Source organism: Primulina eburnea, chromosome 10, assembly GCF_022965805.1.
Source record: "Primulina eburnea isolate SZY01 chromosome 10, ASM2296580v1, whole genome shotgun sequence".
Classification (NCBI taxonomy): Eukaryota; Viridiplantae; Streptophyta; class Magnoliopsida; order Lamiales; family Gesneriaceae; genus Primulina; species Primulina eburnea.
The window spans coordinates 15,676,969-15,749,057 of NC_133110.1; the positions used below are offsets into that span (position 1 = coordinate 15,676,969).

The 72,089-nt window shown below is 36.7% G+C and overlaps 2 protein-coding genes across 7 annotated transcripts; one reads left to right on the forward strand and one right to left on the reverse strand.

Annotated features, from left to right (window-relative positions):
* Positions 1-16,444: 16,444 nt before the first annotated feature.
* On the forward strand, positions 16,445-21,516 carry LOC140803148 (pentatricopeptide repeat-containing protein At5g48730, chloroplastic). The gene is made up of 3 exons (XM_073158853.1): positions 16,445-16,771; positions 19,530-19,936; positions 20,701-21,516. Exons 1-3 carry the CDS (start codon positions 16,484-16,486, stop codon positions 21,377-21,379), a joined length of 1,374 nt encoding a protein of 457 aa, XP_073014954.1. The 5' UTR covers positions 16,445-16,483; the 3' UTR covers positions 21,380-21,516.
* A 6,246-nt stretch (positions 21,517-27,762) lies between these two features.
* Positions 27,763-50,764, reverse strand: LOC140803149 (uncharacterized). 6 transcript variants are annotated; one of them, XM_073158857.1, is made up of 16 exons: positions 50,310-50,764; positions 45,008-49,922; positions 44,745-44,933; positions 44,306-44,420; positions 42,246-43,296; positions 41,120-41,567; positions 40,728-40,781; positions 37,850-40,643; positions 37,632-37,745; positions 30,872-31,002; positions 29,912-30,004; positions 29,525-29,794; positions 29,032-29,436; positions 28,812-28,926; positions 28,046-28,121; positions 27,763-27,952 (listed from the first exon to the last, which is right to left on the reverse strand). In XM_073158857.1, the coding sequence occupies exons 1-16, from the start codon at positions 50,627-50,629 to the stop codon at positions 27,853-27,855; spliced, it is 11,190 nt and encodes a 3,729-aa protein (XP_073014958.1). In that variant the 5' UTR covers positions 50,630-50,764; the 3' UTR covers positions 27,763-27,852. The 6 variants fall into 6 exon arrangements, with proteins under 6 accessions (XP_073014958.1, XP_073014957.1, XP_073014956.1 ...); XM_073158856.1 differs by having other exon boundaries at positions 28,809-28,926; positions 50,310-50,763; XM_073158855.1 differs by having other exon boundaries at positions 28,812-28,929; positions 50,310-50,763.
* Positions 50,765-72,089: the final 21,325 nt, after the last annotated feature.

The window sequence follows — 72,089 nt, forward strand, 5'->3', positions numbered from 1 at the left end:
CTCAGGATTGCTCGGGTCGATTAGCTGCAGGAAAGGAAGCCCATGTCCTCGTAGGAATTAAATTTGAGCTTAATCATCATCAGGATACCGCCGCTTAACTGACATATCAGATCAAGTAGATGATCAATGCGGTTCAACATCAGCTGAGTCCAGTTTGAGTCAGCCCGACAAGTTTGACAACACAGAGATCATGTCCAAGGCAGCTAGCTGTTTGTCGGGCAAGAAGACTCAAGATCGTTGCAGCACTTCAAAAGTTCAAGGCAACCAGTTGTTGGTATATTCAGTTTTGTAATACATAAACTAATTGATATTTGATGTTGTTTAGAATTTGCTAGTGTAGTAGCATTTCCCTTACACTTGTTAGTGTGCTTAAATGTATAATACAAGAAATGATTATTTGATTAAAGAAAAATCATGTTTATCCAATCATGTTTCTGCATGATTGAACTGATATCTCCAGATTTCTTGCCTAAACTACTTGAATGATTAAAACTACTAAATTTTGGTGTAGATAAACATTTTTAGATAGGTGTTTTAAATTCAGTTAGTGAGGGGGAGCTTTATTTTCCTCGAACTGAAAAATGTTTTAAACTCGGTTTTAACCCGGTTTCAAATTTAGTTATAGAGAGGAAGCTTTTTTATCCCTCGAAACGAAATTTTTTTTACTTGTTTTTAAATGTTTTTTATTCTCACAAAAGGGGAGAATCAGTTTAATTTTAAAATTTTAAAATCTGTTTTAAATCGCTTTAACTATTCAGGTTTTGTGATCATCAAAGGGGAGATTCTTGGAATATTTCATGTTCGCAATCTTAATTTTGATGATTAACAAAACTTGTTGTAAGATTTAATTTCGAGGACGGAATTTATATAAGTGAGGGAGGAACTGTAGAGCCCAAAATCAGTACACGTAAAACCCATGAATTTATTTAACTATTAAATCAATTATTTAAATTTAAAATTTACTTTTAGCGATTAATGATTTATTTAAATGCATTATTTTAAATTATTTACGTTTATGTTATGCAAGTCAAAATGATCTTCGAGTTTCATGTTTTAGGCGATTATTCGATGCAGGATTGAGGAATAGAGATCGGCGACGATTTTGGCGATTTCAAAATGTGGTACTTTATTTTAAGTTAAGTAAGGGGCATTTTAAAAGACTTATTTAGTTTTATCATTTTTAAAACAACTTATTTATTTGGTGATTTTCAGGAATTTAAAACCTTTAAATTTTATCAAGTTTGTATTTTAAACTTTAATTTGGGGTTTGTTACTAAAATTTAAGGTGGGTTAATATTTCAATTAGTATTTTAGTTAGCACCCCTAATTGTGTGATTAAACATTTTTATCCCCAATTAATCTCACAAACTCACGCACGCACCCATATTTACACACACTTATAAACGTTAGTTACACACACAACTCTCGCATCATCCCCGCTTCGGTATCGTCGGTTCAGTAAATATTCATATCAAAAGGCATGTATATTCTATTTTTCTTGCGTCGATCTCGTCATATTATGCGTTGTGTTGTTTATTATGCATAAAAATCCATGTGTGATGTGCAAAGTTTGAGCAGAAAATGGTTGGAGCGATTTTGAAACGTTTTTAGATCTAAAATATAAATTTACTATTTTTTTAAATACTGCGATTTTTTGGTCGCTTTTCTGGAAACACATTTAACATATGAATCGTAGAAATTTTTTATACTTTCGATTTGATATAAAATTCAAATTATTTGGATAAGAAATGAGTGAGTTATGATCATCTTTGTGGGACTGCTCAAATTGCGTTTTTATGAAAAACATGTTATTGACGTAATCTTGAAATTTTGAGTTGCAGGCTTCGTTGGACATCGTCGGGCCGGTACAACTCCGTTTAGACTTGATATGGTATGTGTTTAGTCACCATTTGTTGGTTCGTTTAGAGTCGGGGATGGCATGGGAGGTAATAGAAGTCGTAGGAAGAAAATGGCGTCGAATTTCAAAATGTATCATCTTGTTGTTGCTTGTCAAGGTTAGGGACGTTTTGATGGTTTGTACGGGTTGAAGTCAATACCGTAGCATCCTAGGATGGGTCTCGAGGTGTCGATTCTTAGCCATTTGGTTTGGTTGGGAGAAAGAAGCATCATGTAAACTTTTTCCCGTAGGTTCGATTTTTCAGTGTCTAGCCGGACTTGTACACGGACCCTAACACGGGGTCCATGCCTTTGTTTCTTCCGAAGTGTAATTTTCCAGAACCTACACGGGCCCTTAGACGGACCCTGACACGGGGTCGTGTCCTTACTTCTTTTCATGTATACTTGTACATAACCTACACGGACCCATAGCCGGACATGGGCACTGGGTCCGTGTACTCCAGTTTTGGGAAAAAAAATAATTGATTGTTTTGGGGTTTTATGTCATGGTTTAGTACGATGATTAAACGAGGTCAAGTCCAGAGTAACCTAGAATGTCATAAGCAATTTATTTGATTCGGTGGTGAGCACGAATACCTACATCTAAATTATGCAAGTTAAGTGTTGGAATTCATGTTGGTATGTGCAGCATTGGCTCCAAGCGAGATCTAACAAATCCCTCGACGTCAAGTAAGTATGTTCGACGTGCAAGAGAAAATACTTTTAAGTTTTTGAGATATGCTAAATGTCTTGTGACTAAATTATGTATGGGATTGGAAAGCGGTAAAGCATGACCATGGACCAATCCATCCCGTTAAAGCATGAACGGGTTTAGATCAGGATTGGAAAGCGGTAAATCATGACCATGGACTAATCCACCCGTTAAAGCATGAACGGGGATCTCACGTATGTGGCAGTGGATCTTCCCTGTCAGCCAATATTGTGGTTTAGTCTGGTCAGGCATATTTATGTATATGTCACTTGCTTTGAAACATGTCTTTATGCAAAATGATGTTATGTATGCTCAAGTATGTATGAAGCAAGCATGTTTACGAAAAGTTTTATGTTGATTGCATGTCTAAAGTTACATGTGATTTTATTACGTAATACTCGTTACTTCCAGTTTATACATGTTGAGTCTTCATACTCACTAGACTTGATCAATGCAGCTGAGGATGACTTTGAAGAGACGAGAGGTGAGGACCAGTGAGCTTTCTTGGACTGAGCGGGAGGCTAAACCCGAGGACCGCAATATTTTAAGTTTTTATGAAGTGTTCAAAATACTCTGATTTCATGTTTTGATTACAATGTTTAAACAAGTATTTTTCCTTAGAAACTTTAATTGTGTTCACTCTTTTGCAAATACTTTTGGTTGGACAGTTCATTTATGATCACAGTTTGAAAGTTCATTGGTATTTAAGAAAATTTTTAATTTTCCGCAAATTTTAAATAGTTTAAAAGTACGGTACGTTACACTTGTTATTTTGTTTCTAATGATTTACATAAGTGCGCAGGAAGCTGAAACTGATCAGGCTTCGAACTGGTCAGTTAAACGAGCCAAACTGGAGCTTTTTAAAACACCAACTGAAAGTGCCAACTAATTGCCCAAACTGAATCAGTCCAACTGATGTATCAAATAACAATTCAACTGACTGATCAGTCGATAGGTGATTTAGCAGAAGACTTTCAAAATCCCGGCCAGCTGATAAAGAGCTCAACTGATGGAAAGCCTAGCTGACCAGTTCAACTGAATCAGTAAAACCAGTTCAGCTGACGAGCCAACTGATTTCACCGAACCAATTCAAGACCAGTTCTACTGACCAGTTCAGAGCATCAGTTAAGAATCAATCAGTTTGCAGAACACGACAATCTTATTCAATAGAGTCCATCTGTGCATACTGGGTAAAGCATATGTACTATCAATAGTACAGTAAATGGACGTTGCAGCAAAGTTTAAAGATAAATGTTCCAGAATGGCTGTCGGAAAAGTTGAGACACGAATCTCAAGGAACACATTCAAGCTACAACGGATATAATTATCGAGACTCACTGTACGATCAGTTTCCCACCTATAAATAGAAGATTAGTGAAGACCAATAATATACAAGTGTGAAAAGATACAGAGAAAAATGGCACGCATAACTGAACTGATATATCCCAGAACTCGATCAATTATCGAGTCTCGCTGCCTTCAATCTAGGCTAGGAGTTCATATTAAGCAGTAACATAAGTCCTAAGCTAGGTGGGTTTGTACAAGGTGTTGTATAAATCAAAGTATTCTAGTGGATCCTACCCGAGGTAATAGAAGGGGTGACGTAGGAGCATTTGAAGTCTCCGAACATTCATAAACATCTCTTGTGCATTAACTATTTAACTATTGTTTTCCAAATTGATTTGATCAGCTCGAGGTGTTATCAGTTCAGTTTTTACCATAACTGAAATGATATATCCTAAAACTGATCATCTGCTTTTCAGTTATTCAGTTTACATAAGTTAAAAGACTTTAAAAAAAAAACAGCTTTCTTCACGAAGGTTTACTTCGAGTTTCTTCCGCTTGGTTAAAACCAAAGTCGATTTAGTTCATCGATGTTAACATTTTTAGAACACGAGCTATTGCAGCTCATTGGAGAATATTGTGTTTGAAGCATCTCAAAGGTGCCCAGCACACTATCCTTCATCAACTGACCAGTTCAAGACATCAATTAGAAGCCGACCAGTTTGCCATTTGCGACGAGCTTATCTCAATGGGATCCAACTGTGCGCATAAAGGAAAGCAATTTTCCATTCAAAAGACAATAATGAATGTTGCAGCAGAGCTTAAAGTCATTCTCAAATGGCTTTCAAAAAGGACAATACAAATATCGAGGAACAGATTCAAACTGCAATGGACACATTTGATGAGTCTTGAAGAACGATCACAAAGCCTCTATAAATACCAGATCAAGATCATTAACAAATAAGTGTGTGAAAATCAAGTGAAAATAATAAGGACACACTCATCATATACAAGAAGCAATTCTCCCAGATTTGAGGGAACACTTCAACGTGTTATCGGCTTAGATTAGAAGCATATTTCGCTCAGTGTGTAAGAACACTTTCGTGTTGTATTCATAGATCAGTTCTTACACACACGCACACAATCATTCACATATACAGAGAGTTAAGCTTATTGAATAGTTGAGTGAGTCTTGCACAAAGACGTTAAACTTGTATATGTAGTCTTTAATACATAGACGTTAAACAAGTGTTTGCTGGAAGGTGCTGTCTTCAGTCTAGACTAGGAGTTCAGTTAGGCAGTAACGTAAGTCATAAGCTTAGTGGATTTGTACACAGTATTGTATAAATCAAAGTCTTTTAGTGGATCCTACCCGAGGTGGTAGAAGAGGTGACGTAGAAACAATTGAAGTCTCTGAACATCCATAAACATATCTTGTGTACTTAACTGTTTAACTATTGTTTTCAAATTGATTTGATCAATTCGAGTTGTCATCAGCTCAGTTCTCACTATAACTGAACTGATATATGCAAGAACTAATTCCTTTTATTTCACTTATTCAGCTTACACAAGTTAAAATGCTTTCAAATTAATCTGCTTTCTTAACGAAGGATTATTTCGAGTATTTTCCATTTGGTTTAAAACCAAACTCAATCTAATTTATCAGTGTTTACATTCTTAGAACACGATCTATTGAAGCTCATTGAGAATATTGTGTTTGAAGCACCTTCACAGGTGTTAGAATTTATCCATCATAAAACATTAGTCCTTTGAACCAGGACAATGTGGGGGCTATACGTACTAGCATGCACTTTGATATGTTTACCAACTCCATCGAGGGTCATCAGGTGGCAAGGTTTTGTGTAGTTTCGAAATACATAGGAGCAAATACATTGTAGTCGGGGATTCACCTTTCGCCTATGGGTGAAGACATCCTATGTGATCTAATGAGTTAATAGTAAAGGGCTCTCTGGCCAGAGCAAGAAATGTACTTTAGGGAAATGTGTTTTCATAGTTGCACATACCATGCCACTATTATTACTCAAAGATAAATCTCATCGTTATCGAATTCATATGCAACTCTCGATATGCCAATGGTTGCAGATTCAATCGGGATATATGTGTTGAAGGGACTGTACGCTAACCATAACTAAAGGTTCTTGAAGTCACTATTAGTGATACCTAGAGAATCATGGGGCCGAAAATCAATCCATGTAGACCGTGCATGAAAATGATTAAATTGCTAAAATATTTTAATTAAATGATTTTGGATGCATTAATGATATCTTTGGAGTAAATAAATGATTAATTGTGTAATTTTTTTTTGATTTGATGTGTTAAATATTTTCAGACGAATATCGGTGGTTGGCCGGAACAGAGGACCGGAGACGACTAATGTGTTAAGATTTAAAAGCTAAATTTTTATTTTTTAGAGAAAATATCTATTTTAAATACTTTAATAATTATTGCATTTTCAAGGTAAAATTTAAATTAATTAGAGGTAGCAAGGAATTTTATGTATTTTATAAAGTGATTTTTGGAAATATGTATTTTTAAATCTTTTACTTTGAGGCCTAATGATTTTATAAATCTTAATGGGCCTAATCTATATATTAAAAAATAAGATTCATTAAGCACATTAATTAAATATTTTGAAAGCCTTTTATAATTTATTTTTATAAAATAAAAAAAGTAAAAAAAAGACTCCTAGACCTACACACACCTACACGCACACACACATTCACGTAACTTGTGAGTGCAGCGGCCGAAACATATGAAGAGCTCAGCTGATCGGTTCAACTGAAGCAGTGAAATCACTTCAACTGACTAACCAATTGATTTCAACAAACTAGTTTAAGATCAATTCAACTGACCAGTTCAGAACATCATTTAGGAACCAATCAGTTTGCAGGACACGACAAGCTTATTTAAATAAAATCCAACTGTGCGCATTGAGGAAAATCTTTTGTCCAGTCAAAGGACAAGCAGTGCTTAATGATAAAACATTCCAAAAATGGTTGTCGGAAAGTACAGACATATTTCGAGGAACGGATTCAAATTGCAACAAACATATTTGATGAGTCTTGGTGTAGGGTCTCATTGTCTTTATAAATACCAGACCAAGATCATCAATATACAAGTGTGTGTGTGGAAAAATATAAAAGTATGGAAATTAAGAGAGAAGGGCACGCTCAACGTATATCAGCTTCAAGAAGCAATCAGCCCAGATTTGAGGGAACGCTTCAAAGTGTTATTAGCTTAGATTAGAAGCAAAATTCTCTCAGTCTGTGAGAACACTTTTGTATTCTATTATTAGATCAGTTCTCACACACGCACACACACAATCACTCACATACATACAGAAAATCTAGCGTATTGGATAGCTGGGTGAGTCTTGCACAAAGACAATATACTTGTGTATGTAGTCTGTGGCACATAGACGTTGAACAAGTGTTGGCTGGAAGGTGTTGCCTTCAGTCTAGGCTAGGATTTTAGTTAGGCAGTAGTGTAAGTCCTAAGTTGAGTGGGTTTGTACAAGGCGTTGTATAAATCAAAGCCTTCTAGTGGAACCTACCCGAGGTGGTAGAAGGGGTGACGTAGGAGCAGTTAAAGTCTCCGAACATCCATAAACATATCTTATGTACTTCACTGTTTAACTATTTTTTTCAAACTGATTTGATCAATTCGAGTTATTATCAGTTCAGTTCTCACCATAACTGAACTGATATATGCAAGAACTGATCTCCCTTATATCATTAATTAGTTTACACAAGTTAAATACTTTAAACTGATTAGCTTTCTTAACGAAGGATTATTTCGTGTATTTTTCGCTTGGTTTAAAACCAAACTCTATCTAATTCGTCGGTGTTTACATTCTTAGAACAAGAGCTACTACAGCTCATGGAGAATATTGTGTTTGAAGCACCCTCTTAGGTGTCAAAATCGATCCATCAATTGGTATCAGAGTAAGTTGTTCTAAGAAGGACATTTGAAAACAGGTATTTTAAAATATGTTTCAAAAATATTATTTAAAATAGATTTCAAAATCCTCTTAAAATTTTTATATAAGTTTACCATGGAAAGAGAAAAGATTGTTGGATCTGCAACTAACATTGTAGCCACTTCTCTCGACTCCGTACTCTTGTTATTTTAGCAGCTTGCAGGTTTTGAGTACAAACTGACATCAGAAAAGCTAAACTGATCGGTGGAAAAGATTTCAGTTGTCAGCCTACCAGTTTAGTTGAACAACAGACGAAACCCAGCAAAGCTGAAATTTTGGATGATTAGGAGCTTAATCATCAACAGTATATCGCCGCTTCATTGTCATATCATATCAAAATAGATGATCAATGCGGTTCAGCATCAGTTGAGTCCAGTTTGAGTCAGCTCAACCAGTTAGACATCACAGAGATCAAGTCCAAGGCAAATTAGCTACTCTTCTGGCAAAAAGAGACTCAAGATCGTTGCAGCATTTCAAAGCATTCGAGGAAACCGGTTATTGTTATATCCAATTCTATTATGTATAAACTGACTGATATTTGATATTGTTTAAAATTTGCTATTGTAGTAGCATTTCCCTTAAACATGATGGTGTGCTTAAATGTATGATACAATGGACACTAATTTGATTAAATAAACATCATGCTTATCCAGTTAGTTTGAATGTAACTGAACTGATATTTTCAGTTAATATGTTGCCTAAACTGCTTGAACGTTAAAAGATGCTAAAACTTCATGAAATCGCATAAATTATTATATTTTTAAGGGGGGTTTTATAACTCAGTTCTTGATGGAGAGTTTTCTTTAAAATTATCTCTCGAACTGAAAATTTTTTAAACTCGTTTTAAATTCAGTTTTTGAGATGGAGCTTTTTTATCCCTCGAACTGAAAAATTCTTTTAATCGTCTTAAATGTTTTTTATTCTCAAAAGGGGGAGAATCAGTATTAAATTTTTTAAAAATATTAAAATTTTAAATTTATAGTCTGCGTTAGTTGGTCAAGTTTTGTGGTCATAAAAAATGGGAGATTATTGGAACATTTCATGTTCGCAATCTTGATTTTGATGTTAACATAACTTGTTATTTTGTTTCTAATGAATTTATTAAAGTGCGCAGAAGCTGAAACTAATCAGGATTCGAACTGATCAGCTATCGAGTCAAAACTAAAGCTATCGAGACGAAAAATTGAAAGCACTATTTGATTGCCCAAACTGAATCAGTTCAACTGATTTTCCAGCTGATAGATGATTCAGCAGAAGACCTTCAGAATCCCGGCCATCTGATGAAGAGCTCAACTGATAAAGAACTCAAATGACCAATTCAACTAAAGCAGTGAAATCAGTTCAGCTGATAGCCAACTGATTTCACCAAACCAGTTCAAGATCAGTTCAATTGACCAGTTCAGAACAACAGTTAAGAATTAATCAGTTTGCAGAACACGACAAGCTTATTCAAATGGAATCAAGTTGTGCGCATTGAGGAAAAGCTTTTGTCCCGTCAAAAGACAATAATGGACGTTGCAGCAGTGCTTAAAGCCAAAACATTCCAGAATGGACGTCGGAAAGTACAGACATATTTCGAGGAACAGATTCAATTTTCAACGAACATATTTGATGAGTTTTGTTGTACAATCGCATTGCCTCTATAAATACCAGACCAAGATCATCAGTATACAAGTGTGTGTATGAAAAAATATACGAGTCTGGAAATCAAGAGTTAAAATCATGCTCAACGCATATCAACTTACAAGAAGCAATCAGCCCGGATTCGAAGGAACACTATTTTTGTAAGGTACAAAATTAAGACGACGTAATCCAATTGCATGCAAATCTAGGGAAAATTGAAAATAGCTAATTAAATACTTTTAATTGCATAAATTGAATATGTTGTGCATGGTTGCATGCATAAAATATACTTTCTACATGAATGTATGAAAACTGTATCTTCAAAGGTTATTCGAGATGCGATCGATGAACGGAGATCGAGGGCTGAAAAAGAGAAAATATTTATATTAAATAATTATTTTTAATTATTTAAAATAATGTTGATGCTAAATAATATTTTTGAAAATAATGTGTTTTGAGATGATTTTATACGCTGAGTTGTAATTTTTAACGGTACTCGATTTTCGACTAAAATATGAATTTTTCGAGAACTCGACTAATATTTTCACGAACTTTCCTAAACGAAATATTTTAATTATTAGTAAATAGGCTTAATGGGCCTATTAAACCATGTTATTGGGCCTATGCTTTACCTGATAATTAACAAATAAATAAGTCTAAACCCTCCCCATTATCCCCATAATTCCCACACCCCTTCCCCTCAAATTGCAAGGACTGTCCCGGCCCCTTAAAACACACGCACTCACGAGAAATTTTTCAAGGGAATCATCAGTTTTCAAAGGGTTTTCAGCCTACGAGTTCTACGTCGCTATTCTTTGCATCGTCGATTCGTTTTCGTGGGTAAATTATGCAAAGGCACATCTTAACTTTCTTTTTCTTATCGATCACACCATATTATTGTTTTGAATTACATTTGCATGAAAAACATGTTTAACTTATGATTAATTTCATTTTAATTCCTTGACATGTGAATAACTTATATATGATTTCATGATTCAAACCAACGATATTATTGCGTGAAAGGGCTGTCATCCTAGGACAATAAAAAGGTCAAGTTTAAGATGGTTTAAGGGCCTAGTTATGCTCATACCACGGCTGCACACACACGGAAGGAAGCTGAACAAAATTTTTTGCATGATTGGTTCATAAGGGTTCGGATAAGGGGTTATACATCAAGGGCTTGAACAAAATTTTTTGCATGATTGGTTCATAAGGGTTCGGATAAGGGGTTATACATCAAGGGCTTGGCTAGGGCTAGGCTGGGGCTCGGTGAGGATCATGGTTAAGGGGCAAGAAGGGTCCTAGGCTAGTCGCTAGGGAAGAGCCCATGATCACATGGACTCTTCCCGTGCGATTTAGGAGCAGCCGTGAGAGGCGGCTGCCTGGAGGGTTCAAGCATGGGCAAGGTGGTCTATACTAGGTCTCAAGGTGGTCCAGGGTTAGTCAAGAGGGTTCGGGCTCGGGAGACGGCTTGGGCGAGGAGTCCTAGTTAAGGGCGAGGAGTCCTATGCTTGTAGGGAACTCGTGCGGCTCGTTTGCATCGTGCAGGGGGATGCAATGGGTTAGGTTGGGTCCAATGGGTCTAGTAGGGTTCCTAGATGGGATGGGCAAGGGCTGGCTTGGGGTGGCTTGGGGTGGCTTGGGCTCAGCTCGAAGAATTCACAAGATAGCTCGAGGGTAGCTAGTTAGGGTTCAAATATTAAGTTTTAAAGGTTAGGGCTAGAACCATGGGTCCACGGAGGTGGCTCATGGCTCACAAGGATATTTTAGGCAATAATAAGTCTATGATTAAAATTTGGGAATTTAATATTAAAGTTTGAATTAATTAGGGATTAAAACGCTCTACAAATTAATAATTATGAAATTAAATCGAAAGCCATGAATTTAAGCTAAATAAAAATATAAAAATTAATTTAAGCTTAAATAATTATTTGAGAGGGTCTAGTGTCAACGAAAGCAAGAAAAAATCAAAATCGAGAAATTTTACGTCCAGGGGTAAAACGATCATTTTATGCCTAAAAATTAGTAAACGTTCTGAAAGTGCCCTGAATGCTGTAAAAAAATTATAATATGCTTATTTTAAATTTTTATGGAATTTTATGATGAAACAATAATGCTAAAAGATATGTTGCATGCTTGGTTAAAAACGATTATTATATGCTTGAATTTTTATAAGTGATCTTGCTAGACTGAAGGTGCACATAACCCGATGACCAGCATTAGTTTTTCCGCATTTATGATTTAAAGTTTACGTTAAAGATTTTAAGATTTTTATGATGCTTTTTGAGTGGTTTTTGAGAGGATGTTAGAGTTAGCTTTATTTTGAAATATTGCTAAGTTAGGCTTAGTAAACGATTGACGATTTTATGTTTTGAATTATTTTCCTTTGAATTATTAAACATAGTTGGTGGTTTTATTTTTAAATGATATAAGGTTATTTTAAAATATATTTAGATATATAGTAGCATTCTGCCGAAATGTTAGAGGGAAAAACAAATTTCTAGTATTTTTTAAAGAAAAACGAGTAGTGGACGTTTCAGTTATCATCTTAGATTAGAAGCACAATTCTCTCAGTGTGTGACAACACTTTCGTATGGTATTCTTAGATCAGTTCTCACACACGCACACACACAATCACTCACATACATACAAAAAATATAACGTATTGAATAGCTGAGTGAATCTTGCACAAAGACAATAAACTTGTGTATGTAGCCTTTGACACATAGACGTTAAACAAGTGTTGGCTCGAAGATGCTACCTTCAGTCTAGACTAAAAGTTCAGTTAGGCAGTAGTGTAAGTCATAAGCTGAGTGGGTTTGTACAAGACATTGTATAAATCAAAGTCTTTTAGTGTAACCTACCCGATATGGTAGAAGGGGTGACGTAAGAGTAGTTCAAGTTTCTGAACATCCACAAACATATCTTGTGTACTTACACTACAAGGAAAAAGCCTAAAGACAACGGTGAAAAACCGTTGTTATAAGCCCTAAAAAACCGTTGTTAAAGCCCATGTTGTTAAAGGGTTCGCTCAAAGACAAAGGTTAAAAAATAGTTAATCAGTTTACACTAGTTAAAAGCTTTAAACCGATTAGATTTCTTAACGAAGGATTATTTCGAGTATTTTTCGCTTGGTTTAAAACCAAACTCGATGTAATTCATTGGTGTTTACATTCTTAGAACACTAGTTATTGCAGCTCATTAAGAATATTGTGTTTGAACCACCCTCGCAAGTGTCAAAACCGATCCATCACCATTCAAATCATATTATAAATCATATTATGTGTGTTTATTCATGTTTGCATGAAAAATATGAAATCCTCCTTTTATTTTCGGTTTTATGACATATACATGATAAAACTTGAGTTTTCATGTTTTTGAAATCATGGTATTGATGCACAAAGGGGCTACCAAGGTAGGACTATTAGATGGGACATTTTTCAGTATGTTGAAGGGTCCATAGAGGCAAGGATAAGGGCTGGACAAGATGAGGAAATAGGCTAAACAAAAATTTGGGTTTCAAAACAAGCTAGGGCACAGTTTGGGTTCCTAGAAGGGCCCGGCTGCGGGCTGATATTGAGACCTGTCCAGAGGTCCTAAGAGGGTCTATTCATGGTACTATATGGGTCGAGGGAAAGCTGGTGCAAGGAGGAAGGCTGTAGGTTTGAAGCTTAGTCGCGCTAGCCTTGTAGAGCACGTGTTTGGCGCGGGTTTATGGTTGCAAGTGCATGGGATGTAGAGGCTGGTCCAGCAACTTGTTAAGGGTTCGGTCTAGGCCATAGGAGGGTTGGTCAGGGTCTGGTCTACTCGGTTAGGGTCTAGGGTCGAAGCAATTTATGGTTGGATGAGGTTAGGGTTTTCGAAATATGTGCAGAAAATTTCAGAAGGTTCCTAGGCTTGATCAAGGGTCTTAAATGGCTTGAATTGGGTTGTATAAGGTATGGTTAGGTGTTAATAGGCTATGGTTCAAGTTTGATTAAGTTTTGAGTCGATACGGGTTAAAACCGGCACGTACGATTAAGTTTTAAAACGAATTGGAAAATTGGTTGAGGAGCTAAATTTTACGTCTAAGAAATTTTTATGGGTGTATTTTAAGGTTTCATGTTAAATTTAGGGATGAACAGTTTATGTTTAAAATTTGAGAATAAAATATTAAGTTTTGAATTTATTCGGGTTAAAAACACTTCATGGTTTAGTCATTAAGTTATTAAATCGAAAGGTTCGGGTTTACGTCTAAGAACAAAATATAAGAAGTCAAATTTGAACTTATATGTTACTATGGGATAGGCTCGAGTTAATAAAGGTAGAAGAAAGTCAAAATCGAGAATTTTGAAGTCCAGGGGTAAAATGGTCATTTTGCGTCCCGGGTAGTACGAAAGGCTTGGCGGCGCCCCAAAGAATCATAATACAAGCTAAATGATATTTTAAAACGTTTATGATGAAAATATGGAACTTTATGATTTATTCTAAAGCTGTACGATTTTTCCCATTAAAATGCTATTTACGAAATTGGAAATGACACGATATTTTATAAATAAAAAGGAAAGAAAATATTTTGAAGGATGTCAATTGACTGTGACAAACATGATATGATATGATATGACTGGGAATATTGTGAGAGAAAAGGCCCCAGAGGGAGTCTGTCTATGAGATAAGGCCTCCGAGGGAGCCCGCATGCGAGAAAAGGTAATAACTAGTGCCCGTCTCCATGCACAATGGTGAGCTAAGACTGATCAATCGACCACATGATACGATTACAGCTAGTCACTTTCAAGTATCAAACTTCACCCAAAATGATATATGATGATGGAAAGTTTTAGGATTTAATGATTTATGATATGATTTATGATTACGAGCTTTTACGCCAGCTTATTTTATCAAAAGATTATTTTAAAGTTGCATGTGCATGTATATGTGTTATTTGTTACGTATGGTCAGAACGTGCTGAGTCATTAGACTAACTAGGTTTGGATGGTTGTAGGCGACGATGATTTTGAGGGAGGTATTGACGCTTGAGTGGATCGAGTCCGACAATATACTTCTGAGAGACACTTATTTCCACATTAGCTTGATAGTTAAAGTTTTGAAATAAAGATTTTGAGAATGATTTATTTAGATATTTTTATACTTTATTTGAAATTTATCTTTGATCATGTTAAAGTTTGATGTAGTAATTTTTGTTAATTGACGATTTAGGGATTTTGTTATGCACTTAAGATTTTTAAATGTTAAATTCTTTTTTTATGGACGTTTGAGTTGATGAGTTAAAAAAAAAAAGTAGTAGGATTTTAAGTTAAAAAGTATTGGACGTTTCAATGGGGCTAACTAGGGTAAGTCTGAATAAGAATAAATGTTATTCTGAATCGTATAGAGATGTGAACCCACGGCTTGCTGTATCCCTGAACAATTAAGGGTCACACAAATATCGGATTCTGTGTTCCCGTTGAGATAGCCATATTTCAAGGAGTTGGAATTTGGCGACTATAATTTGATGGAGATCAAACACGAAGATTATAAAGGAGTTTATCAGTTGATTTCATAGGATGGAAGAAATGGAAGTTAACATGATTGCTAACTAAGAAAGGTGAGTGAAACTGTCTGTTTTGTGAAGTAGTTCACTAAAACTGCCAGCTGCCCAATATAGTAAATGAAAATTTTGGTCTTCGAATTTTTTATTTTTCATTATATGAACAAGATTTGTATCCTTGACAAATCAGCAGTCTCGGATCGTTGATCAGTTTTTTAAGGAGTTCGAAATCATTTATTGAGTGAATTGAGAATTTACTGATTAAATTATTGTACTAGTAGTGGTTACTACTAACATATACAAATTCTTTTAAATATTCTAGAGGAGTTTAGAATTTAATTAACATATGAGTTAATTATATAAATTAAATAATTGTTATTTAATTTAATATATATATATATATATATATATATATATATATATATATATATATATATTATATGGTAATATAAAAATATGTATATATGGTATTAATATATCATGTATTATCAAATGTTAAGTAATATATTATATTAGTGTTATGGAATTTAATATAATGAAATTAGTAGAGTCCTTGTAGGAAAAAGACTCCTGATTAGATTAGGAGTCTCACTCTATAAATATACCATAAAAAGAAATAATTCAAGAGAGACTTTTTTCCATAAAAATTCACAAAATTTCTTCCCCAATTGCAAAGACAACTCACGGCCACCTCATGAAATTTGGAAGAAATTTTGGCAAAAAGCAAATTAGATTTGCTTAATTGTTGATTAAGAATAGATACTTATTTGTTAATGATTGATTAATAATCAATTAGCACAAAAATACATGGTTTAGAATCATGGAAGTCTCGGCTACCTTGAGGAAAAGTGGAGGATATTTTTGGCCACTTGTTTTTTCCATCTCGTGTCCTTCCGATGCTGCATCGACTCCGGATTTTGGAAATTCGGAGGCTACAGTCTCAACGCACAAATCGCTTGCGATTTCTAGTACAATCCAAACGAGGAACAAAGTTTCTGATCTTGAACCTAATTAGACGATCAAAGGAACAAGCCGTTCTTAAAGATTTACAAGAAGGACTATTTCTCTTTAAAATATGGAATAGTTTGGAGTCTAGCCTTTAATATGCAAAAGTATAATCCTAAACGCTCTATGAATAATTTTAAACATACGATGTTCTAACAAAAAATTTTAAACTTCCGTTGTACTTTGGGAGCGAGAATATGATGTACCAACACATTATACAAAGTCAACGCATTCATCATCTAAAGGAGAGTGTTATAATATATAGAAAGATAATATATATTAAGATTTTATGCTGTCATTTTATCTTAAGTAATTAAGTTCAATTAAAATTACAACTTATACTTTCTATTATGATTTATAACAAAATAATTTATATAATACAAAATAATATGTCTTGTCAAAATCCAATAACAAAAAGAGCACAACACATCGGACCATGGCGTCCCTTAGCGGAGCTACCACTCCATTATCGTTGCACTGTTATACTGAAATGCCGAGCAGACCCGGACCACAAGACCGCACGAAGAAGCTGAAGGAGAGAGAATCGCGAGAGGAAACCAACAGAAAGATAGCTTCCCAAAAGAGCATTTCAATCATTCTGAGGAGGGAGGCCACAAAAGAAGTCATCGAAAAGAAGGGAGGTTCCAGGAAACTATTGCCCAGAACTGTTCTGGAAGCCCTTCACGAGCGCATCACCGCTTTACGCTGGGAGTCGGCTCTTAAGGTATGTTGGCTGTTTTTTCCAGTTTCTGTTTGCGGCATTTTGGATTTATATGCGTTTTATGGTGTAAAGTTTCTATTTTTTTTATGTTGTTTTGATATTGATAAACCCGAACTTTGGTGCCAAGGCTCAAGAGGAGGTTATATCAGTTTGCTTAATTTGATATTGCCAAGCGTTTCAGGAGCGACTCCCAATTCAGTTCCTGGGTCAGCCAAGTAAATTCATTCCTACCATATTGATTCACATGCTATTGCAACTATTTGTGGCAGATAATAGATTCTTGGAAGTTGAGCGAACTGATGTAATCTCTACCCAGCCATGTCTCTTAAGTTCCTGCGGTATATACACTTATATTCTACGTTCATATTTTATTAAAGAAATGACATTCTAGAAATGAACCCGGAAGGAACAGACAAGAGTATTTAGCACACAGGACCACAGGAGGCCTTTCTTTTAATTTCTGACCCTCTTTCTTATTTTCTTTTCTAGAGCTCCAGTGGACCTGGAAAGGAATGATGAAAAAGAGATAAAAATTGGACTTATATGGATATTGTGTTGTCAAGAGATAGCAACCTCCGTTGGTTGACAGTACTGTTTCTTGATACATCTACGATGCATCAAATTTTTGTAGTTTATGATATGAAATATTGGTATAGTTTCATGCTTTGAGGTAATGTAGAACACAATAAACCTTTGTTCTCGATGTAGCATAGTAGCATCTATCAGTTTAAATCCATAGCTACGGATTAGAGTTCTTTTAATAGCTCTAGGGGCTTTTGGCAGTGATGTTTACTCTTGATGATATCAACCATAATAGGAAAGATAAGTTGAGTATTCATGGTCTGTGTTTGGCCGATCAATGGAGCTGGATGTAACAACATTATCATAATTCCTGCTGTAGTAGTTGGAATAGGAGATAGTTAAATTTTTCTTGGTCTCTTGCTGCTGGTGGGGTTGAATGAATACCTTTACTAAGGAACTCTAAAGTTTATATATTCCTTGATGCATGGCATTTTTGTGCAATTTGTTGGCGATGATCTTCGATTGTGATCCAAGGAGGAGGTGGAGAATATGCTGGGTGGGCTTTTAAAGTTCTTGAAGATGAGTTGATGCTTTATAAGTCATTAGCTGACTGCTTACAAATTTCGCAGCAATTTTGATGTATTCTTGTTGCAGGATTGTAGAATAGATATTCTAGTTGAGATTGTTTTGTGTCCTTGGAGGATACAATCGAGTATCATTATGCCCTGCAATTGTGAATGAAGGACTAAATGTGGTTTTCAGCTTTATTACATTCATTTGCACATGTAGACATAGTAAAATTAGACACCTGATGACCTAATATTGAAAGGTTGTATCACAGATTCCTTGCCTTCGATTTCTTGTAGCAACTCTTAAAGAGAGGAAATCATAGTATGCTCAAATATTTTGCAAAAAAATGCATTGTGCGCATAATAAACATCTTTAATTATAAATTGAGAAACAGAGAGAGGCTTACTTAATCTGTTTTGATTCAGGATGATTGCACTCAAATTTTCATATATTAGAACATTACGAGGTACTTTCCAAGGATAAATACAAGATGTTTTGGGGTATAAAGTATTAAATTTGTCTATAGAGTAAGTTATTTAACTGTTGGGGTAATGTAAGAGCTTAGAGCCTGTGATATGATTGGGCATTTTGGTCAAGCTTGTAAAACAAGGGGGAACTTTAGCCATCTTACTAGCATTAATATCATCATGTTTATCTATATCGTGGCTATAATCAATAAGATGACATCTAGATATTGTCTAGAATACCATTATAATCGTTATAAAAAAACGTAGGAGTTTGTCACCAGAAATTTGACCAAAAAGGATCATCTAACTGTTATGGAACGTATCACCGAACACCCTCCCCCCACCCCTCCTCCTCAAAAGAGTCTTCATCATTAGAGAATGATAGCCAAACAATTCCCCATCATGAGTTATGTGGATTGGATCATTAGTATAATATATAAAAAGAAGCACCAGTACTTGTAGTTTTCTTTGAATAAGATCTCTATTCTGCGATGGCTTCATAAGTATCTTGCGTTTAGAATCTCTGTTGCAGTCCAGTTTCTCCACCTCTGCAAAAAACCCTAGATAGGCTTAAGCAAGCATCAAACAAGTGATTCACTTCTTTTTCAAGAATTATTTAGGTTAAGGAGTGTACAAGTAAGTTGTGAAGATAATTAATAAAACTACCAAAAAAATATTTACATTATCAGTATGCCCTAAATCCTGTATTGACCAACTTAGAATTTATCGGAAAAAGATTTAAGAAGTTGTGGCATTGAATATTGTGCCATTCAAATAATAGTATGACTTTGATCAACGATCAAGTTATTCAACTTAGATTTTTCAGCACCTTGAGTGATTTATTGATAATACCAGGACAATCTCAGTTGAAACCATTGGATTTTGAAACACAAAATCTTGTGGGCAATGCAAGTCAACTTATGTATTTAGCATTATTTTGTGCACTTTCATTTTAGAATAATAGATCGTCTTTATTATAGTTAACCGACAAATTTTCCTGAAAATTTCAAGTTATACTTCATTCTACTAAATTGAGAACATCTCCTCGGAGTCGCTGAAATGCCTATATGGACTATTCATAAACCATCTGAAGTTCCATAAAATGAGAATTGATATGTCTTATTTGTCACCTTTTGGAGTTCTATTTCTAATTCTTTGGAGTGAGTTTCAGTCTGTCACTCAGTCTCTGCCATATGATTCAGGTTTTTGATCTCCTTCGAGAGCAACTATGGTACAGGCCCAATTCTGGTATATACATTAAGCTGATTGTCATGCTTGGCAAATGCAAGCAACCCGAGAAAGCTCATACATTATTTCAGGCAATGATTAATGAAGGATGTTTTATGGATCGGGAAGCTTTCACTGCGCTTTTGTCTGCCTACAGCCGAAGTGGCCTTTTTGAGAAAGCATTTTCTATTCTTGATCATATGAAGAACACTCGTGGCTGTTCACCTGATGTCTTCACTTATTCAATCCTCATAAAGTCTTGCCTTCAAGTCTATGATTTTTGTAAAGTTAAATCGATTCTTTCTGACATGGAAATTGAGGGAATCAAACCCAACACAATCACATACAATACTCTCATTGATGCCTATGGAAAATCAAAAAAGTAAATCTTCTTGTTCCTTTCTACTTCATTCTCAATTTGGTTGCACGTTGAAATAAAAATTATATAAATGTAATCTCTGGTTCTCAATGATAAGTATATGATAATATTCGTGTTGGGCTCAAATAGTGTAAACATATGTTAGTTACATTTTTAGGTTGGCTTTACATCAAATTGCATTTTATAACATTTTGGGCTCGATAATTCTCCTTGCGGCCCTGGTCCTGTATGGATGGCTGTGTCAAAAGGTCTAAATGTGGCGCTTGCGACCAAAGAAAAGTTTTAGTAATTCTGAGTTACTATTACCATTGGCTATAATTTAAATTCTAATAACAAATGCTTGATTTTTAGAATTAGCATCAGATGCGTGTTGATAATGGATTATATAAGGAGGGAGACTAGTGGGGAGTAGCATTTTCCTTTATTGTTATGTGTGGTTGCCAATGGGTCACTACCGTCAAAAAGTTGCACTTAAACTATTGTGTAACTTAAAAGATTTGAGTTATGTCTAGCTGTAAATGCTCGGTTCTATAAAATTTTAATAGAACACTTTCACAATGGTCTTTTATATGTTATGCATCTAGATTTCTTATTGTCTTATTTTCTGCAGCCTATAGAACTCAAAATGGTGGGACAAATTTCTCCATTTTTTCCCCTCTTTCTTTCTGTTTTTTTCAAATAGGTGTTAAATCGTTTTATTTGTAACCAGATGGTTTATATTTTCCTTGGTAGCATTATGAAGATTTTGCATCTTTTGTTCCTTGTAGGTTTGCCGAGATGGAATCATTACTCACGCAAATGCTGAGGCAACAGGAGTGTGAACCTGATGTATGGACCATGAATTCCACACTGCGTGCTTTTGGTGGTAGTGGACAGATTGAAATGATGGAGAAATGTTACGAGAAGTTTCAAAGTGCTGGCATTGAACCCAACATCAAGACATTTAACATACTCCTTGATTCTTATGGAAAAAGTGGAAATTATGACAAAATGGGAGCCGTAATGGAATACATGCAAAGATATCACTTTTCATGGACCCTTGTCACTTACAATATCGTCATAGATGCATTTGGGAAAGCTGGGGATATAAAACAGATGGAATTTTTGTTTAGGCTGATGCAGTCTGAGAGGATAAAACCAAATTGTGTTACACTTTGTTCACTTGTTAGAGCTTATGGGCTGATCGGTAATGCTGAAAAAATCGCAGCCATTCTGAGATATGTTGAGAATTCAGATGTTACTCTTGATACAGTGTTTTTCAACTGTTTAGTGGATGCCTATGGCATGATGAGTTGCCTGGCAGAGATGAAAGGTGTGCTTGAGATGATGAGAAGGAGAGGTTGTATACCTGATAAAATCACATATAGAACCATGATAAAAGCATATTCAATTGGTGGTATGTCAACCTATGCCAAGAAGCTCCAAAGTGAACTTGCTTTATTGTAGATTATTTCCGTTGATGTAAAAAATCGTGAATATGTCCATTAATACATATTGAGTTGGTATCGTGGCCGTTTTTATGCACTTTCATGATGCTTGTAGTAATGTTTTTGTTAATAATCCATGTTATTGTTTATGTTTCATGTGTCACATGTTATGTTAGCTCAAGTACTTGCTATCGACTCCCGTAGACGCTGTGTTATTACAAAGATCCATCATATGTAGTCAAGTCTGCTCTAGGTGAAAGTTTGGAGGGTCAGCCGTTGATAAAAATATTTTGATTTTCTACTAACCGTATTTAATCATCCTCTTGGCTAAACTGTATAACTTTATTGTATATTACTGCATCTGGCTATAATAATCTGCTGGCTTATGATTTCAAATCCACTTAGATTGATTGGAAAATTTCGAAATGCATGTATTTTAATCAACCGAAAAAATCTAAAATTCTGAATTACCAAAGTAATTTCATCAAATTCATTACTCAAATGAAATCTGTCCTCCCATTACCAACTCAAGTCTTGATCCATGGATTGGAGCCATTAGTTTACGGCATACTGGTCAACTAGTTAAATCTGAAGATTCTAGAATCAAGTGCTTGGTCTCAAAATTTTAGCAGCTGGAGCAGATAATGCTGGAAAAGTTATAATGTCGTTACAGATGTGACTTGCAGCTGTATACACGATACAGTAAGGATGAACTTGCAAGAAATTAGAAACCGTGGAATCATTTTATGCATATTTTTTTAAAAAACTTACATTTTATCCCCCGAAGAAGTTTGATCCTAGAACTGAAAACTAAAAACTGAAAAAATATAATCTTTTCAGGTACAAAGTTACATGATTTTTATCGAGCGTCGTATATTAATATAAGATCGGACCTAAATAACTGTCTTATAAACTAACAAATACATTAAAAAAAGGGTAAATTGTAGATAAATTCCTAAACCCCAACTCAAATTTATTCTAACTCTCTACACTTAAAAACATTTGCCTAAACTCCCTAAAAAGTTAAAAATGACAAAAATACCCCTTATAAGTGTAATTTTTAATTATTGATTTTCTGGGCCAAAAAATTGTATCAGATACTCGGTAAAATTATTTCAAACATACAAATTTATTATTATGAAGTAGTTAAATGTTTGAGGAGGAAACATTTCTCAATTGACATCAATCCGAACCCAGGTTCGAGATTAACTATTTATAGGATTTATTCCAGAACTCTGGAATATTTGAGACAAGAAGATCTAACTAAGTTTAGATATCAAGAAAGAGCTTATCAGAATCTTAAGGTAAACTTAAGATTCAAATAACATGTTCTAATAAATAGTACCGGATTCCTCTAAACTCTCGGGAGATCTTAGTTAAATTCAAAAGACAGTACAAAATATGGCAATATGTTGTATTATGTAACACAAAATGTGGAGAAAATCCTTGAAAACCATAAAGAAATTCTTGAAATATTAAAGGATATTCGAACCAGAATTCAAATCCTAGAACAACAACCAAGTTCTAGTAAAAGAACTTCAGAAGGAAGGTTACCACCATCATTTGATACTGAATCCTTGTTACATCAACAAGGGAAGGCCAAAGTAGTGTCAAAAATTTTGACTGAAGAAGAAAAAATGATCAATCTAATTAAATATGTCTCAGAAAAGAAAATAATCTGATGACAACTTTAGAAAGGATTGGTCTAGAGGATCTACAAGAGCTTGCAGAATCTTTTGCAAATCTCAAAGTCGTAGATCTAAAGATGAACACAACGGGAGGTAAACCACCTTCTATAACCTGGTCATCTTCTCGGGAACGACCAAGGGAAAGTGTAAGATCTCAGAAAATAAATATGAGAGAATCTCAACCCGATTTTCATATTGGTGGAGAATCACACCCAACGAGAATAAGGACAAGGAGAAATCAAATTCTCTTGCATCAAACGTCCTATGGGAAAATTGTTTTAGAAAATATACATCCTTGTGGGGTTATGCTTAAACTTGATGTACTAGATTTCAAAAACAGAGAAGATCTCATAGACGACTGGACATCTGCTATGAGAATAGTTGCAGGAACACTAGATCTCAACAGAGAAGGATTCATTAAACTTTTAGAAATGAGTCTTATGGGATCAGTTAAAGTTGCTTGGGACATGATTTCATTGGAAACCAAAGAGTCAGTCCGAGCTGGAGAATCTCTTAGTGAGATAGCTGGGGAAATGTCTACCCTATTTAAAGCACAATTTATAGGGGTAGACTATTTTAATAGTCAAAATAAAGAGAAGATTAAGAAATATACTCAAGCTCTGTATAGTCTTGAATTACATGATATATGTTTAGTGGATGAATACATTATGTCATTCACTAAATATAGATGAAATTCAGGTATCGAAGAAAATATAGATATGCAGCTTTTCTTCGCTAAAATGCTTAGTCCCTGGAGAGATATATACCTGGTAATCCAGATAAGTTGGCACGAAGAGCCTCTTTTCTCAAAGAAAAATTGGCAGAATGGTGTCATATGATAGCATTACAAAAGAATTACAAACACTTAAGGGGTATCAATAAAAGAACTCCTTTGTGTTGTAAAGAAAAAAATCTTCCAACAATTATTGGAAGTAAACCACAAAAGCATAAGAGGAAAAGTTTTAGAACTCATCTGTATGCTAGAAGTGAAAGACATTCTGAGAAACCAAGAACAGTCTGGACAAAGAAGTGGACCATCAAGAACTAAGATATCATCCCAAGCATCGAGTATATCTCGAAGCACAGAAAGAACACGTACGAAGAAAACTTTCAGAAGAGAAGATACACGAGCTAATGAAAGTTTCAAAGATTGTAATTGTTGGACATGTAGAGTAAGAGGACATATCTCAACCAACTGTCCAGAAAATGATAAACGAGGTATTAAACGCTTCGATCCAACCCCGGATATTGAAGAAACAGCAAGATCTTATTCAAGTATACCGATTTGAGGATATTGCCTCAGATGAAAGTATATATGAAGAAGAAGAAGTCTTGAGTCAGGGAGAATCTAATGGAACAGAATCAGAATCTGACTGAAGACGAGGTGTTTCGACACGAAACACATGAGGACTTGTTTGGTTTCTTTAGTCAGACAACAATATCTCATAATATGGTCGAAAGAACTATGAGAGAAATCCCTAGTCTACATAGATATCAAGGATTCTCTGCAGGACAGGTAGAAAAAGCTCTTAGGAAGTCTGGCCTAAGAAACAGAAATCATCATCTAATCTATAAAGTTTCTAGAAGGGAAATGACAATCCCAATAAAACTTACAGGAAATAGAATGGAGATGCAATTAATTCCTTCAGAAGAAATTAAAGAGGAATTACAAAAACTCAAAATAGAAGTAGCAAGGACTATGTCCTGGATTCATATCGGAGCAATCCAGATTATGATAAAAACTACTTTTAAAGAAAGAATTAATTCACCCATTGGTATTGCTATATGCGATAAAAGAATGGGGAACCTACAAGATTCAGTACTGGGAACTATCTCAGGAAATCTTTGTGCATGAAAGATTGTAGAAGTAATCTATTCGAGAATTGCCTACAACCTGACAGATCGAGATTTCTGCCGAGCCTTGAGATTGCACCAAAATTTCCAGGAAAAAAGGATAATGAAAGAAGCTAATAGACCATATTCTATTACCTATCAAATTTCATACGCTATATCTAATACACATCACTCGAAATTGTTTATTATAAATGAGTTTATTGAAATACCTGAGATATTTGGAAAAGCTGCTCAGGCAATTTATCCAGAAAGAGTTGAGTTTCCTTTAATACTTGAAACATATACCAAATACAAAACAAACCGATTCTACAAAGAAAAATCAAAGTCTTAGATTGGAATTACGAAGACTATTTTTTCATGGAGATAGAATTACAAGCTACAGATGGGGAAAAATACATGTCCAAGAAACCCAACAGGAGCCAAAAAACTTTTCTATCATAGGAAATCTTAGATACGCATAAGGGTGGAAGGAATTAGAAATAGTATTTGATATTACGAAACAAAAGAATCAATTTCTTTGTCATACCATATACTATTTGGAACAACCTATGATAGGAACTTACCAAGAAATGATCAATATCGGAGAATTGGAAATTCATATCAAAGATGTTTCAGAGAAAGAATCAAATCGACTGGTTCTTGGACTAAAGTTTCTCGAGGAACATAAACCTGGAAACGTCTAGAGCATGGAATGAAATTTATGGCAGATGATAAGATGTGGAAAATCTGATGACCACAAGCCCATTCTCGATATACAATCCAGTAGGAATGTTGTACGAACAAATTAAGGCAGAATAATTTGCTGCTTATATTGATTCAGGTGCTGGAATCTGTACAAAAAAAAAGATGAGTTTTTCCAAATAATTTGGAAGAAGAATTACCAAAGATTGCTGGAAGAGATTTTTCCAGAAGAACCTTAATCTTATGTAAGGGGATTCAGATGACAGAAATCATAATTGACGGTGCTGGACAAACACCTTGGTACAGGGTAAAAACACCACCAATTTATTTTTATGATACAGGAGCTGACATTCTACTAGGAAATAATTTCCTACAAATGTTCAAGTCCTATACGCAAGAAAATGAGACTAGAAAAGATCACTATACTTTGTGATCACAAAATCATAGTCTAGAGACTGAGGCATTTTACAGAAAATTGCCAATACAGTTTAACAGCTATCGACTCCCGTGTACTACGCTGTGTTATTACAAAGATCCATCATATGTAGTCAAGTATGCTCTAGGTGAAAGTTTGGAAGGTCAGCCGTTGATAAAAATATTTTGATTTTCTACTAAACCGTATTTAATCATCCTCTTGGCTAAACTGTATAACTTTATTGTATATTACTGCATCTGGCTATAATAATCTGCTGGCTTATGATTTCAAATCCACTTAGAGTGATTGGAAAATTTCGAAATGCATGTATTTTAATCAACCCAAAAAATCTAAAATTCTGAATTACCAAAGTAATTTCATCAAATTCATACTCAAATGAAATATGTCCTCCCATTACCAACTCAAGTCTTGATCCATGGATTGGAGCCATTAGTTTACGGCATACTGGTCAACTAGTTAAATCTGAAGATTCTAGAATCAAGTGATTGGTCTCAAAATTTTAGCAGCAGCAGATAATGCAGGAAAAGTTATAATGTCGTTATAGATGTGACTTGCAACTCCATACACGATACATCAAGGATGAACTTGCAAGAAGTTAGAAACCGTGGAATCATTTTATGCATATTTTTTTAAAAACTTACATTTTATCCTCCGAAGAAGTTACTAGATCATATAACTGAAAACTGAAAAAATATAATATTCTCAGGTACCATGTTACATTGATTTTTATCAAGCGTCGTATATTAATACAAGATCGGACCTAAATAACAGTCTTATAAACTAACAAATACATTAAAAAAAAAACAGAAAATGTAATAAACAAATCCCCTATTTCTTGTTCAAGTTCTGGAAGGTGGTAATTTTCTTTTTGGCTAGAACGGGCCAACTGTGGGGTGGGGGGGGGGGGGGGGGTGACTGGAGTCGAATCCTGATGCTTATTGTGGTTATTTGGATTTGGGTTTCACGACTTGATACCGTATATCTATATCCACGAGATAAGGTGAAGATTTTAATTTTATATTTATACAACATAGAGTTGTTGGCACATAAGGAAGATGCTTTAGAACTTGACAAACATCATCCCACTGAATTAAACTAACAAACAAATCGAAATCTTGATCATATCTATGTTGATATTCATTCATTCAAGAAATTTACGAGTGCTCTTTCATATAAATTGAAGTCGCATGATTATCAACCATGATTCGGCATTAGTTGGGTGTCGACCAAGGATCTTACTTCTCAACAGTTGTGCACAAGTCTCCATTTCCATACCATGTGGGAAAATACTAGGAACTCAGTTGTCTTTCACGGGAAAGAGATCCAGAATCACCACAAGGATGTTGGGGTTGAAACAACAAGCTACACACTTCTTCAGAAGCAATGCGCTGATGCTGTACAGAAAACTGTCTTTTCTTTGATCGCGCTTTGAAGGTAGCTTCCATCAACATAACATGTCAGGACAGCATTTAACTCTTCATTTACCTGTACCGTTCATCAGACGGGTGGAAAGGAAAAAACCACCATAAACTCACAGCACTTTTTTCGCAATCTTGGGAGAATTTCACAGCAAGCAAAATGCTCGACTTTATCCAAAAAGTAACCGCCTTCTCAAGAAGCTTTGTATCCAGCCATGGAGTATTTCCACCCTCAAATTACTCGATTCTCCCTCTCCAGGCCAAGAAACATGACATGTAATTACCTTACACGGGATTTGCATCCACCAAAATGATTTCGAAATAACTCCTGCTAAAAGCAGGCTCTTGAGCGTTTGCTCCAAGGATGCATTTCTTGAAATCTCAAACTCGAAATGTGAATATTCTCATTCATATATCAAATCCAAGGCGTCCAACCTTCATACATATTGCAGAGGTTGTCTATGTTAGTTGCTTGTCTAAGCAGAAAATCAACCTGCTCCGCAACGGTAATATCCCTGAGATATGCATATGGCAAAATAACATGACATTAGCAAAGCTTCACTTACTTGGAGAGCACTAATAAAGTAGTAGAAAGAGAGAACACTTACCGGGTTTCAGTAATATCTCGACCATCCAGCTTCATCTCTACTCGCCTTAAGACCGACATTGCATAAGCATTTTTACCTAAAAAGTATAAACCTTGCAATTGAGAATCGATTTTCACAACGTACATATTTGCAAAATCAGAGCGCACAACCACAAAATATGTTTCAGCAGCCTACGGAATTAAATTGAAATATTTTGGCCACAGTCATATCATGATAGCTCCATATATTCATCTCAATTCAACACCATGAATCCTATCCCTTCAACTATTTTTCCACTCTTTAGCATCCTTATCTATCTCTGAAATCTTTTAAAGATGGTTGAACTCTCCTAAGTTTCAATTTTTTTACTTATATCAGCATCCCTAGTGACTGAACAAGGATCATGTTCTAGCAAGGGAATAATCTGCAAAAGGTCACCTCCTACTGAGATAAGTAAGGACGCCAGGTAAAAACCAAAATTGAGAAGCATGTTGCGCAGGAGGTCATAAGAAATGGTAGGATAAAATTGAAAGGAAGATTCAGGGCACAAAATACAATGTAGCCTGATCATATACCAAGGTACACATTTTGACTAGTCCCGCATCCATTTAAAATTGAAATGCATTTTGTCTCAAATTTTAGTTTGATTGACCAGCACCCATCGATTAATCTTGTTTTGTGCATGTGAGTGTGTGCTATATGAGACAAGTTCAAGATTTTTCAACAACAGCAAACACTTTAAAAGCCTAGGTTCAACTCTGCTATTCAGATAAATATTACTTACTACCTCGCGCTTGATCTACAGTTCTCATGTCAGTAAAGGAAGTCCCACGAGATTCTTCCTCAGCCTTGTCCTGGTTTAACAAAATTGCTTTATCTTCACGCACCAAATCGGAACTCTCCTGCTGCATACAGAAAATACATTTTAAGTTTCGAACATATAAAACTTTGGTACTGCCATATATACCTCATGATTTTACTGATAAAATGGCAAAGCAGACGCAAACCAGTAAAATTTTGGCTTCTGCCTTTTCAAGAGGCAAATCTTGTACTTCAGTCAGAAGAGATGGCATGCAATGAGGATAACCTCCATTCTCCTTGCTATCAGAGTCACCTGATAGCAATTCAGTGATATCAAGACCACTGAAGCTATCTGCAAGACTTGCCTCAGCTGAGGTGAAACCTGACTCTGTGCTGCCATTATCAATGCTCTCTGGAGGAGATATCCATCCTCTATCTGGTAAACACAATTCATTCAAACTGACAGAACCACTATCAAATTCGCTGTTAGATTTGGAGAACTTTCCACTCTCCTGGGTATCATACACTATGGCGTGATTGGAAAGATCCTCCCTTGACGGACCAATATCCTGTGACCTTACTTGCAGGCTTTCTCCTAACCCTTCTAAAGCCTGAAAATTGAATAAGTTTAGCATATTTTCACAGTAGAGTAGTTACACAATCTAGAGAACAGATATTATACACATAGTTTATTTTTACTTTATGGAGGTTGCCGGCATGCAGACCAGCGGCTCTTGCTAGTTTAATCAACTTAGAGTAGAGCTCCTCCACGGATAATACGAGTGCTGGTACCAAAGGCTTGAAGCCTAGTAAAGCTTCCTTGATCCTATTATGGTAAGACTGAAATATAGCTTGTCCATGAATGGGAGCAATCTCCACGTTTGTCTCTTTTTCCCGTGCCATAGCATCAGTCATAGCAGCAACATCCTTTGACAATAATGACTCAAGTGGAAGTAGGATTGCATTAGCCTATACAGAGTACAAGACATTAACAATTAATTGGGCCATTTATTTCTTCATGTGTCCGTCCAAGATTAAAAGGAGCAAAAGAAACTAAAATAAAAATTGTAACAATCGAAATTGTACCTTTGAAAGATTTTGCATGATAGAAGAGTGCAAGACAGCAGCCTCTTTTCCCAAACTGTGAACATCATGAAGAGCTTCTGTTATAGCCAAGACCTACATTGCAGGGCCAAGGAGTTATTAAAGTCTCTTTCCCTTTCTCTGTGTGTGTGGGTATATGTGTATTTTATTCACCATGTGTCTAAGTACGATCACATATTTATATCTTACGATATACCATTTCCTCAATAGGCAAGTAATTAAAACCAATTACAATCAATCTCTTATTCCATGATATTACATGCACCAGTATAACATGTATCAGAATGTGACAGCAAGAGTCCGTGAAGTCAGGAGCTGCATGAAGAAGGATGAAATGGCTATTATCTGGTATTAGATTCTGGTTGCACTCTCAACGAGAGTATCTGATATTTGAAAATAAAGAAAGCATTCTGCAAACATTACAAGCAAACCCGAAGGCTGAAGAAAGTCACTTGTGAGCACTAAATGTCAACCCACGGCATAAACAGTTATGCCACTTCACCAAAGTTCATTGCTAGTCCCGATATCTTGACAACAGGGATATTCAAGATCTTACACCAAATCAACAATTAAATCCGCAAATCAACCAAAAGTTATTACACACTCAAAGGATATGGTGAAAACTCTAAAACAAATTTATTATCTCAAAAAAGTCAACATAATTTTAAATCACAAATTTGAATAAGCTATAAATAACCTGCCACCATGCAAAAGTAAATTTTGCTTTTTAACCTGGGACCCAAAAATATATAACCAATAACAATGTTAACTTTATCAATATTCATAAAACGCAAAACTTTAATAACCAACTAGAACGTAGCTCCTATATACAGTACAAGAGAAATATCTAACTAAATTTTAGTCATCAATGCAAAACCGAGGTCCTTAAGAACACCAATAAAAATTTTAGTGTCTTGAACACCTTGTGACACAATTAGATACCTCTTCAAGCATGGGACCACATTCAGAAGTCAGAGTGCTATGCCCTCGAATAATGCCACTATACGCAGATAGTGCCACACTGAGTTCACAGGCAGAGTCCCTCATTGCCAGAAGGGTGCTTTGCATGTCACCTACAAAATACAGCAATCAAGCCCTGTTATAATCACATCAAGTACCTAGAGAAACCAACAATTGTGATGTATTTGGCAACATCAAACCGTCGTAACATAATATCAGACTAATCAACTCAGTGCTCCAAGGCACTGTTACGAACCCAATTATTATTCGGCCTAGATATATTTAACAAAAAAATGCCCAAGTCAGAAAGGCCAATAGGCAGTTACAGTTCACATGGAAGGGGACAAAAGGAGAAGAATAAATGAGAGGAAAGGGGAGGGGGATATTCATTCTGTGTTTGTTTTGATGGTTGTAACTAGCTTAGCTACGGAAATACTAGTATTTGACTAGGGTTTGTACACAGATTATTTCTGGGAAAATATTTCTATTCTATTTGCAATATAATTTGAGTTTTTAATTTGCGGTTGCAACAATTGGTCCTTGGTCCGACCTGCCAGATCTCTAGTCGGAACGGAAAGGGGAGGGGATATTCATTCGGCATAAGGAAAATCTCGATGTTGTTACTTGGGTAGATGAACTTATACGATTGTCGGGGAAGTTAGGAGGTTTAAACAAGGGGTTGGAATTGACAAAACCAAAGAAGAGGTGCTGGATGAGGCCCGACAGTTTTGTGTTTAATATTTTTTGATTGGTGGCTCATGTAGGGAGAAAAGAGTGGATGATGCAAGAAAGTTATTCGAGGAAATGCTCAAAAGGGTTGTAGGGCTACATTTATATTTTGTGGAAGCTGATACAAATAATTTCGATCCTTGGAACAAGAATGGAGGTGGGTTTGGTCTTGTGTACAAGCGAATTACGGCCCTTGCTTCTGTTTTGGTATTCGTTGATGACAAAGGGGATCAAACTGTAGGTTTTAAGAATATAATTCTCACATTTAATTTATTGAAGGGATAGCCACGGCTATATAGTACAAGAGAGAGAAAGAAACCGAAACATAAACCTAGCATGAAACTAGGATCTGCCTAACAACCAACTAGATAAGATGACAACTAATAGATCAAGAAACAAATGACTACTAACTAATAATAAATAAATCAATAATGGAAAACCAGAAAAATCCTAATAATTCTAACACTCCCCCTCAAGTTGGTGCATAGATGTCAAGCATGCCCAACTTGCTTACAAGGCCCTCGAACACAGGTTTGAAAAAGCCCTTTGTGAAGATATCAGCCACCTGTGCTGAGGATGGAACAAATGGTGTGCATATCAGGCCTTGATCCAGTTTCTCCTTTATGAAGTGCATGTCCACTTCAATATGTTTGGTTCGGTCATGCTGAACTGGATTGTGAGCAATACTAATCGCTGCCTTATTGTCACAGTATAATCTGATCGGTAATGTAAACTCAAGCCTCAAATCTTTCATAACGCGTTGAGCCCACAAAACTTCAGTTATCCCATTAGCCATTGCCCTAAACTCAGCCTCTGCACTACTACGAGTTACCACATTCTGCTTTTTACTTCTCCACGTGACTAGATTTCCCCATAGAAACGTGTAGTAGCCTGATGTAGACTTCCTATCTGTCACAGAACCAGCCCAATCAGCATCGGTATATACCTCAACATTTCTGCTGCCACTCTTCTTGAAACAAAGTCCTTTGCCAGGGCATCCTTTCAGGTACCTTAAGATCCTATTTGCTGCTTCAAGATGATCTCTAGATGGCGCGTGCATAAACTGACTGACAAGACTGACCGCAAAGGCTATGTCGGGTCGAGTATGAGAGAGGTAAATCAGTTTGCCAACTAGCCTCTGAAACTGATGCACATCTGCTGGAGATTTGCAGCCCATCTCGCCAAGTTTCTTGTTTGCATCAATAGGAGTATCTACTGGTTTACACCCACTCATACCAGTTTCCTCCAGGAGATCGAGTATGTACTTGCGCTGAGAAACAACAAGTCCCTTCTCAGACCGTGCGAATTCCATAGCTAGAAAGTACTTTAGTCCTCCTAGGTCTTTGATCTCGAATTCTTTGGATAGTCTAGTTTTTAGCGAACTCATTTCCCCTCTGTCATCACCTGTGAGAATAATATCATCCACGTATACAATTAAAATTGAGACTTTTGAACCTGAGAACTTCATGAACATAGTATGATCGGATTGAGCTTGTAGGTATACTTGATCCAGAACAAAACTTGTGAATCTGCCAAACCATGCCCTTGGGGACTGTTTAAGTCCATATAGGGCCTTTTGTAGCTTGCATACCTTGTTCCCGAAGTTAGTTTCAAAGCCGGGAGGGGGATCCATGAACACTTCCTCGTCTAGGTTACCATTTAGGAAGGCATTCTTCACATCAAGTTGTTGTAAAGGCCAGTCCAGATTGACTGCAATTGACAACAGGATCTGAATTGTATTCATCATAGCAACTGGAGCAAATGTCTCTGAATAATCAATACCGTAGGTCTGAGTGAACCCCTTTGCAACCAACCGAGCCTTGTACCTCTCCATTGCCCACGTCTGATTCTTCTCAAGGGCGCCAATCTCCTCATAAACAGCTTTCTTCCACTCAGGACTTTCTAGGGCTTCTTGTATATTTTTTGGTATGTGAACAGAGGAAACATTTGCAGAAAAGGTTGAGAATTTTGGGGACAATCTATTGTAGGTAACGAAGTTAGATACAGGGTATTTAGCACAAGACCTTTTTTCTTTTCTAAGGGCAATTGGGAGATCAAGGAAGTTTGAGACCTTACCTTCAGGAGATGGCTCTTGGTCAGATGCTTGAGAATGAAGAGGTACGTTGTCTCTAACTTCTTGATGTGGAAATCTTCTCTGGTAGACTTGCTCGTAGAATTTCCCTTTTTGATTACTAAGCGGAGAACTATGAGAATTATTTTGACAGTTAGGTCCAATGTCATTATCATGCGGTTTAGCCATGTCAGGAGTCGATGGAGAAATAGTCGATTCTGAATTTTCAAACAGATTTATAGGGTTTTGTTGAGTGTTAGTTGTCCCTTTATTATGTTCAGAAAAGGAGTCATTACTCAGGATGTTTTCATTATTTTGGTTTGAAATAGTAAAAGGAAACATTTCCGAATCTTCAATACCCCTGAACTCCCCCTGAAGAGTCTCAAAATATGATCTATCTTCAAAAAACTCTACATCGAAAGAGGTGTACATTTTTTTGAACATTGGATCAAAACACTTATAACCCTTTTGAGTAGAGCCATACCCTACAAACACACATTTTTTTGCCTTAGGATCTAACTTACTCATGTTTCTATCCATTTTTCTAACAAAAACAGTACAACCAAACGTGCGAAGGTGAGGGGATTTGAAAACAACTTAAGAGTTTGGAAAGTGTTCCTTAAGTTTATCAAGAGGAGTCTGAAAATTTAACACCTTAGAAGGCAACCTATTCATTAAATATACTACAGTCAAGACAGCTTCTCCCCACAAGTATTTAGGAACCTTATTAGTGAATAGGAGTGCACGAGTTATTTCCAAAATGTGCTTATTTTTTCTCTCAGTCACACCATTCTATTGCGGACTATCAGTGCATGAACTTTGTTGAACAATACCCTTCTCTTTAAAAAATTGACCTAAAAGTTTCTTAAAATACTCTCCTCCATTGTCATTTCTTAACATTTGCACATTTGTTTGAAACTGAGTATTAATCATATGGTTGAAGTGTTTGAAGACAGTCTCCACTTCTGATTTTTCTTTCAATAAAAACACCCAACATGCACGAGTATGATCATCTATGAACGTTACAAACCATTTTTTACCATACCAGCCAGTGACACGAGAAGGACCCCAAACATCACTATGGATTAGTGAGAAGGGTCTGCTCAGTTGATAGTGTTTTGGAGGATAAAATGATCTATGATGTTTTGCCAAGGCACAAATTTCACATTTAAATATAGAGGGATTTTTATTCAAAAATAACTTGGGAAACAAATGTTGCATATAATGGAAACTAGGATGTCCTAAACGGAAATGCCATAAATAAATCTCATTATTCGGATCAATAAAAGTAGTTTTCAACCCGGAAAAAGCTTGAGCAAGTTTACAAGAGTCGGTCGCACCATCAAGAATATAGAGACCACCGTGTTCTCTAGCATTGCCAATCATCTTCCCCGAGGTCACATACTGAAAGTCACAATGAGAATCATTAAATTTAGATTGGCATTTTAGGTCACGGGTTAGTTTACTTATCGAGATAAGGCTACATGACAATTTAGGGACATGAAGAACATTTAGCAGGGTTATGGTGGGTGACAGTTTAATGTCTCCCATTCCTGCAATAGAAGTGAAGGAGCCATCTGCAATTCTAACTTTCCTATTTCCTGCACATGGTTTATAGGTAGAAAAAAATGTAGAGGACCCGGTCATATGGTCAGTTGCACCTGAATCTATGATCCAGGTACAATCAGGCTGTGAACACAAGAGAGACATACCAGGGACTTTACCATTTTGAGCAAGGGTACAATTGGACAATGTTGGGTTCGATGGCTGAATTAACCTGAGAAGCTGATCTATCTGGTCCTTCGTGAACGGAACTGTCCAGAGTTGGTTGATGTCCCTTGTGTTGGTTCAGAAGTAGTTTGCAGGGCTCTCTCAGGACGCTTCTTCCAGTCAGCATGTTTTCCATGAAGTTTCCAACATGTCTCACGAGTATGCCATGCCTTTTTGCAATGATCACACCATGGCTTCTTCTTCTTGTCGAGGTTATATCCTGGATCAGTACCGCGGGACACAAGGGCAGACGTATCATTCGCAGACCCTCCATAAGTCTCATGTATCACCTGGTTACTCATAACCTTTTTTCTGCTTTCTTCTTGACGAATCTCAGAGAAGACTTCTCTGAGTGATGGATGAGGTCTTCGGCCAAGTATTCTCCCCTTGACTTCATCCAAGTCTTGACTTATTCCAGCCAAGAATACATAGACACGATCATTCTCTTCCCTCTTCTTCTGCCTCGCAAAGTCCTCCTTGCTCTTCCACACGTCATCATAATGTTGGTCTAGCTCCTGCCATAGGGCCACCATCTCGTTGTAGTAGATTGTAACCTCCCTATCATTTTGTTTCAAGTTCCATAGCTTTGTTTTTAACTCAAAAATCTGGGAAGAATTCTCAGAGTCAGAATAGGTCTCTCTGACTGAATCCCATATCTCATTCGCAGTCTTCATAAACATGTGGAGTTTGGCAATGGAGGGTTCCATTGAATTGAGAAGCCATGCCATGACCAGAGAGTTCTCCGACCTCCATATTTTGAAGGTTGGCTCTGTTTCTGCAGGTCTTGCTGTTTCTCCAGTCAGATATCCTAGTTTTCCTCGTCCATCAACGGCCAACTTCACTGATTGAGACCACTCCAGAAAATTCTGACCATTCAATCGATGGACAGTAATTTGAATCGAATTAGACGTCATGTCGTGAATAGAGATAGGAGTAATATTTCCTGAGGTTACCTCTGTCTCAGATGTTAATCCGAATGATCCAAAGGTTACACCTTTATTGCCAGCGTTTGCGGCCATGAACGAGAATGAAAAGAGGCTCTGATACCATGTAGGTTTTAAGAATATAATTCTCACATTTAATTTATTGAAGGGATAGCCGCGGCTATATAGTATAAGAGAGAGAAAGAAACCGAAACATAAACCTAGCATGAAACTAGGATCTGCCTAACAACCAACTAGATAAGATGACAACTAATAGATCAAGAAACAAATGACTACTCACTAATAATAAATAAATCAATAATGGAAAACCAGAAAAACCCCAATAATTCTAACACAAACTATCTTGAGTCATGCTATTAAAGTACTGATTGTTACCATCACAAATGGAGCTCAACAATTGCATTTGGATGGGAAGAATGGAAAAGTTTTTCTTGTTATCATAATTGGTGGGCTACTTGATATGAACGAAAAATGGGATAGAGGGAGAGAAGTCACCATTTCTAAGGGTTCTTTCCCTATTATCATTATTTTTGGGTTAACTGATGCCAACAAAAAATGGGATAGAGGGAGATAATTTGCCAAGTCTATTGAAGGCGCATTAGGTGCCATGGAGAAAGGCAGCCCTTCTGAAATCCGACTCTCAATTCTAAGCCTTGAGGACAAGACTAATCTGAAGGAGGGCGGTAATGTTATGAACCAAATTATTATTAGGCCTAGATATTTAAAAAGAAAAGCCCAAATCAGGAAGGCTCATAGGCAGTTACAGATCACCTGGAAGGGAGAGAAAAAGGAGAAGGATAAACGAGAGGAGAGGGGAGGGGGCTATTCATTCTGTGGTTTGTATTAAGGGTGTAACTAGCTTAGCTAGGGAAATACTATCATTTTCCAAGGTTTTTGCACAAAGATTAAAAATATTTCTATTCTATTTGCAATATAATTTGAGTTCTTAATTTGTGGCTGCAACAGGCACTCTCATCAAGATAAAAACATCAAATATGAACTAATGAGAAAGTTCTTTAATTACAAATTGTTGAAAACATGAAGATATTAGTGGAATATCGGTGTCTCTTAAACTTTATAGCACTTGATCAACAAAGGAAAGAAAGAAAATCAAAAGAGCTGGAAGTCGCTGACATAGAAAACTGTTTAACATTCACAAATTTAAATACAAACAATTATTATAGTGTAGATTGAGCATATGGTCATATTCAGCAGCAAAAGGTTTAACCTGATGCTGATTTTGCTTTCAGAGCAGCAACATGAAGTTCGTTAGATGCAGAAACTAAACCACTAGAAGCAGCTTCCATGTTGCTTTGCGCTTGCTTCCATTCTTGTTCAGACCCTGATTTTACAAAACAAAACACAAAGTGAACCTGAAAGTGTGTAAACTCAAACCCATGAAAAAGAGTGTCATGATAAAAATACAGAAAGAAACTTGAAACTGACGCGTAAAAGAATGATAGGTGACGTCCAAATTTTTTAATGCATTTAGGTAAGATTGCTCCCAGATTCCACCATCTTTAGTCCTAAAAATGCCATGTCTTGAAGCTTCAAACTCCAATATGGAGGTGCAGACTTTCATTACTTCTGATGCATTTTCTCGAGCTCCCTGCAACAATTGTCTGCGATTAATCAGATGATCATGGAATTCCAGGGGTATTCCGGAATTTCCAGCAGGGCTAGAATTTGGACCCCCGCAGGCCCAGCTCATTGCCCTTTCAAGCTGGCCTTCTGTTGCAATAGAAGTTCCTTCACAAGATTGCAGGCGCTCCAATGACCTAGCTATTTTTGTAACTGAAGATTGTAATTTTTCCAGCAATTTGGATCTGCTGATGTTCAAAATCACTGACAGTAAGTTATCATCGCCTCCAATAAACTTTTGAGAAATCATAGGGGTACTTTTCAAGGGACTTGATGATATGTCATAAATCCATTCCATCTGACAAATTTCCAGGTTGGTCTTTATTAGAGCATCTTTAAGTTCATTCACCTGCTTCTTCATGATTGAAGCAGCTGATATTGCTGCTCTAACAGTTTCATGGGCATTACAGTACTCCTCAAGCATGAATTGCACTCTTCCAACTGCATCATGATCTATTTTTATTTGATCAATAGTACGATCCTTACTTGACTCCACCTTTTCCCTTAGCATCTCAATTTCTGTATCTAATCTTGTCAGCATAAGCGGAACAACTCTTTCTTTCAAGTATCGACTGATGCGCTCCTGAAGTTGGTCACTAAGCGCCTTTTTCACTAGATCAACATGTTGCTCAAATCCCAAATTTTGATCAAAAGATGTGGCAACATCATGTGTGCATGAATCAAGCAAAAGATCCACCACAGAAACCTTCCATATAAGGAAGGAAAAATTGCTCGGTAAACTAGGAAACTTCCATATATATTCGGATATTGCATGTCCAGAATTCATCATTTCTGCGAGATAAGGAATTCTATGTGAGCTATGACAAATAGGACCAACAGTTGAAATCAAGGCTTGATCAATTGATTCTAGCTCAGAGAAAGACTCAGTCAGGACTGTAAGAAGTCCTTTCTTTCTCAAAACATGTGGTTCCATTTCTGATTCAGAACCAATGAGAGATTTCAATTGATGTTCAGTGGAAATCAAAGCGCTAGTGATGCTTGCTTCTTTCTTCATAAGCAACGAATTTCGGAGGTCTTTCTGGTTCCACATTTGATGGAGTTTGTCAAGTTGCACTCTGCAAGCTTCTTCTTGAGAAGCTAGCTCCTCAGCCTCTTCCCAAGATAAATGATCTCTACCCTTAACAGCAGCTTCCTCAAGAGCCAACTGTTGTTCAGTGATAAGACCAACCTTCACAAAGTAGTTCTGCTCAAGTTCAATCAAGGAAGACTTCTCTAGTTGAACCTGGATAAACTGCTCAAGGCTAGTCTCTATAGATCCCCGAATCTGGGAGATGGATCCAAAAATATCCATTACATCAGAATTAAATGAAATCGCAGATTTTATTACACTGGGTACAACCACTTCAATCATGTTCCTAACAAAGTTTTTGCAAAATAAAAGATTAGTCTTGAAAAGAGATGCCCAGCTTTCTTGTGATGTATAACTGGAAATGTTTGCATTTGCCTCAGTGTCATGGACATCCAGTCCAACATGGCATTTTAGTTCTTCAAGAAACTCTGCTACAAGTGCACATTTTTCTATTTGTTCTTCGAAATCCCCAGGAAAGGATCCGAAGTAAGATGATAAGCCAGTATTTGTATTTCTTGCAACAGCAGAATTATCCTGACTTCTAGATATTCTGTGCTTGACATCAGTAAACAAATTGTACAAAACTTTATTCAAAATAGATAGCATGCTTTCTCTTTTCTCTTCGATATCACCGTGGAATGCAGATATTAAAGTTCGTTCAGGTATGAAGGCTTCCTGTCTTCTCTTGAGGCCTGAATGTTGAATGTGGTTTACGAAAGTGGATAGGAGACGTTCCTTGGCTTTTGATTCAGTCCCTTGGCCAATGGAGATCGTAATTTCTGAGCAATCTTCTTCCAATCTTTCAATATCCGCCGTATGATTCATTAACTTGAGGCAAAGATCATCATAACTGCTCTTAACAGAGAGAGTTCCATTATTGTGTCCCTTAGTGACAAGTTCAACACCTTGTCTTAGCGCCACAGATATGATGTCAGGAGAAAGTGTGTTCAAAGAAAGCATAACTTGTGCCCAACCATGCACTTGGCTGGTAATAAGGTAATTCAAAGGTAAGATTCGCTGAAGAGCCAACGAATACATTTGGAGTGCTGCAACAGCTGAAGAAAGCCCATAATCTAGCTCGGTTACCAAGTGAGATATCTCCCTGTCAATGTCATGGCATTGAATTTGTGTGGGCTCAGGGACAACAGTCAATGGAACCCCAGAAACAAGAACTGCAGATGTAAGCGACAAAGCTTCTCCTGAACCAGTCAGCTTTATGCAGGCTTTGATTTCTGGAATTGAACTGCCACGCAAAGCATCAAGAATCATCCCATGCTGCTCAATCCAAGTCGCTGCCTCTCGGCCTTTCTCCATCACAATGGCCTGTGCTTGAGCAAATTCTAGAGCATGCATTTCGAACAAGGCTAAGGTTTTCTCTGAATTACTAGTGGCTTCAGCAGCAGCCAATTTTGCGGACGATTCATGTAGAACAAGGGTTGATCTATCTTGGTCAGCACAATAGAATAGACCAGAAACAATCTCATACTGGTTTAGAGCGTCGAAAAACCTCTACACATGATTTAGAAATGGTTGATTGAATTCAGGTAACTCATAAAACTTGAGATAGATCAATATGGCAGAAGATTAACAAACCTCAAGAGCTACTTCAATATCTGGTAACGTAGACAGCAAAAGATCGTGATGCTCCTGAACACATTCAAGAAAACATTAGTCATTCACAAATTATAATCAGACACACAATTGCGAAACAGGTCTCCAAAAAGTCATGTTGAAGGTTTACTGAAATTTTATAACATGAATGCTAGTAACACGTGATGTCATCAAGATTCAAGAAAGACACTATTGCGCAAAAATTCATATGACTTGCATAGAAACAAAGACAGTAAGAGGACAGTTCATGTTTCCTCGAGTAGAAATACAGAAAATAAAGTAGTCCATAATATGAAAATCAAAATCCTAAAATTAATACTGTGACGGTTAGAGTATGAACATAAAAAGGTAAAGCTTAAGTACTTAATAGATACCTGCAACGGTATACGGATTTCTTGGACTCGTGACGCAAATAGACTTAAGCTGACAGCAAGTTCCATGCCCCTCCTTTCTTCACCAACAACAGCTGCATCATCATGAAAGTTTGCGCGTGTCCATTCTACAAGTGGATCCCAAACAAAAACTTCTAACAACATCAAAATTATATCCTTGTTCTTCCTCAAAACACTTAAAACAGCCTCACAGTTCGCCCTAAAAGAGCCTTCCATGCCAGTTAGCCCTAATGCTGCTTCAACCGTCTGAGTTAGGCGGAATGGAACAATTTCAGGGATCTTTAATCTCTGGCCCTTATCAAAGCACACATTATAATCAATATGCACGATATCCCCTCTACAAAAATCTACAAGGATGTTATCCAGATGTCTATCGCCTAGTCCCAAAATATGGCCTACAATACTCATGGCTGCAACACTCCCAGAATACCTGCAAGGAACCAACTTTTAAGAGTAAGTTCACACTAAAGGTACATTACTGAGTAGATACCAGATAACAGAATGAGAGTACCCTATATATATCATGGATTGACAAATGCAATGGAAGCATATTGATATTGTTGTGTATTTGGAAAACTCAATTTTCCAATTCTCGGGTTAAACAATGTATAAGCCTCAACAAAAGAACCCTCGTTTTCGTAACCTCTCCCTTCATTTTCCATGAAACATTCTTATTAAGTAAATGGATCTTCTTGATTGACTCCTGAAAACCGTCATTCTTCCTTTGAATAAATCACTATTCATTAGAATAGGACAAAGAAATTAAGTTCAACTCGAACCACGTCACAATGATGAGTGCCTCGTGATGTGTGAGTTCTTCACAAGTTGCTAAAACTGAAGCAATTCTAAGGTATCGATGCAACACAAAGCAATACAGACCGCATCTACAACAAAGATCTCTGCTTCCTGTGCAAAGACACAAGATTTTAAGTTCAACTTGAACCACATCACCATGATGAGTGCCTCATCATGTGTGAGTTCTTCACAAATGGCTAAAACTGAAGCACTTCTAAGATATCAATGCAACACAATGCAATATAGACTTCATCTACAACAAATATCTCTGCTTCCTGAGCAAAGACACAATATTAAGATCAATGCAAATCACCTCTTCAATTTTGAGTTGAAGGCTTGGAATCCTTCACTAGCACACCAAAGTTCCTGGTAAAGAAGGTGTTTGGGAGTTTCCTTCATTAGTTCTAAAAGAACTTTTCGCTTAACTTCATGAGGCCAATCTCTCCTAGAAATTACCCGTCTGATTCCTTTCTCTTTGAGTGCTGGTATGATTTTTCCATAAAACAAGTCACTGGGCCGAGCAACAGGAGGAGCTGTAGTTTTTGTATCAGTGCCCATAGCAGAAAGCTGAGACAACTGTGCTCTATTCTGCCATGATTTAAAAACACTATAAATGCTAATCAGATTATCTACCCACTGAATCAGACCAGCACGACCACTTATAGGCGTCACAGAGTAATAGCGAATGCCAAGTGGCTGACCACGTGTGGCAGCTGATGACTGCAGAACACGATTTACAGCTTGCAATAGCTGCATAATTCTGGCATCTAGACGCAAGTCTTCTCGTCCTTTCAAGAGATATGTATAATTCATACCATCTGAGCCCATAATAACAATTTTCTTTGGTTTGGTTTTGGTTGGTAAAATTGATACTTGCGCAGAAAAGGATGAGATTGTCACGATTCCCGGAGATATGCTATCTAAGTCACTTTCTGGTTCAGATATAGTAGCTTCCTTCTCAAGACCTGGCATTGGAGCATATGAAGTTGATAGTGAAGCCAACAGTGGAGAAACTTCTCCCAAAGATACAGAAGATTTTCTCTGATAAGATGCCAAGGAAGCAGCAATATTCTCAAATGGTCTCCAAACATCCCCTATAGCAACAACAGATGCAGGAGGAGTCTTAAATTTTGCAAATGCTAATTTTATTGTTTCCTGATACTCCTCGAGAAACCGGGCTTCATGAGGTGTCTCAGGTTTTCTAGAAGTCGAAGTCAAGCGACGCTCTAACACCACAAAAACCGGAGCCATCATAGCAGAGTATTTTGCACCATTGATCTTGTTCTTCTCACCATGGCTAAGAGTAGAATTCTCCGCAATTCGTGCAGCATCCTCTTTCAACAAATTTATACGTCTCATTACATCTGAATGATGAATGCATTGAGATAAGTTAGATTGTTAGGTCGATAAAATCTGAGATTCATCCATGTCACAGAAAAGATGGCTATGCCAGTGGAATGGCACGATAGATCATTCACAAATATAGATCTAAAGAACAGAAATCAAACAATAACATGTTTGTGTATAAACAATACTTGCACACTCCAGGTCCAAACCTTGAAAGTACTGGGTATATGCATTCAAGCCTTAAACCCTCGACCACTTGTCTAAAATGAGGAAATCCCACCAAAGATATAAATTCAGCAACTAAGATATATATTTCTCAATATTCCACATATGAAGCATAACAAGTAATATGAAAAAAAAAACACATTCTGTTTACTTTTGCGCTAAGCAAGTGAGAAAACAGAGAGAAAACTGCAAGTATAATAAGGCACAGCATTTTTTTTTACAAAAAAAAAAGAAAGAAAAATTGTATTGAAACTCACATTAAATTACTCGACCATCCATATGTGATTAAGCTAAAGCATATAACAAAGAGATATTAGAAGAACCCATTGCTAGTTCTGGTATAATTCTAAATATTAGGTCCCAAAAAACATAATTATGATATATCGGTGTCCATTGCTGCAAATAAGACTTTTCATCCTGTTTCATGGCAAATTGGGGAAAGTAAATTTCTGCTTCAAGCAGTGATATAATACTTGTTCTTGTGTACCATTCCCCTATTCAGGAGATCCATAATCTGTCAACTTGTTCGATGGCTACAAAAAAAATTTCCAACATTTGCCACCCTGTCCGCAGCATTCTAAGTAAAGTATTTTGTGTGGAAAACCAAAAAAATTAAATGCAAAGCTACTCAATTACGCACATCCATTGATTTCACTAGATGACATGGACAGTGGCATTCATGCTCCTGCAAAATTGCACAGTTATATTGCGAAATTTCTTTGTTCATTCAAGAAATATGTTCGGAAAAGAACAGCTAATGATTTCCTTCTTAAGAAAGAAATGTTAGGCAAAAACAGTCACCTGAATGAAGATCCTGGAGTGTGCCAAGCCACAGTTCCTCCCAAAGGACAGTTACATTTTCAAGCTCCTTTATCATGAGGTGAGCATCCTGTACTAATCTTGGATAAAGCTTATTCTGCAATATTAAAATGATAACAATTACATGCATACCTTGAATTTCAATTTCAAGTGAATCTTCGATATGAACAAAGAAGATATCAAATGAAGACTACGAACAATAAGCCCGAATATTATCTTAAACAAAAGTGCATCTTGTGAAAGGGTAAAACCAACTTTAAGTCTATCTTATACATTTATTCACACTTTCAAGAAAAAACAAGTCTTATGTTTGTGGTTCTGTTGAATTAAATTGTTTCAACTAAAATCCTGGAGATAGTATGCTTCACATCACATGGCAAAGAAATATAACTCAGGCTCCTGGTTAAAGAATGATGCTAACCAAATATGCAAGAATTTTCTGAATCTCCTCGGAAGGTTCCTTTTCTTGAGAATTTACATCAACAAGAGTTGGGTACACTAAAGACCAAGGAGAAAGTTTTGCCCGCGTGATTAACAAGTTCTCCAACTGCTTCCTGACCACTTCATTTGGATGCGAACTTAATCGAGCAAAAAGTTGAGGTGTTATTTCCTACAACATTCAAACATGAGATCAGTACGACATTACATTCACTCTTCAAGCAAGACTTTAAAAAAAATATTCACCTCCAATGGTGGCAAAGGAACCTTAGAAAGAGCAGGCTCAATTGTATCTTTTAACTCAACTCCATAGTTGACTATAATGTGTAGCACATTAAGGATGGCTCTAAGAGTGTGACTCGGATATTTATAATTGGACTCAACATCACAGCTAGATAACTGACCGTTAGAACACTTCATAGATGAATATGAAAGATAATTTATAAAAGCTTGAGCTGCGTGACCAAAGAGAGAAACGCGTCTCCTTCTCAAAGACCACCAAACTTCAACCAAATAATGTACCAAGGACATTACTTCGGCATCCTCTAATACGGTGGTAGAGGACGAAAAGCATTTCTGCAACTGTATAGCTAGTGCAGCAGAGAGACTACCAATATCATTGTCCTCAGCTCCGGGTGTTCCAGCTGCAGTTTCAATAGCATCTATTATTTTCTGCAATAAAACCTTCGAATTGCTCTCATTTTGTGAATACCCAGTCTCCAAGGAATCGTAATCTCCTCTTTCTTCATACATTTTCTCATCGGATCTATTCAAAGTATGTTCTAGAATGATGTTTTTAACACGTAATTGCTCTTCTTCAGTTAACACAAATCTCTGATGTTGAATTTCGGAGGCAAGAATTGGAGAAAAGGAACAAGAATGAAGGGCCATCTCACAATCGGAAGAGACAGATGCTCTAGCTTGAACATAGCACCATGACGCATACAAAATCCACGACTTTCCCATCGTTGGGCAAAGAAGAGTAGACAACTTTGTAGCTGTACCAGCAAGTTCCTCCACAATAAGATTTACCCTCGATTTAGAGCTTTGATAACCATCACCTAAGGAGGCAGACCCATTGCCAGAAGTAATCTCAGTCATTATAAAATCTGCACGCATTTTAAGAACGACATTCTCCAAGCTCTTATGTGCATAGTCTCTTATCAACCACTTCGAAAGTTTCAAGCAAGCATTAGCCTTCAATACACTGACACGAGAATCAGATGGTACAATCGATGAATCAACTAAGAAAGGGCGCACAAAAGACCAAAGATATGTCAAGGCTTCTTCCTTGTTTTCAGCTCGCATGGCTAAAATGGCTTCGTATTCCAAAATAGAGGTGAAATATTCGTGCAAACCATCATGAAAGCAAAGTGATACATGGCTTTTGAGATAATTGCTGAGTCGGGTTGCCAGCCTTAGGTTCCTTTGCTTGCGAGCTAGGATCATTAAGTTTTTGCAGAGTTCAAGAGTCACAGGTGCGGTTGGGAGAGTAGTCTGATGAACTCGAAGAACTTTTAGCCACAAACTGCAATCTTGATAAACTCCACCACATGGGAATTGCCCTGTTTGGATATATGAATTTAATAATGATGTGACGTGCTTACCCTGATTGTCTCCAGGTTTGCAACTTTCTTCAAAGGCAGAAATGCAATACAACTGATTCACATGCGGAGCTGCATCCACAAGTCCATCAAGTGCCAAAACAGAGAATGTTTCTTCCATCAATGATTTGGCCCTCTGCAACTCATGGCACACCTCGTCCGCTTTTCCTTCGACATGGAGAAGCATTGCCTGCAAAAGCATTTGTTCACTTCTTTGTAAAGCCAGCTTGGGATCAAGTGTGAGTTCGTTGCTACTTTTTGGGGTCAAATCAAGGAATGACCATGCTGCCTGGAAGTTACCCTCATCAAAGCAAGCCAAGGCTTGAATTGAGTTTATTTCATTTCCAGCAGTGGTTAGAGCACCAGCATAACTCTTTCCAGCATACTTTGCACGGATAGTCTGCAGCTCTAGCAGCCAGGATTCCAAAGACTTCCAATCAGATATAGCTGTGTAACTCTCAATAATTCGTGCAATGGCGAATTGTACTCCATCAGAACCCATAGAAGAGAGTGATTCTTCAGTCTGTAACAAATGGATATAGTGAGCAGCAGCCTTCTCATGCTCGCCTCTAGCCTGATAAACAAGCCCAGTGATCCATGAAAATTCCAAATTCATACCGTCACTTGAACCGTCCTCTTTGAATAATGGAGAGAATGAAATGGTAGCCCATTTTTGTATGCCAATTAATACTTCAGGTTCACGTTTCTTACATAAAGCGAAAGTCATGTTACGAAGAATTCTTAGAATATCTCCAGCATATCTGCCTCTGATATTTTGAAGATTTTCACTTGCCTGGACTTTTGAATTATCTGATAGTGCTAAAGCAACAAAATTGCTGATATCAACCAATCGTAGCGAGCAGTAATGAATGGTAGCATCATGGCACTGAAGCTTCAATCCTGCATCCATCATTGGCTCACTTATTCGAGAGAACCATTCCTCGCAGACCTTTTTATTTGCCCTGAAAAATAACAAGCTTTGTCTGGAAGCATGTGATAGGATGGTTGACCCTTCATAAGCATTATACACATTTTTCTTCAAGGCCTCGACAAATTCCAGAAACAACCTCATTGGCAATAAGTGAGCACAAGAACCTATGACATTAAAATTTCCATCATTTTGGTCAGTTTCAAGCCGCAGTACATGAGCAATGTCAAGAAGCATACGCTCCAACGCAGCAAAAGTTTGAGTTGGCCCACCAAGGTTAGTCCGTAGTCGAGTAGTAATGCAAAATCTAGCCGCTTCATGTATAGCCCACCATGCACCGGCAAGGTGATTAACTGTACAAATTCTTTCGAGGGTATCTTCCTCCACTTTTATATCCCACCACAAACCATTATCAACATCTACATCCTCCTGCTGAGTAAGTGAGGGGTCTCTTTTGCTATAGCAGGAATAAATGAGCCGGTGGATCCAAGAAGCTAGGGGTACCTGCCATCTCTGTGAAATATAACTCAAAATGGAAACAAGTTGGTGCGAGTGAAGTTTCTGTGGCATTTGCTTGAGGGCAAAAAGTTGTTTCCAGTGCACCGAGTGATCACTCAATGTATGAACTCGAGAACAATTTGTACTGATCAATCCAAAATCATGAAGATCACATGTATATGTCGTCACAGGTAGCACATGGGAAAGCTGCTTAAGATAAGTATTTTTTATATGTGTTTCTGGATCACCAAGTTTTTCAAGGAACACTTCAGCAATTACAGGAAAGTGCAGAGGGTGGATAAGTTTTGCTATCAGTAGCATCTCAACAGCAGCTGCAACAAGGTATCTCACTTTTGGTTCTTTATCTGAAGCAGCAGCCAAAATTGAGAGCAGTAATCCGTGAATAATTTTCCAGCAAGCAGCAACTTGGCAAGGGTATAATGGAGCCTCTATATTCTTATATACCTCGATAACATTTTCACAAAATTTGTGAACCCATTTTATGGCTTCTATCTTGACTGTAAAAGGAGAAATTACACAAAGAGATTTTATAAGGAGCTTAGAGCATCTTCTCAGGGGATCAAAGACAATTGTTGGACACGAGTTTCTTACAATCTCCCCCTCTGCGTATTTACCAGATGATGTTTTCTGTTTACTCATGGAGTACTTACTCACTAATTCAATTGCTGTAAGTCTCTCCAATGTTTTCAGAATAGTAACTTGTAATTCTACACTATTCTGGATGGGTGAAGAAAAGGGATCCATCTTGCTGGACACAAAAGTTACCAACTTATGTGCCCTGCTAACACACAAAGTATCAACATCAGTTTGCCCGATCAAACTGCTACCTGGTCCAAAAGTTACACAACTCAACAGTACTTTCATATTAAACTTTATCAACACCACTAATTCTGATTTAGAATAACATTTAGAGCCTGCCATCACATCCAGCTCATCAACCATAATTGAAATTTGCTCAAGTTTGCACGTCAGTAACTGTAGTTCTTCAATTAAAGAATCCATTGTTTTTTCAACAACATCATTCTTCCCATGCTGAAGCAAGAAGATGTAAGTAGCTGCAGCACTTCCAGTCACTAAGTGATTTGGATGCAACCGCAGGTGAGATATGGGTCCCTCAAACCGCAATATATTAAGCACAGATGAAGACATAAGTCCAAGCTTTTGAAGTGACAGTAATTGTAGATTAGTTTTGAGAATGCCATGAACCTGGAAGGTAGAAATAGTCTCAGTTTCCAGAACTTTGTTTGCATTTTCTACTTCCAAGCTTTGAAACAATGTATCCACTGCCATAGGGTAAAAACTAGAAAACCTTTCACTCAATATTTCTGCCAACAATGTCAAGCACCTCCAAGACTCCTCGATCCATTTTGACCATCCAAATTTCTTCCCGATCAAAGATAAGCATTGAAGTAAAACAGGTACCATTTGGCAAAGAGATTCATTAATTTGCTCAAGAAAATTGATTTCCAGCAAACCAGATGCCACTGACTGCAAAACTGTACAGAAACAAGTAAGCAAGGCAAGAATTCGTTTAAATTGTTGAGGAGTACCAGAACCCCCATCCTGGAGTAACACGTCCATATCACCCAAAAACTTTGATAGCAATCCCAAAGAAAACTGCATATTATTCACCCAGTGCTTTTGAAATTGCAAGAAACTGTCCATAATCACACACTTGTCTGATTCTTTGATATCCGGTATCATTGCCCATCCAAGAAGTATATCAACAATGTCCACAAAATGGGGCTGGAAGCATCTGAAAAACTTCAATGAAATCAATGTCAACACACCAAGAAGCCTCTGCAGTAAACTCACAGAGGTTTTTTCATCCTCAATAAGTTCCTGGCAAGCTTTAAGTATAGGCAAAGCATATCTCTCAACCGCTCCAACATCTCCAACATTAAGAAACTCATGAAGGCTCTCCAAAGCTAGTTCTGAAGTCTCACCGCCAGTGTTGTTCAGAGATGGTAATGACCACCCAATAAACTGATCAATCAAGCTGCCAAGTACAACATGGTTCTGCCTACCATTTGAGGCGACAGAGATCGAACACAATACAGAGCATAAAGCCCCGTATGCTTTAGCTGCTGCAAGACGTACTGAATACAATCTGTGATAATAGTCAAAATCCACAAACAAATTACGAAAGCAACGACGCTCATGAAAAATATCAAGCACTATAGTAAAAAATGTATACGGAGAATAAATTTCATTTGTATTGATTCAGGAAGTTTTAAGCAGATACAGGTACTATGTAAAGACCGCCTTGAAATTACACTTCAGATTGTCAACAACTCCATTATAAAAAATGGTCCCCCTTTTAGGTATTTACGAGTATATTAGTTTTGTCCCTAGATGGCAGTTCATAAGAACGCGTCAATTTAAAAAACACAAAAAAAATTACGCACTGTCAAAAACACGCAACAACAGAGAATGGTGAAACACAACTGAACCAAAACTCGAACTCTATTTTGTGCAGCAACGACAGGGGAATTACTTGTCGGATATTAGTTGAGAGAAGCCTTTAGATATATAAGAGGCGGAGTGAGCGACAAGAAGAGAATTTGGAGGATATAGCACGGCGCGGTGGAGGGAGGTGAGGGCAGAGAGACGAGATGATTCCCCTTCTTCAGAAGCAGGCGTCACGGTGGCAGTGGTGGGTGCAAGTGCGGCTGACGAGGAATCGTCCTTGGGTAGCGCCGCAGCGAGGAGCGCCGCCAGCTGCTGTTGGTGGTGGTGAAGCCCTTGCATCGTCTCTCCACTGCATTTCTCTTGGAGAGCAAAGGTGTGGGGTTTCGGGTTTTCCCCTGCCCTCATGAAGAGGGGATCGAGAGGGTCATCTTTCGTTCTTCTCTTGCGCTACCGTTGAGTCGCTGTTCCGACGGTTGAACCAAACTGCTCGAACCAAACCAATATTATCATTTTTTTTAAACCAAATCGATTCGATTTGGACGATAGTCTAGACTCTAGAGCCGGTGAAAAGACTACTATTGTAGATTTTTGTTAACTTTCAATATATATATTTTGATCAAAATTTACTTGGATGATAAGTTTCTCTCTCATATAAAATTTGGCAGCATTTTGATATGGTCTCTGAGATTTATATTCATAAGTCGCATCAACTCATATAACCAAAATATTTGGTCGAAGGGTTAAAATTGGATCTAATCAGATTTTTCAAAACTCTATTTCATGTACAACCAAAATATTCAACCAAACAAAAATCAATATGCTTGTTTCACTCGACGAGATGCGATCTTAATCAGATGTTCAAGCGATCAAAAAATCGTCGTAGAATGTGAGTAAATTTTTGAAAAGTAACACCATCTTTTGGGATTGAATAGCGGGCTCATTGGACATTGACGTTGTTATACAATTCAGAGGTCAATTTTAGTGTGTTTTATGATTAAAATCTTAGATAGATTGAGAATTTAGTCCTTATTTTGAGGATTAAAGTCATGCAATTAAAGTTTTGTTTAATTGGGTGACTTTATATCGTTGTGTGTTGAGTCTTCAATTGGGTTTCATCCATTATAATTCTCTCATTAAACTATATTGTCATTGTATCATTCTTTAGACTTTTTAGAACTAGAAAGTTGTGTTTAATCATTTCGTCTTGACCACATTTTTTATATTTTTCCTTGTCACACTGTTACTCGGTTCTCTGTATGATATATGGTTATGATAAAATTTACGCATCTTTTAGCTAGATATTCAAGCATTTCAATTTTTGAGAATTGTAGACAAAAGGAAGGAGATGTTGAATGAGGATTCAATTGCTTCAAAGCTAATTGTTTGATTATTACATCATATGATTGCAGATTAGTTCAAATTAGTATTTTTCATGTCTTGGGAATCATCACCTTTTGTTGATTTGCCATTATTTCATTGGTTTTGTTTTAATGTTTGTCTAAAATTTCATTTCACTAGAGGACTACTTTTAAACAAGTGTTACATAAAAAAATAAAAGAATTGTTATGCATGAAGCAAAATATTGATGTATGTGAAAAAATTGTAAAATGTCAAACATTTCATTACATATATGTAATTTTAGGTTTCTTTCTTTCAAGGAAATGAACGATGTGGTATAAATAGAACTAATAAATCTGTAGGCTTTATGTTATGATTTCTGAACAATTGACCAATCTAAGAAGAGTTGTTACCTTGTGCGGTCGATCCAACCAAAACTCACACTTACTGAGTTTGGCATATAACTGTCTACCTCGCAGTACCTGTAATATTGAACGCAAGTGCCTTGCATGCTCAGCATCACTCCTGGAATATATCAATATATTATCAATGAACACAATAACAAACCGATCGATATAAGATTGAAATACCATATTCATCAAACTCATGAACACAGCTGGAGCATTTGTCAACCCAAATGGCATAACTAAAAACTCATAATGCCCATATCTTGTCTTGAATGCTGTCTTCTGAATATCCTCCTCTCTAACTCGTATGTGATGATATCTTGACCTCAAATCAATCTTTGAATATACCGAGATTCCCTGTAAATGATCAAACAAATCATCAATACGAGGGAGGGGATATTTATTCTTAATTGTTACCTAATTCAGCTGTCGATAGTCAATACAAAGCCGCATCGTTCCGTCTTTCTTTCTCACAAATAAGACTGGTGCACCCCAAGGTGATACACTAGGACGAATGTATCCCTTGTCCAGCAAGTCCTGCAACTGGGCTTTCAACTCTCTCAACTCTGCTGGTGCCCTTCTGTAAGGAGTGAGAGAAATAAGGGAAGTACCTGGCATCAACTCAATCCCAAACTCCACGTCACGAGCTAGTGGGAAGCCTGAAATCTCATCAGGAAATACATCAGCAAAATAAGCAACTACAGGTATCTCCTCTATTCCCACCTCCTTCTTCTTTTTTGTCACATCTACAGCATAAATAAGATAACCCTCATGACCATGCTCCAATAATCGAGACATCCGGATAGCAGACACTAACGGAACACGGGGACGAGAACCTTTACCATAAAAGTTCCAACGCTCTTTCTCATATGTATAAAAATATACCATCCGCTGATAACAATCAACTGTCGCACAATATCTCCTCAGTACATTAATTCCCACAATACAATCAAAATCAGTCATCTCTAGAATAATCATATCAGATCTCAACTCATAGCCCTCATAAGAAATAATACCATCTGATATCATCGATACAACTGATATATCAACTCCAGAAGGTGTCGAAACAGAAAGAGGCATACACAATGGAGACGAGCGCATATGATGCTCAACCACAAACGTCTTCGATATAAAAGTATGCGAGGCACCAGTATCATAATATAAGCAGGATAAGAACATAAATAACACTTACCCGCTATCATCTCCTCTCGTGCCTCCTCTACCTGCTCTCGTGCCAAAGCATACACCTGTGCCTGAGGCAGACCAGCTCCCTGCATACGTGGCTGTCCTCCAGAAGGTTGTGGTGTAAACTGCTGAGGTTGTCGTCCTCCTCTCTCTGAGGATCTACCTCTAGCACTCCTAGGCTCTCGCTGTCCCTCACGACTAGGACATTGTCTCGCCAGATGACCAACACCGCCACACTCAAAACAGGTGATCTTGGTCTGTGTACACTCTCTGATCAGATGAGGTCCCCCACAACGAAAACATCTCACTCCTCTGGACTCTCCTCTCTGCCCCTGAACAGACTGAGAACTGCCCCCATGACCCTCAACACGTCATGAATCAAATCGACGCTTCCCAGATGATGCTGAAGAAGAAGATGAACCCTTCTGATATTTAAAAGACTCTCTCTGTGGTCTCAATGACTCCCTAGTCAGCTCTGATAATCGTCCTGAGCCACATACTCCTGCATAACCAACTCAGCCATCTCAGCCCTCGTCACTGCATCCTCAAATGATACCGGTTTATTTGATTGCACACGATCAAATAACTCTAACTTCAATCCTTTCAAGAAATGCCTCATCTTAGCATGAACATTCGTAGCAATATGTGGCACATATTTCAGCAATGCAGAATACCGAGATTCATACTCAGTAACAGACATACTGCCATGTCTCAAATCCTCGAATTCTCTATCTTTCTTCTGTCTGGCTGCTATAGAAAAATACTTATCAAGAAAACGAGAGCGAAACACATCCCAATCAACAGTACGGCCCTGGGCTCTCAATCCGGCCTCAGTCGTCTGCCACCACAATAGTGCATTCCTCGAAAGTTGAAATGTAGCCAATCGTAACCAAGCAGACCTAGCACACGGAGCGGTCACAAATATATGCTCTATCCTCTCAATACACTCCTCTGCTCGCTCACTAGTCTCAGAACTATCAAATCTCGACGGAAGATAACTGCTGAACTATGCCAAAGTCAACTCACCAGGCAATAAAGGCTGATCTGCAGGTGCCTGTCCCATAGGAGGAGGTGGCAATGGATTCATTTGTCCAAACCCACTGTCAACCCCGTCTGTTTCCTCGTGTGGATGTACCTGTTCTCTGGCTGCCATTACTGGAAATCAAATTGTTAACAATAACATTTAACAATTACAATCCAATAATCATCATCACACCTTTTGCACGAAAGCACACGCAACTAAAGAACAATCAATCATATCGAGAAATCATCAATAACAAGTCAAATTCACAGACACACGCAGATAATATCGTCATCCAACTCCCTCATCACAACCCAACTCCCGACCATCCCAGACATCTAACATATGCTCTGATACCACCAATTGTGGCGCTCCAAATCTCGCCACGTAATCATACAACATGTGACGTCATATGCATAAAAATTTTCTTTTCAACGACGTAATAATATAATGCATATACAATAAAATAGTGCAATCATCACACTATCTACATTAGTGCAGCAGAAATAGTATAATAAATACATACACACAACTCAAATAAGACAATAAACTATACTGTCTCTATCTACTATCAACTACAGGACTGTTTCACTAGACACACCTAGTCCTTCACTCTATCATGTCTCACGGCATAATCCTGTAACATGTCCAACAGAAACAGCCCCCAAAGGGTGAGCATACACAACAATCATCATCGCAATACATAACAGTTATATTAACAACGACATAAGATATAACTGAAATGATAACAGAAATACCTCATTTGTTGTTTCTGGACAATCAACCATCAACAACCTCAACAACATCACACTGCAATAATAACATCGACGATTCGTCGCACACCAACTCCGGCGACAGCAATATCGTCGAACGAACAACAACATCGACGATACGTCGCACCCCAACACCGGCGACATCAATATCGTCGAACGAATAACATCAACGATACGTCGCACCCCAACTCCGGCGACAGCAATATCGTTGAACGAACAACATCAACGTGACAACATCAACGAGACGTCTCTCAACAACGATAGTCAACAATATCAACAATAATAAACAACAACAAATATAATACAAAATCACTCAATTCCGGTGATTTATCATCGTTCAACACAACATTATTTATCAATACTAAACAATAACAACATATGCTCGTACGTCAACATGTACCTGATAATCGAGTATATATAAAATCTGGCTATTTATTTGATCCCAATGCTTGTGACATATCTAAATAATTCAACAACAATTATCAGATCAGTGTCACCGTATCAACATAATCATAACAGCCTCAATATATAACATCAAATAGTCCAACAACAATTAATTCAACAAAATATAAAACTCGATTATAAATAATTATCGCTCAACAATTTAATATTCTGGTGTATTTAATTCACAATACTACCATCAACTACACCCTAATTAATTAACTTGAAATAATAGGCTATTTTACAACATTCGTCAAATTATGAAAACTTTATATCAACGTGTAGCCTATACTTCGTAGACTCCGAATATATAATCAGAATTAATAACAATTGACAAACAACTCTCCAATCTCAATCTAATGATTAAAAATCCTAATTATAATAAATTAAGAACAATTCAAATTAACACCACTATAATCTTCTCTACTTCGTTAAAATCATACATTATTCAACAATCTTCAATTTCAGTATGATTTAACAATTTATCAGATTTATTCTAGAAATCGACGAATTTCAAACATCACCAAAACTACAAAATTTATATCTCAAATCGAAGACATCGTGTCAACGTTCCCAGAACTGAAGTCGGTTCGTCGATTGGATAAACCGATAAGTCGCAAAAAATAAAAAGAAAAATCGGAACTTTCTTTCCCTCTCACTTGCGTCTCCGTTGCCTTCTGATAATTCCACCGCTTCAAATATTTTTTTATTTTTTTATATTATATTATATTAATATAATATAATATAATATAATATAATATAATATATAACATTTTAACACCGGTATATCTCTTTGGACCACTCAAACGACCAAATTTCTTAAAACTCAAAACATGAAATTTCTATATCTTTGAGTTTTCTACGTTATAACCAAATTTCAAATCTTTTGGACTTCATATGACCAAAATATGTCATATTTCATTCTTTAAAAATCATTAATTATTTAGTAATATCATATTACTAATTCAACAAAGTGTGATATTTATTTCAGACATTACACTTCCTAATGGCAACATGTCCTTATAATACATAACATGTTTCAAACAAACGTAAAATTATTAAAACTTTGAAAATAATCATCAAAACGTTAAGCAGTTCCTATTAAAATATTTTGCATGCTAAAATACGTAAAACATGCATATTATGATTTGAATGGTGCATCAAAAAAGTTTAGAAGGATGTCTTTGCGTTTAAAACGCTCGAATATTTGATTGTTGGCGTGGGTTGCGAAAGAAGACGAACGGGCGACGAGCGACCTTGGATTTTTGCTCTTGAAATTTTCGGATTTTGTGTGTATGAAATTTCGGGTGCTATGAAGTGCTCTAGGATTTCCTTTTTATTATTTTTGAAAATTGTATGTATAATGTTTAAAGTTTTTGGGCTTTTTGTTTAAGGATAATTGGGCCTTCTAATCTTAGGTAAATTAGGTCCAATAATGCATATTTAGTTGTAAAATAAAAGTTTACAAAATTTGTTTTTAAAAATAATAATTTTTGGACCTTAAAAGTCCTTCGTTTGACCAAAACTGGCTTCCGAGATGAAATTGAGCTCGTCTCGTAATATAATTTGGGCTCCAGCATTTTTAGAAAATTTAGTCATATTTCATCATATTATTAAGACTCAAAAATATTTATCAAAAAAATATTTTATCTTGGTCGTCCTCAATCTCTTTTCCTCAGCCTATTATCGAATATTCGGATAAAATCCTCAGTTTTCATGAAATCATACAATTAGATCTTCAATCATATATTAATTATCATTTGAGCATTTAAATTCAATTAAATAAAACAATTAAGTAATTTAAATAATTTGCATGCATGTGGTTTACGTGGGTTGACTTTTGGGCGTTACAAATCATCCCCTCATTAAATAAAATTTTGTCCTCGAAATTAAGACTTACCGAATAGTTTGGGGTAGCGACTCCTCATCTCTGACTCGGTCTCCCAAATGGCTTCTTCCTCCGAGTGATTTAGCCACTTGACTTTGACAATTTTTATCACCTTGTTCTGCAGCCTTCTCTCTTGACGATCCAAGATTTGAGTAGGCCTCTCATCATATGATAGATTTGGTGTAAGCTGCAGTGGCTCAAAGTTCAGTACATGTGAAGGGTTTGACATATACTTGGGGAGCATCGATATGTGGAAGACACTGTGAACTCCTGCGAGATTAGGTAGCAACGCCACTCGAAATGCTAATACTCCAATTCTTTCGAGTATCTCAAATGGTCTGATGAATCTCGGACTAAGTTTGCTTTTTCTTGCCAAATCTCATAACACCCTTCATAGGTGCTATCATTATAAACACGTGATCACCTACCGCAAACTCTAGATCTCGTCTCCTTTTGTCCGCGTAACTCTTATGTTGACTCTGAGCAGTTTTAATTCTGTCTCGGATCTTGGCGACCATTTCTTTGGTGTGCTGAACTATCTCAGGTCCCATCGTAGCCTTTTCTCCTACCTCATCTCAATGGATAGGCGATCTACATTTCCTTCCGTAGAGTGTCTCGTATGGAGCCATTCCTATAGATGACTGATAGTTGTTGTAAGTGAACTCCACTAGAGGTAGTTTCGGTTCCCAACTCCCTTGGAAGTCGATCACATAGGCTCGGAGTAGATCCTCGAAGATTTGTATGATTCTCTCAGAATGATTGTCTGTCCGGGGTAAAAATGCGGTACTGAATAGTAATTTGGTTTCCAAGGCCGCATGTAAACTCTTCCAGAATGACGAAGTGAATCGTGTGTCTCTGTCCGACACAATAGAGACAGGAATTCCATCCAGTCTGATTATCTCTTGAATATATAGCTCTGCATACTGCGTCATGGAAAAAATCGTCTTCACTGGTAGGAAATGTTATAACTTAGTAAGGCGGTCTACTATTACCCAAATGGCATTGAGTCCTTTCACCATCTTTGGAATCCTACCATGAAACCCATAGTAATGTTCTCCCACTTTCACTCGGGAATGGGAAGTGGTCGAAGCATTTATGTTGGTCTTTGATGCTCTGCTTTCACTTTGACAAGTTAAGCATTCAGATACAAATCGTATAATATCTCATTTCATTCTCGGCCACCAATATAAAAGTTGTAAGTCTTTGTACATCTTCGTACTTAGAGGATGAACAAAATAAAGTGTGCTGTGAGCTTAAGTCATAATGTCGCTTCTAATTGAATCACCACTAGGAACCCATAGTCGTCCTCAATACTTAACAATGTCATTCTTGATTGAATATAACATGCTTGCTGCCCTTCGATTCATCTCGTTGCCTCCATTTCTGCAATTGATCGTCATTAGACTATCTGGCTCGAATTCTATCTTGCAGAGTAGAATGTATTGTCAATGTAGCGAGATTAGGGAACTTTTCCCTCTCACAAAATTAAGATCAAACCGCTGAATTTCCATTCGTAGAGACTTATGTACTGATAAATGGGCCAAGACTGTACATTTCATACTCAAAGCATCCACCACTACATTAGCTTTTCCGGGATGGTATCTAATGTCGCAGTCCTTTACAATTTCTAGCAATCTTCTTTGTCTCATGTTCAGCTCTTTTTGGGTGAAGAAATACTTGAGGCTTTTGTGATTTCTCGCCATACAACTAGTGCCTCCAAATTTTCAACGCAAAAACAACTGCTGCAAGTTCAAGATCATGCGTCGGATAATTCTTTTCATTTAATTTCAGCTATCTAGACTCATACGCTATGACTCGCTCATGCTGCATATGACTGCTCCCAATAATAGCTTCGAAGCATCGGTGTATAACACATATTCCTCTTGTTCTGTTGGCATCGCTAAAACTGGTGCGGTAGTGAGTGTTTGCTTCAACTGATCAAAGCTATTTTGACACTCCGGTCCCCGTATAAATTTTACATTCTTCTTCGTCAAAGATGTGAAGGGTATTGCAATGGACAAAAAACCCTTGATGAACTTACGATAGTAGCTGGCTAAACCCAAGAAAATGCGGATTTTCATCACATTTTTAGGCACTGTCCACTGCTTAACTGACTCGACCTTAGATGGGTCGATCTCTAATCCCTCTTTTGACACGAAGTGGCCTAAGAATGCTACCCTCTGTAGCCAACACTTGCACTTGCTGAACTTTGTATATAATTTCCGATCTCGTACAACTTGCAAAGTTGTCTTTAAGTGTTGCTCATGCTCCTCTCGGCTCTTGGAATATATCAAAATGTCATCGATGCAAACAATAATAAACTGATCAAGGTACGACTGAAATACGCGATTCATGAGATCCATAAAGATCACCGGAGCATTAGTCAATTCAAAAGGCATCAGTAAAAACTCAAAAAGCTCATAACGCATTCTAAAAGCCGTCTTGTGCACATCTGTCTCTTTTACTTTCAGCTAGTGATATCCAGATCGTAAATCTATCTTCGAAAATACCGAAGCTCCTTGAAATTGATTAAAAAAATCTTCGATTCTGGGTAATGGATACTTATTATTTAATGTCACTCTCTTCAGCTCTCTATAATCGATGCACAATCTCATGCTCCCATCCTTTTCTTTACACGCGCTCCATGGAGAGAAACTAGGGCGAATAAATTCCTTGTCTAGCAGCTCTTAAATTTGATCTTTTAATTCTTTCATTTCAGCAAGTGCTAGACGATATGGTGCCTTAGAGATCAGCACAGTACCAGATATCAATTCAATAACAAATTCCACCTCTCGCTCGGGTGGGATACCAGAAACATCGACAAGGAACACGTCCGGAAAATCCTTGGCAACCTCCACTTCCTCGATCTATCGACTGTCAGTAGTGGGTACATATATAATACTAGCAAGAAAACCTTGACAACCTCTCCGGATTAGTTTTTTTGCACGACTGCATGACATGATATGCGACATTTGCTTGTTTTGTGTAGCCTCAAAGATGAACGCTTTCCCATTGAGCGGTCTAATAGATACTGACCTCCGTCGAAAATCAATTGTAGCAGCGCGTATAATATTCTTTTGCAATTTGAGTTCTACATCCTTAACCATGCTTGTAGAGACCATATGTTCGCCAGAAGTCACTATAAATCTGAATCCCGACTCTACGTCCACTATTAAGATTCCCAATTGCTTCACAAAAGATTCAGATATGAAAGAATGCGTAGCTCTAGAATCTATCAAAGCATAAGTAGCTATGTCCACTAAAAAATTTTGTCCTGATAATATTTGCATTATACTCGATTAAGGCTATAAAATTTAGAAATTTCATATCATCTAGGCCTTTTTTAGTTCCCATTAGCACTTGAATCCCTTAATTTTCAAAAATTGCAAAGTGACCCTTTAAAATTCGGAAAATTTGCAACTTTGTCCTAAGAATTTCGAATTTGTCTAAATTTTCGGAAATTGCTCTCTAGTCCCTTAAGTTTTCGATCTTCTACAATTTGATCCTCAGAGCTAATGCTAGCAAAATTCTACGCCTAATACATTAGAATTTGAAACATGCAATTCTAAACCATCAATTTCAATGCATCTTGATTTAATTCTATCATCCATGCTTTTATCTAAAGCAAGAAAGAAATATAAAATGCTTAAATAGTTGGAGTACCTGTAATTAGCGTAGTATCTGGCTCTTGCTCAGCATGCATTACTTACGCCCTTCCAGTCGTGGGTTGTTTAAGCTTTGGGCTATCACTAGCCTTAGGCCCCATTCCTCCGCACTTGAAACACTTGTAGGTGCCCCACATGCACTTGCCGTAGTGATGGCGATCACAATCCTTGCAAAGTGGTTTCTCAGTTGTCTTCGGGACATTTTCTTTAGGTGGTTGTCCTTGTGGTTTGTACTGTCCTGGCAGCTTCGGTAGTCCCGTAAATGGCTTCTTGTTCTGCTGGCTTGATTGATAGGCACGGTTCCTCTTGTGCTATATTTCCTGGTCAATATCCTTCAGAAATTGCTTGACTCGAAAAGCTTTAGCAACAGCAATAGTATAGCCAATAGGACCAGTCAACATCACATCTTGACGGATTTTCGGCCTCAATCCATCCAAGAAATGTCGTAACTTCTCCGTATCATCATTGGCAATAAGGGCACAAAATGACAGCCCCTATCAAACTTTTGCACAAACTCAGCAACAGTAAAGACCCCCTGGCGAAGACTCATAAACTATCTCTTCAACCTTGAATGAACATCGGTACTGAAATATTTATCATAGAATATCTTCTTGAAATCCTCCCATGTCAGGTTCTCTAGATTCACTCCTCGCTCGCTCCCTCCCACCATAAATAAGCGTCGCCTTTCAGCAGATAGATGGTGCAACAAACTCGGTCAGCGTCCACCATATTCATATACCTAAATATCACCTCTAAAGATCTAATCCATCCCTCAGCCACGAATGGATCAGTAGTACCAGAAAAATCTGTGGTATCCATCTTCCTAAATTGCTCATATACAGTTTCCGATCGGACCCTCGCACCATTTCCCACATGCTGCTCTAGTAAACTAGCCATACCGGCTAGTACACGGGCACTAGCATCCTGATTAGGTGGAGGCGGTAGAATCTCTTCCTCCTATATATCCTCATTATTACTACGTAGAACCCGTCTAGGAGGCATCTCTGTACAAATCGTCCATACCATGTAACCAACATGCATTTAACATTTTAAATGAAACATCCATCTAACCTTCTATATCATGTATCATAAAAGCATTTAAAGTTCAGCATATAAAATCTAAAGCAATAAACTCATTGACTTGAGGCGTGACTTCTTGAGCTTCCCTGAGTGGCATTAACACAACTCTTTGGAGATCCTTAGCTTTAATACCAACTGAAACATCCACTAATTTTAAATTTAAAATCCTACTAATTTGTTTCTTGGTAAAATTCGAAACTTGCAATTTAAAATACTCAACTTTTCATAATCCAAAATAATTTAACATATACAAATTTAAAGTGCATAAAATCCCTAAATCGTTGATTATAAAAAAAATCCTATGTCAACCATTAACATGATCAAAACTAAGTTCAAAATAAAGCATGAAAATCTCTAAATAAATCATTAACAAATTTTTAAAACTTTGACTATCAAGCTAATGCAGAAAATAATGTTCCTTGGCAGTGTACTGCCGGACTTTATCCACTCAAGCGTCAATGCCTCCCTCAATCTTATCCTCACCTGCAACATTCAAACCTAGTGAGTCTAATGACTCAGTGCGTTCTAAACATGAGTAACAAATAATACATTACAATCAAATGCATTAAAAATCATACTTTTATTCAAAATAAGCTAGCATAAATTTGTAGGCATAATTTAAACATAAATCGTCAAATCATAAAACTTTCCATCATTTATCATTTTTGGTGAAGTTTGATCTTTTAAAGTGACTAGATTTATCCTTTGGTAGACTGATCAGTATTAGCTCACCAATGCGCATGGGGACGGGCACTAGACACCGACATAAAATTGAAATACGATCGTTGGGCTCCCTCTGGGCCTTCTCCCTCACGATATTCTCAAAAATCATATATTGTATCCATTTTGTCACAGTTTATTCACATTCTTCAAATATTTTTCTTTTTATTTTTAATCATAAAATATCGTGTCAGTTCCATATTTGAAAAATAACATTTTAACAGGAGAAATCGTACAGCTTTAATATAAATCATAAAATTCCATATTTTCATCATTTGTTTGAATATACTTTTCCTATTGCACTCAGTTCATTAAAAATATTGTTCACTCGTTCGTCAAATTCGTTCATTGACTCGACAGCCTTCATTTTGATGTTATCAAATTTTTGCACAGCAACTGAGAGTTTGTTCTCCTTGGTTTGCTCATTGGTTTATCAGTTATGAAGTACCACATATCATCATCTTTTGCAGCTAGATGAACCTAAATTCTAATTTTCCAGTCATCAAATTCTTCTCTGGCAAACATGAGAATTTTTTGAACGAAGACATGGTTATCTGATGTATGTGATTGTTTCAAGACAAGATCTAACCGTTCTGATACCACCTATTAAGATCGGTTAATATGGGTGAAGTATTTAGAAGGGGTTTGAATAAACACTTAGGTTTTTGAACTTGTTTTTAAATATGAATCAGTTCTTGGAGGAAATGATCCTGGAATATTGTATGTCCATATCGACCAGTTAACTAATAATAGTGCGGAAATAAACTGAAGGACAAAATGAATATTTTGACTAGGGTATTGTGATAACATAATGAATAAAAATAATGCACATGAGGTTTTTTATGGATGTTCAGAAACTTCAAATGCTTCTACATCACCCTTCTATATCAAGGATATGAATTCATTAAAAGACTTTAATTAATTACAAAGAATCTGTAATAATCCATTTCAGTTTGGACTTAAACACTGTCAAACTGAAACTCTTAATTTTTCTTACAAAAATTATCAAATGATAATTGAATAGCTCAAATGGGTAGCCTAAATGCTAAAATGTATCAATGAGTTGTGAGATAGAGTTTGCGAGTTGCAAACTGAATAGAAACTTGAAAGTAAATCGCAAATGATTGAAAAATGATTTTTGATGTTGTTCATTACTAATTGATGTTTTTCACTAACTCGATCGTTAACCTCTTCAAAACTGAACTCCTCAACTATGTATTGTTTTCGATTCCAACTGTTATATTGAATGCATTAAATAATGATATCCGTTGAGTCGTCTTTTAGTCCATGTAGGCATAATTTTTTTCTGACACAGGTATGATATATCAGACTGTTATGCTTTGTCTCTTCTGTTTTGTTACGGAGTTTCAATCTGTCTGCTGAGATTCAAATAGTAACTGATGATGTGACTAACTGATCAGGAGTAAAACAGGTTGACTGATCAGTTCAGCTGGTCTATATCAGATCTAACTGATGTCTTTTCAGTTTGAACGTTCTGCTTATCAGTTCAGTTTGATCGATTCAGTTTTAGCTATATCAGTTCTGCGAATAATATTTTAAGTTCTTGTCTTCAGTTCTGATATCCAATCTATTTTTCAATCTCTGATTCATCAGTTTAAGATTATTAATATTTTTGAGAGCTTAAGTTTATTTATTTCAGTTCTGGGTCCATTTCAGTCCGATAAGTCTCCTTCAGTTCTGATATTATTTACGTTCTTTCAGTTTAGTTACTTGTTGAGTTCAGATTTTTTGATCATCTTGTCAAACTCTGAAACTTATAAATTCATACAGAAGTGCTTAATGGCCAACGAAACTGAGCTGGAATCTACCAGCGAACAATTATTTAATTTTAGCTCAATAGATTTCTCACGGAAGATCTTGTCAATGCACTTTATGACATGGTCAATGAGTACCAAATTATTTCTTAATCATTTGAGGAAATAAAAGCAAAGAAAATTTACCTATTATACAACAAGACTGAAACTGACGGAAACAATCAAGTGAAATGTGGAGTCTAAATGGAGAAATTTCTAAACGAAAAATTGAGAACGAAAGAATACATTATGAGAGCCAAAAGTTCATATCTGAGAATTAAAAACTAACTAAGCAAGTTTCATCCTGGAATAAGTCTTCAGTTACCTTAACTAAAATACAAGAGCTACATAAACATGTTTGAGACAAAACTGGTCTCGGTTTTGGCAACAAGGAAAGAATTCTCGAGAAAAATACTCAAACAAAACTAAATATAAGCAAAGAGAAATATATTCACTTTGTAAGATCGAGTTTGGTATACGAACATCAAGAACCTATCGTTCAAGTTGAAAAACATGTTGAAAATCTGGTGTTGGATACATGTGTGAATGTTTGAATGCTAAAAAAAACTAGAAGCTCAGACAAACCAGTTCAACTAGGCATAACTCCATGAAAGCCAAGTCTAACTGATTCTTTAACAACAATCCTATTCAGAAAATATATATGCTGATCAATGAATTTGGAAAGGGTAAACAGCATGTGGCTTCTACTACACAGAGAACACACCACACACATGCATACTCACAATCTACTTGGAACACAACAAGTGGTCGGTGAGTTAAATTTATCCAGAATTGGGTGCTAAAAGGATTAATCTTATATGGACCCAAGCAATTATGAGTACTAAAGTTTATTCATAACTTGTGATTGCAGGGCACAATGACTGTACTGATCAAAAAGTCATTTTGGTACTTGGACAGTGGATGCTTGAGGTACATGACTGATGAAGCTAAATTGCTATCAAAATTGACTCAATTTACTGGACCCAAGATCAAATTTGGAGATGTTTCTGAAGGTAAAACCATGGGTAAGGGTAAGCTTATCCCCAAATGAACCGGTATGCTTCATGGCTTCTAAACTTTCAAGAAACTCGTTGTGACATAAAAGATAAATCATTTAAATTTTGAAGCTATTTCAAATCTGAGCAAGAATAACTTGGTTACTAATGGCCCAAAATTGAATTCTCTAAAGAAAAATTCTGTTCAGCGTGTCAGCTGGGAAATCAAGTCATCATCTTTTTAAAAACAAAGGATGTAACTCATCAACCCAAAGCTTAGAACTGCAGCAAATGGACCTGTTTGGTATCATTTCCAGTCATGAGCTTAGGGGAATGAAATGTACTCTAGTTATCATTGATGATTTCTTAAGATTCTCTTGGGTTGTCTTTTTAAATTAAACCAAACTGCGACTCAACCGATCAAAATTTTCAGAAGACTTTTAAATGAAAAATCAGAAGGTATTGACAAAATAAGGTTCAATAGAGAAACTAAATTCGTCAATCAAACTTTGTCTCTATTTTTAGAAAATAACGGAACATTTCCTGTTGTTGATCGATACGTTTTGTGATAAGCATGAGTTATCAGCAGCTAGAACACCTAAGAAAATGGAATTGTTGAGAGAATGAATAGGACTCGTAAAGAGACTGCTAGAACAATGCTTGCTGATTCTGGAATTTCTCAACAAATTTGGGCTGAAGTAGTGAACATTGTATGGTATACTCAGAATAGATCGATGACTAACAACAACAAAAAAAGACACCATGTGAGATCTGGCATGGCAAGAAACCTGTGATATCATATTCCAAAATCTTTGGCTGCAAATGTTTTATTCACAACAATGATAAAAATAATTTGACTGCCTTTAATGCTAAGTCAGATGAAGGTATATTTCTTGGTTACTCTTCAGTCATTTATCATGTATTCAACAAAAAAAAACTCTAAATGTCGAATAATCTGTGCATATTGTGTTTGATGAAATAATGACGTCTAATAAGTTAACTGATCCCACCAAACTGATCAACCGTTTGAAGAAATCAATCTGGAGAATGAAAGTGAAGATGAAATCTACAAATTAACACTCCAGTATACAGAGTCTGAGATGTTTGATGAAACAATTAAACATAATGATGCTTTAGTTGACCAGCCTGTTGACACACAAAGAAATGATGAGATCCCAACAGATGCCAACCAAACTGATGTCAACTCAACTGAGCAAAACCCAATTGAAATATACCGAACTGATTATGTTCCACCCAACCACATTAGTGAACCTTACTACAGATGGAACCAGGGTAATCCACCTGGATTGGTAATAGGAAACCCAAACTACTCCTATTAGAACCAGAGTGCAGATGATCAATCAACTATTATATGCCGCATTTATTTATAATATTGAACCTAAAAAGATTGATTAAGCCTTAACTGAAAGTAGCTGGATTAATACTATGCAAGAGGATCTCAACCAATTTAACAGAAATAATGTCAGGGATTTAGTTCCAAAAGCTTCTCATCAATCAGTTATTGGTACAAGATGTGTAAGGTCCGGGAAATTTAATTTACGTAACATGAATGCATGCAATCTAGGGTTTTATTTAAATGATGTGTCTATTTATTTTTATGCATTTAATTCATAATTATTGCTTGATAAGATTCATTTCATGATTATTTAAAAGTTCACGCATTAGGGTTTCTAGATGTATTTCGCGATCGATCGAGGAACGGAGAATGGGGAATTATCAGGAAAATTATTTTTATTACATGTTTAATTTTTATTAATTAATATAAGGTGTTTTAAGTGTATTTTTCAAGAAATGGGCTTTGTTGGGCATTTTTACCTGCTAGAGTATATTTTTAATCGGTACGCAAATTTTAACGTTTCGGAGGGCTTTTTGAGGGTTCAGGAAATATTTTCGAAAACGTACCCAAACGAAATATCTTTCAGGAGCATTTTTGGTCTTGTTGGGTTTGATTTAATTCTTAATGGGCCCAACTATCCCTTAATCCTTATATTTGACCCATTAGTGCATTGTTTAACATTTAAATATGCCTTAACTAATCCTAAACCCTAAACCTAATCATTGTCCGCCCACCCACTAAAATTCCAGCAGCTTTTCTCGTGAAGTTTCAGCAGCCTTGCTGAATAAAATATCGATCCTCCATTTTTTTTCAAACAAGATACTTTCCCGCTCCTCTGGTACTTCCCCGACGCGCGATTCTTTGAGGTTTCGTTCATAAATCATCAAGGCACACATGTTTCTTCCTTTGTGCATCATACACGCTGATATTATGCGACAACTTGTGTGAAAGCATGTAAAACGTTCGATCTAATCGTGTGTGTGCATTTCGTTGTAGGTTATTATGATAATATTACATCCTATTGTTTGTAACCCACGTTTTCTTGCATCACTGTGTAATGGGGCTGCCGATCTTCATGCTAGGGACTTTTCATGTTGAGGATAATGATGTTAAGATGCTAGAGTCAAGTTTTGGTCGAAAACTTTGAGGGGCCGATCGGTGTTTGTTATAGGGTGGCTCGGTTTGGAAAGATCTAAGGTTTTGGGGTTTGCTGTGATGCATGGCTCGATTCCAGCCGAGGAGCTGGCCCCCTTGGGTCGTGACGAGGCTGGGAGAGGGCCATGAACAGCTGGTCAAGGTCTAGGAGACGGTCGAAGAGCTAGGTGGAGTTATGACTCGGTGGTCTCGTGCGGAGCGCCTTTGTGAGTATCACACGGGGCTGGGGTTTGGGGGCAGTAAGGTCAGCTAGGTTTGGTCAAGGAGATTCTCTTGGGTCAAACTTGGTCCTAGTATGATTGGTTAGGTGCTGGTCCACGTGGTCTTGAGCTAGGATCGATACTTAGCAAGTTTAGTGAATTAGGGTTGAAGATGTCTTGCACAGAATTTTCCAGCAGCCTAAGGGGCCTGGTAGAGGGGTTTAAGGGGCTGGTCTTGAAGGTTTTAAGGCTGTTAATATGTGTATAAGGTGTGGTAAAAGATTGGGATAAATTTGGTTAAGTTTCGATTCAACTCGGTTAAAACCGGGACCACTATCCAAGTTTTAAAACGAATCGGTTAAGTTTTGAAACGGACTCGATTTTAGGTCTAAGAAACACTTTTAAATATGTTTTGGGATGTTTTAAGGAGTTTTATAAGCTTCGGTTCAAAATTTAGAGGTCCAAGGGTAAAACGATCATTTTGGGTTTCCGGGGGCAAAATGATCATTTTGCACCCGGGGTGAGTTTTTCGTCCTGACAGTGCCCCGAACACAAAATTATCATGTTTTAAATGTTTATGCATCATGATTATGATTTTTATGAAATTATGAAAAATAAATTGGATGCTTGATTTTAAGAAAAATTTACGCATGTGCATGATTTTTGATAAGTGATGAAAATGATGATGTGTTGATGAAAATTAGTTGTGACTAACGATGTATATATAAATACTTAATATGTATATGTAAATGTTGATGATGAGGCCTAGGTACAGTGAAAGGGTAATACTGTCACTGATGTCCGACAACCGCCAAATACCACGGTTCTATGTAGATGGATCCATCGTATAATGATGAATGGTGTTACGAAAGTCACAAATAATGAACTGAATTCATTAAAGGAAATGATGTATAAGAATATGATGATAACGATGAGCTGTTTTGACATGTTATGATTTCATACGACACTTTTACATTTACGTTTTTTTTAAGTTAATGAAAGGTATGTTGATTACAGTATATTTTCACTGCTGTGTGCTATATATATGTACTTGTTATCCCCGGTACAGGTGTGATGAGTCTTTAGACTCACTAGGCATGTGCGATACAGGTGAGCATGATTATGAGGGGACTCGAGGTGTCAAACTCTTAGTAGGCAGGACTGGATGTGCGCGCACGACCCGAGGACCACATTTCTTCCGCAAATTATGATTTTCGATATTTGAGAGGAAATGAGAATTTTTATACATTGATGATGATTACTAGGATTTTTACTCGTTCTGGTTACGCATTTTTCTGTTGGTCGAGTTTGGTCATTTTAAACTGCACTATTTTAGATTGTTAAATATTTACGATTATCTTTAAGTGGATATTTTTCTAGTAGGGTTGCATGCATGTAAAACTTTTAGATGGATATTTTAAAAAATGTAAGTTTTTTTTAAAAAAATATTTTCGTATTTTAAATTAGTAGATTTTACAAGATGGATGTTCAAGAAAAAACCAAATGAAGATGGAGCCATAATAAGGAACATGGCAAGAATAGTTGCCCAAAGATTTAAGCAAGAAAAAGGAACTACTATGACGAACATATGCACCAAAGCTAAATTAGAAGCCATCCTCATATTTATTGCTTATTCCTTTTACAAAAATTTCAAAATCTATCAGATGGATGTAAAGAGTGCATTCTTGAACGGACATCTACCAGAACCACCAGGTTTTGTCAACCATTTATTTCCTAACTATGCTTATCATCTTAACAAAGCTTTATATGGTTCACACAGTCTCCAAGAGCTCAATTTTTAATTGAACATGATTTTGTGTTAGGATCTGTTGATTGTTAGGATCTTTTGATAAGACTCTATTTAAATTTACCAAAGGAGAGCATTCTTTATTAGTAGAAATTTATGTTGATGATATTAGTTTTGGGTCAACTAAATCTAAACTATGTGAAAAGTCTGATGTATTGACGTAGAACAAGTTTGGGATGAGTGTGATAGGTGAACTGACATTCTTTCTTGGCTTAAAGGGAAAAAATTGTATAATGTTACTTTTATCAGTCAAACCAAGTACAAAAATGAATTGCTCAAGAAATTTGGCATGGAAACATGTTCCGAAGCAGCTATCCAGATGAGTTCATCTGTTAAACTAGAAAAAGATAAAGGGGCGTGGATTAATAGGTTATTTATTATACCTAACTTCCAATCGACCTGATATTGTATTTGTTGTCTGTATGTTTGCTCGATTTCAGTCTAATCCTAAACAATCTTATTATCTAGCAGTCAAGAGCATTCTTAAATATCTGGAAAAAAAAAAACACAAATGTGGGTCTGTGGTGTGCTAAAAGCTCTTCCTTCAATTTAGTTAGATATTTAGATGCAGATTATTCAGGATAGAAGCTTGATTGAAAGAGTACTAGTGAAGCATGTCAGTTCCTAGGAGACATACTGATCTCATGGTTCAGTAATAAGTAGACTTCCATTGAACCATCTATAACTGAAGCAGAATACTTAACTGCAGGAAGTTGTTGTGCTCAATTACTCTGGATTCAACAACAATTGAGACACTATGCAATCTTTTTGCATAAGAATCACCAATCTTCTATAACAAAACGAGCACCATAGCAATCACATACAATCCAATTCTATAATCTAGGACTAAACATATTGATGTAATACATCATTTCAATAGAGATCATGTTTTGAAAAAGGACATAAGTTTAAAATATGTCATATGAACAACAAGCAGCGGATATATTCACCAAATCACGTCCTAAGGCTAAGTTTTATTTCTTTAGAAATATTTTATGACTCATTAATTTATCTTAATATCTTATTTAAGGGGAATTTTGAGTTTCCGCAAGTCAACTGATAAAACAGAAGTCAGTTACCCTTAAGCTCAACTGAATGTCGAATTCTTAACTCAGTTTAAGTTCCTCATCAATATCTTTTGACTTTTGACCTATCCATCTCAAGGATTAGTAGTTACTAATTAAAGTCCTTCTGTTGCCACGTGTCAAAAGAAATTTGAAAAATTCACAATACATATATTCAGTCTAGACTCCTTACATTCTTCTTACTTAGCATTTTTAAACAAATAATTATGCAATCTCTCATATTTCTATTTTCAATCATTTGTGTAATTTAAAAAAAACGTTTAAATATCTCAATACTGTAAAATGGCAGCACCCACAACACCTTCTTACATCATGAACTCTTTTGCAGTCGATTTCAAATCTATCGACGCCATGGGAGACGCTTCATTTACAGAAGTTTTCAAGACCCTTGAGTCATCTGGACTCAAATAGTTTCTAAGATCTTCATTGGACATATATGATCCTAAGCTACTAAATATCTATGAAAAAGGGAAAATGACCAGTGATGGGAAGCGATTATTCATTATCGAAGGAAATGAAATCATCCTCGACGAGGGTTCCTTTTCAAAGCTCTTTCAGTTGCTCTCTGATGGTCTAACCAACTTCTCTTCCCTTGAGGCCACATACATCAAAGCAATGATGATTCTCTTCTCTGCCTCTGAGAAAGCAATCAAGACCTATGCATCTAAAAAGAAAATGAAATTCGAATATCAAATAATGTGATATTGTTGGGAAAATTTTACTCTCCAAGACAGGATCTTTTGCTGCAATTATATTAGAAAATTTTCAAGTTATGACTACAATAATTAAAGGAATTAAGGTAAACTGGTCCTTTGACCTATTCGGTCTACCAAACAGTGCTTTAGCATTGCAATCCCTTTGATTCGTCTACCAGAGGAAACTGGGGTAATTTTGAGTGAATCACAAACTCTGTATAAGACTAGACTATTGGATA

Coding starts and splice junctions, on each gene's coding strand:
- LOC140803148 (XM_073158853.1), top strand. CDS start 16,484: ATGGCGTCCCTTAGCGGAGCTACCACTCCATTATCGTTGCACTGTTAT. Junction 16,772..19,529: donor GCTGGGAGTCGGCTCTTAAG/GTATGTTGGCTG, acceptor CATATGATTCAG/GTTTTTGATCTCCTTCGAGA. Junction 19,937..20,700: donor GCCTATGGAAAATCAAAAAA/GTAAATCTTCTT, acceptor TGTTCCTTGTAG/GTTTGCCGAGATGGAATCAT.
- LOC140803149 (XM_073158854.1), bottom strand. CDS start 50,629: ATGAGGGCAGGGGAAAACCCGAAACCCCACACCTTTGCTCTCCAAGAG. Junction 37,746..37,849: donor CACCTATCATTCTTTTACGC/GTCAGTTTCAAG, acceptor TTGTAAAATCAG/GGTCTGAACAAGAATGGAAG. Junction 29,795..29,911: donor TCATGCAAAATCTTTCAAAG/GTACAATTTCGA, acceptor TACTCTGTATAG/GCTAATGCAATCCTACTTCC.